The sequence below is a fragment of the Rattus rattus genome, chromosome 3, assembly GCF_011064425.1.
Source record: "Rattus rattus isolate New Zealand chromosome 3, Rrattus_CSIRO_v1, whole genome shotgun sequence".
In the NCBI taxonomy this organism is placed as follows: Eukaryota; Metazoa; Chordata; class Mammalia; order Rodentia; family Muridae; genus Rattus; species Rattus rattus.
The window spans coordinates 115462802-115534890 of record NC_046156.1 but is presented as its reverse complement, the minus strand read 5'-3'; the positions used below and the strand labels follow the sequence as shown (position 1 = coordinate 115534890).

The following is a 72089-nucleotide window of genomic DNA, read 5'->3' as shown; positions in this document are numbered from 1 at the left end:
CTGTACATCAATAGTTCTTTGGGGACAAGCTCGATCTTCTTTGGCAGCAGCTCATTCCTGTAGGAAACAGAAAATATGACTCAGTAGCTGTAGAGCAGTCCTCTAGGGAGGCTACAGTCCAGTCCTTTCAGCAAGCAGGCAACAGGCATGAACACCAACCAGCCTGAAGTGAGACCAAGGGAGCCGCAAGCTGCCTCAGGAAACTCATGAGCAGTTCTTTGGCTTGTTTCTCTCAATGCCAGAGTTATCACAAGGTGAGCTCAGCAACATTATGTAAGGTGAAGCATACATGTGTATTGTCAGTGCAGAATAGCGAGGTGGAGCAAACCAAGCCAGTACTCAGTGCTCATCTCCCCCTGTCTGTGGGGCCATATTTATACCTCTTCATCCTGAGTCCTTTCTTATGTTTGCTACATCAAAACATCTTTTCATCTGTGTCTGCTTCAGGAAAACATTCTCTCCTGTGTCTGCTCCAGCAAAAAATCCTTTTACCTGTGTCTGCTTCAGGAAAACATTCTTTCACATGTTCGCTTTAGGAAGACATCCTTTTACCCGTGTGTCCCAGCAAAACAGCATTTAACACAACTTTCCAAAAAAAAAAAAAAAACCTAGAAGTTTCCACTTCACTGCACATCTCATACCTGACCCCGCAGGCCTGCCTTGCAACAAGACATAATAATTCACACTATTGGCCTTGTTCAGTCGTCTTAGTCTCTTCTTACCCATCATCCTAAACCCCAGGGCACTACTGCTTGACTGTCAGTCCTACAGGTGTTGACATACTGCAAGGATAACACAATGCCTTCCATTTTAAGACTCGTGAGCCTTAGTACCTCCTCAAACAGTATCACGAGAATATTTTATGCTCCTAACAAGGGTGCTGCTAGGAACAGAGCCAAGGCCTCACATACTCCAGGCTATTGCTTCACCACCTAGCTATAGAGCAGACACTCATGCAGCAGGCAGACACCCATGCAGCAGAGACACCCATGCAGCAGAGACACCCAAGCAGCAGGCAGACACCCATGGCAGACACCCATGCAGCAGAGACACCCATGCAGCAGAGACACCCAAGCAGCAGGCAGACACCCATGCAGCAGAGACAGCAGCAGGCACACCCATGCAGAGACACCCATGCAGACACCCAAGCAGCAGGCAGACACCCATGCAGCAGAGACACCCATGCAGCAGGCAGATACCAATGCAGCAGAGACACCCATGCAGAAAAGACACCCAAGCAGCAGGCAGGCACCCATGCAGCAGAGACACCCAAGCAGCAGGCAGACACCCATGCAGCAGGCAGACACCCATGCAGCAGGCAGACACCCATGCAGCAGGCAGACACCTATGCAGCAGAGACATCCATGCAGCAGACAGATACACATGCAGCAGAGACACCCAAGCAGCAGGCAGACACCCATGCAGCAGAGAGACACCCATTCTTTTTCTTTAACTGTTCGTGCTTTAGTTTTGCAAGCCTGGTTGATCCACTTAAGAGAGCTCCCAACTCACCACCCAAGGGCACTCGTGGGATCCTTTATCTAAGCAGAGTTCTTTACTCAGTAAGAGGAAGTTTCAGGACAAAGTTAACGTAGCTTTTTTTTTTTTTTTTTTTCTTTTTTTTTGGAGCTGGGGACTGAACCCAGGGCCTTGCTTGCTTATAGCAAGCGCTCTACCACTGAGCTAAATCCCAACCCCGTTAACGTAGCTTTTAATCTGCTTTCATCCCATTCTTTTTCCACCCACGTTGTCTTCATCTCCAGCGTACCGACTAGTTTTATGTCAACTTGCCCCAAGGTAGAGTCATCAAAGAGGAGGGAGCCCCAATTGAGAAAATGCTTCCATAAGATCAGGCTATAGAGAGGCCTGTAGGGCACTTTTAAAATTAGTGATTGGTGGGGGGGGTCCAGAGCATTGTGGGTGGTGCCATTCCTGGGCTGGTAGACCTGGGTTCTATAAGAAAGCAGGCTGAGCAAGCCATGACGATCAAGCAAGTAAGCAGCACCCCTCCGTGGCCTCTAGGATCCTTCCCTGTTGCAGTTTCTGTCCTGACTTCAATGATAGACTAGAATGTGGAAATTTAAGACAAACCCTTTCCTCCCCAACTTGATTTGATCATGATGTTTCATCATAGCAAGGGTAACCCTAAGTAAAACAACCATCATGACATGCTTTAGGCACAGAATTCTCTTCTCCCTCTAATTTCTAAATCACACATCATATAATAATACATCCTAAAAGCAATCCTCATTAACAAAGGAAAAACTTTAGCATTTGCACAGAATTACCCTTTTCCATGAAGTCTGTTGCCTTAGTCAGGGTTCCATTGCTGTGAAGAGACACCATGACCACAGCAACTGTTAAAAAGGAAAACATTTTATTGGAACTGGTCTAGAGTTCAGAGGTTTAGTCCATTATCAGCAAGGCAGGAAGCATGGTGACACGCAGACAGACAAGGTACTAGAGAAGGACTTACGAGCCCCACATCCAGATTGGCAGGCAGCAGGAAGAGAGAGACACGGAGCCTGGCTTGAGCATTTGAAACACCAAAGCCCACCCTCAGTGGCACATTTATTCCAACAAGGGCTAACGTTCCAATCCCTGTCATGTAGTGCCACTACTTGCATACAAATATCAAGCATGCATGACCCTCTGAGGGCACTTGCTTTTCAAACCACAACTGTGAAACAGCAATTGTGCTTTATGAAGTGCTCCATTTGGATTCATGCTGCTGTCTGCTGTGGGCAAAACCATTGCATCAGCAAGGCCACAGAAAACCTGGTGTGACCGAAGAGTGAATCAGAACAACTGGAACAGAAAGTGTGAGTGTGTCTAGGTAGGGTTGCTACTGTCATGACGAAACACCATGACCAAAAGCAATTTGCAGAGGAAAGGGTTTATTTCACTCACATTTCCACATAACATTTCATCATCAAGAGCAGAGGAGACAGGAACTCAAGCATGGCAGAAATCTGGGGATAGAAGATGATGCAGGGGCCATGGAGGGGTGCTGCACTGACTTGCTCACCATAGCTTGCTCAGTCTGATTTTTTTTTTTATATAACCCAGAACCACCAGCTCATGGATGGTACTACACACAATTGGCTGGGGCCCCCACTCCAGCAATCACTAATTAAGAAAATGCACTACAAGCTAGACTATAGGAGGATTGTAAATGTAACTTCTATTTTCCTGAAATAATTGTGATCTCTAGGCTTGCTGCCTCAATCTGGAACCTAGGCCTAGCCCTTAAAGCTTCTAGCTTCATACAATCCTATGTAGGCTTAGGATGTGTTCAGTCGCTGAGACTAACTGCTGAATAAGCTCACCTCTTCCTAGTTCTTTCTGATCTCTGGCTAACTGGTTCAACTCACCTCTTCTGCCTCAAACTTCTCTCCAAGCTGACTGATTCAATCTATGTTCTCTCAGCTTCTTCTGAATGAACTGCCCTGCTTGGCCTAATACTAACTTAGGCAATCTGTTCTAATTTTCTGCCTCCTTCTCATTCCCTAGCTCATTCTGTCTTCATCTGAGTCTAGCTTGTTCTCTGCAGCCTGTCTCTCTACGACTGTCTGGGTAAAACTACCTCCTCCTTCTCTTTGCTTTGCCTGTTAAGTGGCTTCCCTTTCCTCTCTCTTCTTGTGAGAGTTGGGCATATCCCATTCAGTCAAAACTTTCTCTGATTTGTCACTTTGTCTGCCACTCAATTAGATATCACTTTCAAACACAGATGCTCCCTTATACAAACTAACTTTACCTTCATTGTTGGGATTAAAGGTGTGTACTAAGGCTCAGTCTGCATTCCAGCCAGAAGGATTAAAGGTGTGTGCTAAGGGCTTCACCACACCACAACTAGAAACTTTTTTTTTAGTAAACAATGCAATTTTGGGGTTCAGTGTCATCAAATATTCTACAACAGGATGTCTTTTCTCAACTGAAGCTCCCTCCTGTCAGACAACTGTAGCTCAGTGGTTCTCAACTTTCCAAACGCTGTGACCTTTTGATATAGTTCCTTATATGGTGGTGACTCCCAACCATGAAATTATTTTATTGCTACTTCATAACTGTAATTTTGCTACTGTTATAAATCATAATGTAAGTATCTGATATTTGACCCATGTGAAAGGGCCGTTCGATCCACAAAGGGTTCATGGCCCACAGGTTGAGAGTCACTGCTCTAGATTGTGTCAAGTTGACAAAAAACTAGCTATTACACTATGACACTGTTCATACTTTGGACACATTAAACTAAAATGCTTTTGGCTAAGGTAGGAAATGAGGTGACAGAAATCACCAGAAACATGTGTTTAGGGTCCCAACAGATGTCTGCTATATTCAACTCCCGTGGTTCAGAACTTTCTAGTGCAAGTCTGATCTTCACTGTGCAAAAAAGAAGCAAAAGAAGCTAAGTCATTGACCACAGGTCACATGAAACAAAAGCAGTGCGAACAAGAGGTAAAGTTCAGTCTGACTGAAAGAGTTCACACCTGCCAGGGCCTGCAGCTGGGGCAGGATGGCCTTTCCCAACCTAAGCTGACTTAGGGACTCAGCACAGGGTCCTGAGACACAGAGGAACCACTCCAGCTGGTGGTCCTGGAGGCAGATGAAGAAGTCTGTGGACCAGCCAACAGTACTGAAACAGATGGGCAACTGACACAAGTCCAAAGAATCCTTCAACTGCTTTGCACTGCTTTTTAGACTGGAAGTCAATCTAGAAGGCAAATATATAAAAGGTGTCAGCTGAGAAAGCTGATGGCCATCTTGGCCAGCTCAGTTCCCAACCCTCAGCCTCCTTCAGCCTAGTGGTTAGTGTCATCAACAGTTTGGCTGCAGGTGTTTTGTTATTTATCTTAGGCAAAGGCAGCATAAAATGTCCACACTCATATCTTATTTTTCTTCCCTTGAATCAAAATAAAACAAAACCCTTTAAGGCTGTGCGGTGCTCTGTTGTGTAGGAATTTCTTGTCTTCTGTGGGAAGAAAATATTGAGATTTTTCCAAAGTTCCTTTTATCTGGTGAGGCAGCTCCTGGGTGGAAGGCTTGTCTGGCTCATGTGCAGTCCTGGGTTCTATCGCCAATGACGCCTACACACATGCATACGCATGCACACTAAGAAAATGGAGCCATTCCATCCTTGGCCTGGTAAGAGTAAATTACATTTTCCTAAAAAGCAGCCTGTTTCAAAAGACCCCAGTGTCTCCGCATGACAGCAAAGCAGCTTCTAAGGTGTGTGTTCCTGAGACACGGGCTGGTCCATGGGGGTGACTGTAACCTGAAAAGTTGTCCAAATGTCATCAGGTTCCTGCTGTTACTGAAGTCTCTTTGGTCACTTCCCTGAGGTAGCATCTAAAGTCCTTCGTCCAAGAGGCTCTTGTAGCTCCGTTTCTGTCAGAGCCTATGAGGTATCTGTCCTCTGGCTCACCAAGCACTGTACCCATGTTCCCTCGGTGTTCCATTTATTATGTCTCATATCCAGGGTGGCTGAGGGTGAGGGGAGGGGCACCGAGATCATTCTAGCCATGGCAACTTTTCAACATAAAGTGAACTGGGCCTTCATCATATTTATCTGTATAAACTGCAGTTTTAATGCTTCGTGGCTTGGGGATTCTGCTATTGCAGTTTCCAGGGACTGTATGTGGTGAGCACAGGAGCCCAACCAGCACAAACAGGCAGTTTGGGGTGAGGGAACACCTTTCTATATGTGTTGTGGGGAGCTGTATGATTCTGTTGGTGTGATCTGAAAGTGGAGGGAGAATGTAAAGAATTGGTGGCATGCAAATGGAGTCTATAACCTTTCATAGAGGACTTCATTATCAGTTCCCCGGTTTGAGGAAGTGCACAGTAACATGATAGATACATCAGCAAGAGAACTGGGGTTAGGAATCTGTTGGGTGTCAGAATCATTTCTGCAAGTGAAGTGACTGCAACCAAGCACATTCTTGATTTCTCAGGCCATTTTCTTCTCATAGGGTTAATACTTTTGCTACAATAATGCATATTTCCAGTGTTCAGAAGGCTGAGGCAGGAGGATTGCTACAAGTGTGAGGCCAGCCTGGACTACACTGTGACATCCAGTTAGTTTGGGTTAGAGTTCGAATGTTGTCTCAAGAAGAAAATAAAACAAAACTACTAATAAAAAAATAAATAAAAGAAACTGAGTAACCAGGTGTGGTGGCACATGTCTTTAATCCCAGGATTTGAGGGGGGGGGGAGGCAGGAGGATCTGTGAGTTCAAGGCCAGCCTGGTCTACAAAGTGAGTTCCAGGAGAGCCAGAGCTGTTAAACAGAGGGGAAAAAAAAAGAAAAGGAAGGAAGGAAGGAAGGAAGGAAGGAAGGAAGGAAGGAAGGAAAAGGAAGGTTCATCTCTTGACCTGTGCAAACACTCAACATTTTTTTTGTCAGATGATCAACACTTATGGTTGGATACAACTGACTTGAGTGGCATGTGCAATTCTGTCCTGTCTCTGATGTGGAAACAACCTCGGCTCCAATTGGCAGGCCAAAGAAAGTAATGTGATCCCTGCCTCTAAAATAATGGAAAGTCACCCAGGCTGCCCTGAAGGAAGGCAAGCTGTGAGAAAATTCACAAGAAAAGCAGGAACATAGAATTTCAAAGGCCAAGATGGGGATTGAAAAATCACTCAAGCTGGATTAAGACCTGTCTGTGGTGAGATTCATCATTCTGAGTCACCCTGTCCCCTGAGGAAGTGGAGTCAGGTGGGAAGGCAGAACTTCACAGCACAGTAACTTAGCAAACATCGGGCATTGGCTAAGGGGGGCATTTGGGATTCACTGATCCAAGACAAAATTCTCATGAAAAAACATCTGTGTTAAGTAGGATGAGAGCTACCTGTGTTGTAGTCATGGGACTTATTCTCAACCTAGTACCCAAGTGATTGACAAGATGAAAACATTGGAATGCAAAACTGCGCCCATCCCCGCCCTCTCCACCCTCAGTGAGCACTGTTATCTGGCACTCGCTTTTCCCCCTGACAATTCTGAATCAATTCCAAGGCTTCATTCCTAGGCTTCCTAAGAGGGTATTTGACTTAGCTACATTCTACAACTCAGCTTCATGGGTAACAACGTCAAAGTCTCCTCTCAGATATTAGAAGGTGCTACGGTCATTTGTCATTCAAGACTTGAACAGAGGTATGCATCGGGAAGAGGAGACATTTCAGGTGTAGGTTGTAGTGGGTTCTTTTTTTTTTTTTTTTTTTTTTTCTTCTTTTTTTCTTTTTTGAGCTGGGGGGGAACCCAGGGCCTTGTGCTTGAAAGGCGCTCTACCACTGAGCTAAATCCCCAACCCCTGTAGTGGGTTCTTATGTAATATCTCTCTTAGTTGATATAAGCTTTATTTTACCTCCCCACCAGCTCCGAGTGTCTTAATTTTCTCCAAGATTTCCCAGTTTCATCTTCCGTTAAAAATATCTAAAATCTGTCTCAATAGAGCCATCCACCCACACAGGGGCTCATGGTTCCACCTCCCCACCCAGCCCACATTACCTTGTGATAAAGTTTTTAGAGTACAGTCACAGAGCTTTTCATTTAGTACTGATGATTTGCCCTTGAATGACTGGTTTCCTTTTCAACAGAGACTGGGAGCTGTTTCTTGAAGTCTCCTTGAGAAACAGGTTGCTTGAGAAATGGTTGCAGGCAGGAGAGCCAGGGGCCTTGCCCACACTTGCCCTCCGTCTCCCATTAGGGTTCTGGGGGTGTCACTGTTGGTTCACAGGAGGCATTTGTAGATTATTACTGGCCTGGGGGAAGGGCTGGGATCTGCAAAGGTAGACTGTAGCTTCTGTTCTCCCAGGAAGGATCTGGGAACTTGGGGGAAGACAATTCCCATAGACAGTAAGGCTTGAATCAAAGAATGTTTCAAAGCATGGCAGTGACATTTTCCTCTTTCCTCTGAATCCTATGAAACTCTCTGCCATTGGGCTTGGGGTGAACGCCTCAGGGCAACTCACTGAAAATAGCCTCAGAGGTCAGGGCTCCTTCACTTAGCAACATCCAAAGTGAGTGTTCTGTCGCTAGGCAACAGAGTGAACCTGACCCATGATAGCAGTCGCAGTAAAGCTCTATGAGTCTCCATGTACTTACCCCACAGAGATAGGCCATGTGCTTCTTCATGCTCTGCCAAACAGATGGGTGAGCAAACGCCTGCTCTTTTTTTGCTAGGCTAAGCCAGCCTGGCAATTGGCAATTGAGTATAAGCCCAATGCTAGTCACAGCATCAGCACCTGCTTCTCTCCGTGTCTGCTCACCCAGATCTCTTAGCTGTGTGTCCCTGGTCTTACACTGATCCTATACGATTTCACATGAACCCCTTGACCTTTGCTAGTTACGTTTTCCATGTTGGCTTTCTCTTTCATCTATTTAAACCAGATGGTCCTGGACCACTGTTCCATCCTAAGGCATCCTCTCACCTTGCTTGGGAATTAACCCTTCCCTAATGTTTCTGTCCATCTTATATCATCATTTATTCTGCACCTTCCTTTGAAAGAGATTGTGTGGGAAATAACATGTTGGAGATAAAGCAGTTGCTTCTATAACAGCTCTCTTTCTCTAGGGCCCAGTTAGGGGACGTTCACTAGGAGCTGCTTTATAAGACTGAGGCCTCCAGGTCCTGGGGACATGAATAATGATACATGAATACTATGAATAATGGATACATCATCCTTCCAGCCTGCATCCCGACTGACTCCATATAGAATTAACTAGTCCAAGCTAATGATGCCTGGGGCTGTCAGCAGTAATATCCCTTATCTCCAAGGCAGCCTTGGGTCTCCTGGCATCTGTGAGGATATAGCAGGCTATCTCCTAGTCTTCAGGTAGATTATAAGTTCGGACCATTCACCTTTCTTGAGATGCCTCATTTCACTTGAACAATAGAGTTGGCTTTTTCTATTTTGCATTTTCCCAGAGTTCTTTTTTGTAGTTCCTCCTAGCACCCTGGTTCCCTCAGGAATTTAATTATTAGGTGTTCTGTCCTCTGCTAATTAAGGGACAGAAGCATGACCCCAGCTAACCTTGATGGAACTAACAAAGTAGCCAAGATAAGGAGACAATAAGTGCCCATTCACGGTGCAGCAACACCCTAAACAAAGGCTTCCTGCTATTTCTGTGCATCCTTTCTCTGAATCTATAGATAACCTGAACTCAGCTTGTGTCTGGACACATTGTCCACATGTCCTGTGAATTAAGTGAGTTCCTAGTAGTCCCAAGTATATTCCTTTTGGTCTAAACTGGTTTCTGTTGTCTTCACCCAAAATTTTTTTACACAGTCAGCACCCTAAGGGGTCTGGTGCTCACTTCCAATGGTCAGGATATAGGTTTTGGGTTGTGTGAACAAACTCATCCTGTAGCATGGTTATCTTGCCTACAACTTAGGGGTTAGAAACAAGACACCGAGGAATGTATAGATAAGACAGTAAAGTACTTGTCATTTGTAGACCTTGTGGGTCTCCTTTCTGGTTAGAAATGCTTGTGAGAGCATTCAAACTTATATTTAATGAGCACTTCCTTTGTGTTAAGAACTACTAAGAAGATGATAGAAAATAAAAGAGTAAATGTGCATAATCCTGATGGTTTTATTAGGCATGCCTAAGAACAAGGCGGTATACAGAATATAATTCTGCTGCAGCCAGAATTATACCATTATTCATTAGATTGATTTATTTATTTTACGTGGGGATTTCCATGTACCACGGTGCACATGTGCAAGTCAGAAGTCAACTTATAAGGACTCATCTCTTTCTCCTACTGTGTGGCTCCAGGGAATTGGACTCAAGTTGCAAGACTTGGCAGCAAGCCCCTTTACCGGCTGAGCCATCTTATCAGCCAGGATATCACGGGGCTCTGGTTTGTCACTTTCTAGAATGCTATCAGGTAGCCTTAAGTGTTCAATCAGTATTTCTGGACGAATAAATGAACCTTCCAGGGAGTAAATGGGCCTTCCAGGGAAAAGTGCTGATGCTGCAACTCTTGGCCACAAACTGTGTGTCCAGAATTAAGATTGGAGCACCAGATTTGAGGAGTAGAGAAAGCAAGGAGCTCTCAGAAGTACACGAGGCTAAGCCAACAGTTTTCATGATTACTTCCTTGTCAAATTTTCAATGCCCCACAGGTCACAAAAATCACTCTGTGAATTAAGAATCTTACTAGACGGTGAATATGCTGCCCCCAAACAGAAGCCCTAAGTGTCAGAAATGCAGAAACAGTAATAAGAAGTCCAAGAGCTGCGTAAAGAAATGGAAAGAGTGTCTTACACAAAGCAAATACATAGAGCCCAGACCTTAAGACACAGTAAAGTCATCATCTTCCATGATTGGGCTTCACCGTCTCCTCTTACCTCTTAAGTTTTTTTTTAATTATTATTATTTTTAATTATAATTTCTTTTATTTTTCATGCTGGTCCATCATTTCTTCTATTCATTTCATTACTAATATGTGATTAGATCCAACTGTTTCGATATCAGTTTCTATTCAGATGTCTGCCTGTCAAAGAGGTTATTGCCTGTTCTTGGATACACATAGATTGTTGACAAATAGAACTTCTGATAGACATGTACAGAAAGAGTTGGCTCACCTACATTCACTCTCACTGTGTCTGTGAAAGTGTTTGCCCTCTCTGCTTTCAAAATAAAGAGCAAACGGATAATTTCCCCACATTATCAGTGGCTTCTAAGTTCTTTAAAAAGTCAACTGAAGTCAACTTAAGGGTTGTCAGCCAGTTCAAGGAGTTTGGGACCTGGTATCTGCTTAAAGCAGCAGGCGTGTTTGTGTAAGTGATGAATAACTGGCGTGCTCCCTTGCTGCACTCAACACAACTGAACAGAACAGATGGGAAGGCAGGGATAGATGATATATACTCGTTTGTGCTACGACTTGGGATCCTGTTTGAGCATGGCTAAGCTAAGAATATGTTCTGTCAGGTGGCCTAAAATAGCAGGATTTAAATGTGTCTCACAGCACACAGCTGTTTCTGAATGAAAAGAAAACACTACCGAAAGTAATTGAACACTTACTCCAAGAAGATGATCCGAACACACCGGGATAAGGAAGGCTCGATTTCTATCTAACAGCGGAGTCCAGCGTCAGCAAGGGCGTCTACTCCAGATAGCCCCGAAAGGGACCCAGTAAAGACAAAATACACTCCGGCAGTGTCAAAAAGGAAGGGCTTCTGCCTGGGAGAGGAGGACTAAGGAAAGAAAGGGCCTCTGGCTGGGAGAGGGGGACTGAGGGGGACTAAGGTGACTGAAGTGAATATTGCTGAGAAAAAGAAGGAATTACTTTAGGAAGGGGAGAGGCAGGACAAAGCTTGCTGAATCCTGTAGTGCTTGGTGAGAGGGAATGTGTTGGAAGAAGTAGCTGGAAAGGAAGGAAGTCTGAGAGGGACCCTGTATGTCCTAACTTTGCCACTGCCTTAGAAATGAGAGCTCCTACAGCCACTTCATTAAGTCAAAGCCTAACCTTTTCCTGAAACGACCTTATATGTCAACATGCATCAGTGTGACCCTTCAAAGGAGAAGACAACCACGTAGCAAGTAATAGTCAAAGAGTAACACAAATATCTATTTTAGACCTACTAACACAACGTAGAGACAAAGTCCTGTGAAGGGATGCTGAAGCTCAAGCCTCTGGTAGAACAAACTGCTCAGGGGAAACTCTTGCGGCCCAACAAGAAGGGTTATTTGACTTTCTGAGCAAAATATGACAAAAAAACTTTGGTGCCTTTCTTTGCTCTTCTGGGCATAAGCATCACCCCAGTGGGACCTTTTATACGTATTCAGTAGAATGAACAACTTTGCCTGTTCACGGCACCAATGTGACCATTGGCTGTCTGCATGGGGAAGCTGACAGTCTCAGGTTTGGATAGATGGTCTCTGCAGTGTCCTTAGAATGCACACATAGGAAGCTTGCAACTTTGTGAGAGAAAATAACAATGGTGGACATTTGGTTTCAGTTTATGTGTGTGCCTGTGTGTGCGCTTACAGTACTGAAATATGGTGGCAAGGAGGTATGTGCGTGCTTATACGTGTTCATGTGTGACAACCAACTGTGGGTGTCATTCTCTGGTGCTTTTCTTGTGTTCTGAGACAGGGTCTCCCACTGTCTCAGCGCTCGTGAATGAAGCTAGGCTGACTGCTGAGCCCCAGGGATCTGCTGATCTTCCTGTGAAATACGGTAGCCAACTTATTAAAGCATTGTCAAACATGGAAAACCACACGGTTAATTTAACACTGTCTCTTTTCCCACAAGTATTGCTTTCTCTAGACATAAGAAGGACAACATTAGAAAAGTCAGCACTGTATTCAGTCTGGTCTTCAGAGAAGCCTAAGCAGGTGCCATGCCAACGATGGTAACCAACCCTGCTGCTTCCATTGTAGGGGTTGCAGTATGTGTCCCTAAATGAATAATAATCTAAAGTCCTAGCTGTCAGCACTTTGCCTCTTTTGGTTTTGGCTTGGGTTGCTAAGGATAGAAGCGAGGACATATGTTAAATGCACACTCACCCCTGAGCCATACTCCCAGCGAAATGTAAGCTCTTGTTTCAACAATGTTAATTTAGGGAGCCTGAGGATGAGCTGCTGAATGGAATCAGTATTTAAAAAGCCATATTAAAATATTGTAAGGTTGCCTTCTAAATATTTGTGTCATACCCCTACACCTAGCTCTTGGCCAGAGAAGCGTCTTTTTGCAGTGAGTAGCAGCCAATGCTGACTGCTCAAAGCACTAAAAGTGATAGGCTGTGAGTGCCGATCAAACGAAAAGTCTTCTCCAGCCTTCCACCCTGCCCTGAAGCCCAGGAAACATAAGAAGAGGTGGAGAGAAGGTAAGAGAGGGAGGGGGAGGAGCACTGTGACAGTCTTCTGGACACTGCATGTACTGTGACAGTCTCCTGGACACTACATGCACTGTGACAGTCTCCTGGACACTGCATGCACTGTGACAGTCTCCTGGACACTGCATGCACTGTGACAGTCTCCTGGACACTACATGCACTGTGACAGTCTCCTGGACACTACATGGGGATGGATCTCATGAACTTACAATAGCTGTGGTTTCCTGCACAAGCCCCGCAGAAGATCAAGGCAGCCGAATTTCTGGGATAGATGGAAGGGGTGCTCTCCAAGCCACAGCCCTCACTGAGGAGTTATTGCAGTGGATACTTGCTGGAGAGGGAGAGCCATTCATCTTGGTGTAGGCACTGGTAGGATTCCCATGCTCCAGGGGATGTCCCCTATCCGTACACACATGGGGAGTACTAACTGGCCCTAGGAGGTTTTCAAAACAAGACATGAAGTTTGGGGGTGAGGGGGCATGTTGGCGAGACATAGGACGAGGAGGGGGAAAAACATAGGTAGATATATTTCACTTTATACATGAAATTTTGATAATTTCATCTAGGACCCCTGCATGCTACACAGTGAATCTAAGTCACCAGACTGAGGTAGGAAGATCACTAACATGTAGTTTGAGGCCAGTCTGGTCTACAAATGAACCAGGCTGTCCTAGGATACTTAGCAAGACTGCAACAAAATCAAAACCATTTAAAACAAACAATATAAAAAAAGAACCAGGTACAATGCACTTGCACCATGGCAAGTCTTGAAGGGCAAAAATTATTAAAAAATACAAATAGTGGTTGGTAGAGGTGGGGGTGAGAATAGGAAACTGATTCGGCGTAGTCAATGAGCCTTGGGCAGCTCAGAAAACATTCAACGCAATTATGCTACTGAGTTTATCAGATTTGTCAAAGCACCTTGAATGTGCTGCGTATGGTGACATATACCTAGAATCCCGGCACTTGGATGGCTGAGGCAGGAGGATCAAGGTCACTCTCCACTCTAAAGTGAGTGCAAAGCTAGTTTAGTCTACATGAGCCCATCTAAAAATATATCAAAATCAAAATTCATTCAACTATACTTAAGATTGACTACTGGCAGATCTTGCTTTAAAATACATTTACCAAGACTTGTGGAGAAGCAAACTGTAGATCTGTATGCTAACAGGAAAAATAAAATGTTAAATGTCATTTATAACAATATTAATAACCAACAAAGGACTAGGGAGGTCTGCTAATCATTGTCCACAGCTTTGTGTGGAAAACACATCATTCTGAGTAAAGATCTAAACCATGAAGGAAAGGAAAAGACTAAAGTATATAAGCAATTCAATTAATGAAAGCTCATTCACAGAGTCAATATCTGAAACAAAATCAGAATTTTTAACACTATATCGTGTGTGTGTGTGTGTGTGTGTGTGTGTGTGTGTGTGTGTGCGCGCGCGCGCGCGCGCACGCAGGCACACACGTGTGTAAACAATACACATATATGGCAGTCAGGACACCGTGGGAGGTGGGAGCCATTCCTTCTTCCTCCACATGGGGTCCAGAGTTGACCTCAGACTTGACAGTAAGTCTGAACCATCTTGCCAGCTCTAAAAAAACAGGAACTTTAACAATCAAAGCTTAAGCCTCTCTAAGGCTCTTATGGAAACACCACTGCACCACTAGAAATTAAGGCAAGCTTTAAGAAGCAGGTGCAAGGACTTTCGATATCCTATGAAAACTTACGGAGCTACAGATGGGGGTAACTCCCAACAAAGGATGCTGGTTAAAAGCTGCAGATTAAAACGCATTGAGAAGGGTCACTCTAATCCGTAATTCCAGTTACATCGCTGATTCCATGCAACCAAAATATTAGAGGAAAGCAGGACAATGGCATCAGAACCTTCGGATGGGGAAAAAATGAGCCTCTTCTTGTTAACGCATGCCACTTAGAGCAAGAGGGCAGAATCTGACACCTGTATACATTTGCATATATCACCAAAGGACATATTGAAAGGAGCCTTTGGGGGACCGTGGGTGAGTTTCTCCAAATTAGAATATCCTAATATAATTTTATGTAATGCTTAATATCATTAGTTACTGGACAGTAACACATTCAAATATCAATGCACAATAATACACAACCAAACAAAGGGGAGGGGGAAAGTCAAGCAAAGTTTGACCCCTCTGGCTCCTACAAGCCTTCATCGCTCTTCTGCAGGGTACCCTGAGCTTCCCCTAATTTTTGGCTGTGGTCTCTGTGTCTGCTTCCTCTCCCCCAAATCATCTCATTTTAATATTGGCTTTTACTTATAATAGAGTGACCGGCAGTCAGATGTTGTAACTTCACAGTAACTTTAGTATATACACTATATGATAATAAAATCCCCCAGAAATGCACATCACAATGCCACTCCCCATAAGCTGGCATCTGCCAAACTGCCGAGCAAACCTCTGAAGAGTAGCTGCCTCTTTTGCCCACCAGCTGAACTCTACTTGGCCAAGTGTTTTTAAAAATCCGTACTATCACTTATTCTGCTCCAACACCTCCTACGTTAAAATTGCCTAGAATAAGCTTGTTTTTAATTAACCTATCAAGTGTATAAAAATATGAGAAAGTGAATGATTGCAGGATATTGTGAGCTCTAGGGAACTGCATTAAATTATAAAGTCACAAAGGAAAAATTAACTGCTGGCTGTCTTAGAAACCTCCTCTGGGAGGAATGGAGTATATTTATATTATACATACACACGTGCATGGACTTGATGTTCTGGTCAGTGCTGGGATCTTCTGGGGCAAACAAATCTCCAGAGAAGGGACTCAGGCTACCAAAGGAGGAGCACACTTTTATTTAGAAAACAATTCATTTTTTTTCCAGAAAATTAAAAAATATTCAGGGTAAGACTGTAGTAAAACCCAGGGGCACATGTGTACACAGGTCACGGGGTCACAGTAAAAAGCTGACAGTGAGATACAATAAGAATTCTGTCAGAGGAGAGGAAGAACAGAAAAGCAAACACTTATCAAAGCTTTGCAAGAGATAAAGGCTCCATCATGGCCTCTTAGCTTCCTTTGGACAGTGTTATATCTCATTCCCTCTTCTTCGATGTTTTTTTTAAAATTGCAAAATTAAAAGAGTCTTACTGTAAGCATAACATGCACATGCTACTAAAGGATGAAATTAAACCAAGGCATCTTCTGTAAAGCAAATAGATTTATTATGCACTTCATGTACATTGGGATGGTTTTGAATAATATAATACAAGGAATAAAATAAAACTTTACACTGTGAAATTCAATGTACATTTTAGGTTATTTACACACCCCACACAGAGCGAACAACAGAAAAAAAGCATTTGTCTGCAACTACACTTGCGGAAAGTGTTGACGAAGGGCATTAAGCAAAACGAACAGTTGCATAGCCGAACAGCGGGACGACTTGTTCCTGTCTCTGAAGTTCTGGACTGGTTTTGGTTGAGGAATCTGGTAGGGGTGGGAGAGGACGGAACAAAAGGTATTTGTTGTATACCACAGGGCACTGGTTTCTGCTCCTCTTTTCCCCCAAAGTTTCCTGGATCCCTTCAGATGCTTACTTCTCTGATGTTTCGCCACTTGTCATACCAGGGACACTGACCTTTGGGAAGAGGCTTAAAGGGACACTATAGAAAAAAAAAGTTACAAACACATGATGTCCTAAGCAGCTGATTTACAAAATTTAAATATTTGAATTTCAAAAATAGCCATTTATTATTATTTTTTTAATTTGTGGGACCGTTTCTTATATTTGTAATAGAGCAGAAGTCATTGCTTTTCCCAGTTGTGGTCCTAGTCCCCTCCCCCATTCCAAAATGAACAAGCACAGCAAGCAGGCTGGCTGCAGCACCCTGGTCAACCTGGCCCTCACCAGAAGCCATTTTTGTTCTACTTCAAATCATAATTAATAATGGAAACAAAAAACACCCCAAGGAATACTTATGAGCACCCTCTTTTTCCAACAGGTTCTCCCCCTACCGTCTATTCCACACACAGATGGACACAAAACACTTGGAAAACACAAATCCCTAATGCGTTGTCTTTGCCCTTTGGTCACAAGGTGCAACTTTGTAAAATTAATAAAATTAAATAAATACGATCTTAGTAATTCAAAGTGAATAGAAAAACTGGCAGCTTTTGGGTTATCTTTCTTAAAAACAAAACAAACCACCTAATAAGAAGAGGCTCCTCTTCTATGGTAAATGTGTGTGAGGAGTCACACTGGTTCCAGTAACAGGGTGTGATCACACTTATCAACAGATTCAGAAACACTTTTAAGGCTGCCTTCCAAGAGTCCTGTTAAGTGTCATTAATCAACGTCCCATAGGGACAAGAATCAATCCTTGAAACATTCACATTTGACTTGTCAGTATCAACTACATTGTCACCTTAAATCTGAGTGAGTTCATCAGCTATCCCTCATCCTAGTTATGACTGACAGATGACACACAGGAAATGAGTTTGGCTGACACTGAGAAACACAAGGCAAAGGAAGGCTTCCACAGAGACTCAAGTGAGAAACATTCATCACAAGCAATTCTGCGTTTGAGCTTCCATAAACAACAGTCCTTGTGCCCTTCACATAATGACCATCACTGGCCTCTCACTAAAACATTCCAAAGTTTTCAGTAGTAGCAATGGTTTTGTGCTCAATTTCCAAATTCTCTTTCCCCATTTCCTTTTAGCAACAGCACGTGGAGAGCATCTCCCCAAGGCTGGGGAGATGAACAGGGCTCACTCAAGGATCAAACCATCCTTGGCTTCTGAGTCATCCTTCCAAACGCTTGCCCAATCCATCTAAGCTGCTCCATATTTCTCGGTGTAGACGCCTCCCTTAACCATGGCATCCAGACATCCTATGTGCAATTGTGCAAAGAAGAAAACAGGAAAGAGTATGTGGCTAGAAAAGTGCAGGCCCATCACTTCCATCAAATAACAAAACGTGTGCTGTGACTGATGGTTAGTGGTATCACTTGTGATAGACAGCACATCGTACATTCAAGAACATCCATCCCACCAAGCCATTCACATGTACCCAATTGGTTCTAACTGGGGCTAATTTGATCATGCAGTAATTGGCAAGTGGAAACAGCTCAGAGCAGTGAGCATTCAATTACAATGATAGATTACATTTCATTTAGCTGGAGGAATTGAAGGCAGCCGGTGAATGATTCAGGGATCAGAGCGTCATCCTTGGCTGGACCTGGAGCCTCTGTCTGGCATGTGCCCCCAGGCACTAACTGCTCTGTCCCTGAGAATGTCCAGGCTTCAGGAATGATGGTCCATTGCAGGTGGGCTGATAGGCAGGTGGAAGATGGCTCAAAGCCTCTGTGAATGCACAGAGTGGCTGCAGTTGGAGTGGCTGGCATGTGCCTGCTCTGTCACATTCAGCCTGACACAGACCGTCCTTGATTGGAAAATGGAGATTTAAACTACCCGAGTGACTGACTCTCTACACCACCAGAATTGATCCCTGTGGAAAATTCATCACAAAGTCATTTTCACCTCCATGTGGCATCAACACTGACACTCGTTTTTATCCAGTGCTGAAGGTTAGCGGACAGAAAACAGTTGCAAGAATTGCTTTATTGAGTAACATCTATTAAATACACAAGAACCAGGCACACCAGACAATGCGATGGGACCGAGTACACACCACAACGCAGAAAACAATAAATACGGAACACTGCTTTTGCAGAGACACCTGACCATGGCACATGCACGTTTACCAAATGGGAAAATACTCAACACCGGGTTTGGTTGTATTGAGGAGCTGCAGTTTACATCTGCATTTATTCGGTGTGGTGGAGACTGCTTCAGCATGGGGGTTATGCTGAGAATGGCAGCCTTACTGGGTAGGCACATGACAGTAAGTCAGGACACGGTACTGCAGGAGTCACAGTCTTGGCAGCACGTCCTCAGGCGTCTGGCTTCCATCTGGCAGCTGAACGGCTGTTCCAACCACAATGCCTTCTGTTTCATACAACTGGAAACTGGAAAAAATAAAAAATAAAATAACTCTTACACTTTTCTTATGACAGTTTTAAAAGCTTATAAAGGATATATTACTCCTTACTATTTATGCATGTTAATATGTAAAGAACAATTTCAAATTAAACACAAATATTCATTATTCTACCAACATTGACCTTATATCCTATTTTTAGTATCTGACATAGATGCAGTCCTTTATTTTCATAAGAGCTCCTAGGAGTTGTGGGGGAGGGTGTCACACCACCAGAACCAAGAATATGGAGAAGTATTTTTGAATGATTGGCTATCCATCCATCCTTACAGAAGGGTATTTAGTTTTAGAAGACATATTTAATGATATTTCATCTACTAAGTTCTTAAGCTGTATCATCAAAGACAAGAGGAACAAGCGATCCAGATGCTAGCTTGCCTGAGTGTGACTGTCACCAGAAGTCAGGTGGCTACAAAGTCACTGGACTTCAGACCAGAAGCTTAATGAAATCTTCAGTTTATTCATAACATGGAAAAGTGCTTCTCAGGGAGCACCCAGAGTGCACACGTGAGCACCTGTTACTTCTCCACCAGCTTCTACCTATGTATGCAGTAAAGCCTCCTTTGAGGTGAGGATAAAACGTTTTTATTTAATATGAAATATTAATGATCTGAACATAATATATGCTATTATATCTGCCCCTAAATATGAAAATAAGTAAATATGATAAACCCATACCCTTCACCATGGTCGACACCTGTGTATATTACATATCATCAACACTACTAGGTTTTTGCAAGAGTCATCATAATAAACTTGATTACTATTTTAAATCCATGATCTGTTTCTGGGAGAAACATGGAATTAACATTTACCAACAACCCACTGGGTGCAGCCCTATGCTTCAAAATCAAACACTGAACATTTAGAAAGAAAACAACCCAGTTTTCAATCAGAAATCTCCTGATAGAAGAGATGATAATACAGGATAAAACTCTTAATTTAGGATTAATAAATGATATATTGCTTTGTTCATCTACTTATCCAATACATTTTTACTGAAAGAGCACCACAGGTTTGGACCATGTTCCAAGCACGTGAACACAGCATCAAATATAAACACATCCCATTTAGTCTAGCACTATGAGAGGGAAAAGGAGGGAAGAGAAAGAATAGTTTACACACATACATCTACATCTATGTATGTATCATCTACTGTCCGTCGTCTGCCACCCACTGTCTCTGTCTCTATTACCATCTATCATCCATGTATCTACACATCTGGTACTATCTATGTGCATTAGTTATCTACACCTCAGCACATCTATCAGTCATCTGCTCTCCATTGCCTATTAGTGATCCTATCATTGATCTGCGCATCTCTATATGATCTATCGATCCTGTGTCACATAAGTGCTATGGAAGGTGCGGGGCTTTGGAGAGCGCACACTGAGCAGACCGTTGGGATGGGCTCCATGAACACACACGGAGGGAGCTGCCTGAAGGCCTTGAGAGCACCAGGCAGGGGGCGTTTTCAGGAAGAGGAATATCAGTTTGGTTCCTTTTAGCTTTGCACTGCATTCTTACCTCTCACAAGGGCGTTTCCTTCTTGTAGTTGAAGCTGGGGTCGGAGCCCTCAATCTGGAGCTTCAGAGCTTGTTTAAGGTTCAGCTCTGTCTCGGAGGGGGGGAAGCCCTCCAGCACCTCCTGATGCCCTCGCTCCTGCAGTGTTCGAGGGACGGAGACCCTGCCCAGGAACACCTGGTTGCTCTGCAGATGGTAATTGGGGTTGGTCATTATCCCATTCCTCCTCTTCTGCTCGCCGCCCTGCTGGTGGATGAGAAACTGTGGCTGGGCACGGTTGCTGTCCTGAGATGAAGGGACCATGATTTTACACTGAGATTCAGCTGGCATCTGCTTAGGCGGGCTACTCCCAGACTTGGCAACAGGTCCTCTTTTGTCAAACTGAGTCATTTCATATTCTAGAACCTTTGGCTGTGAGGAATTGTTTTGTTTAGCTTTCTTCCCAGCAGACCCAGACTTGCTGGAGTTTTCTGACTTGCCTCCTTTATTTGATTTTGTTGACTTCAGACTCGGTTTCACCTGGCTCCATTCGAACTCACTACTGGGAGAATTATGGCTGTGTCCTAAGGACTGGGTTGTGGAAGAGGGGGACACAACTGACTGCCTGCTCCTGCTGCGAGGCAGCGAGTGCTGCTGGATCTGCTCCGTGAACGACAGGCTATGGAAACTGTCAATGGGCACCGTCTGAGCCGTGGCTGTGGAGGACGTCGTTCTCAGAGATGAGTTTTTGGAGCTTTTCAGAGAATTGTTGGACAGAGACGACTTTTGCCGATCCACAGTTGAGTCTGGAGACTCTGATGGAGAGCTGAAGGCATGAGCCGGCCCATTGGGCAAGCCCCGGAGGGAAGGCTGCAGATCCCCTCCGCCAGTACCACCAGAGCTGTTGGACCTGATGGTCAGAGACTGCATCTTGGACGGTGTCGACTGTGGAGGCTTCTGCTCCATCGTGTGGACAGGGGAAGGGGAGCAGCCATTCAGACTGGAAGCACCGTATTTTTCTAACAACTTAATGATCTGAGAATGCCCATTTTTGGCTGCCACCCTCATGGCAGTACGTCCAAATTGGTCGGCATGATTGGGATCAGCACCGTGCTCCAGCAAAACCTGCACTACGTCTACATGTCCCTCCTGGGCTGCGATGCAGAGGGCTGTGGCTCCTTGGTTGCATGTGTGGTCCACCACGGCACCATGCTCTATCAGAAGCTGGACCACTTTGACATGGCCCTGCCAGGCCGCAGACTGCAAGGCTGAGCGCTTCTCATTGTCTGCTGCATTGACATCGGCATGGCAGGCGATAAGTACCCGTACCATCTCCACGTGACCCTGCCAGCAGGAGACGTGCAGCGCTGTCCTTCCCTCCGCATCACTGGCCTCCACGTTTGCACCATTTTCTAGAAAGTACTCGGCCATTGTAAGCTGGTTTTCTAAGGCCAATATGTAAAGTGTGGGCCGCCCATCGGCGTCTTTGTAGTTCACATCAGCCCCATGGCTAAAGAGTAATTCCACGATGTCCCGGTGTCCTTCCAGGGCAGCAACTCGTAATGCATTTCTCCCGTCATAGCCTCTCTGATCAATGTTGGATTTGTTCTCCAGCAGAATCTGGACACAATCATAATGGCCCTCTTGGGAGGCCAAAATGAAGGGGATGCGCCCATCATTGTCAATCTCATTTGTTCTAGCACCTTGTTCAATGAGAGCTTCACATATTAACCTGTGACCCTCAAAAGCTGCCATGTGTAGAGGCGTCCAGCCAGCATCATCTCGGTGGCTCTCGTCCAAGCCTCTGTCCAGGAGAGTGCGCACCACCTCCACATTCCCCTGTGCTGAAGCTATGCTGAGAACTGTCCTGCCTTCGCTGTCAATGCTGTCCACGGCTGCGCCCCAGAACAGAAGTGTGTTGACCACGGAAGCATGCCCCATGGAAGCTGCAGCCAGAAGGGGTGTCCGTCCATTGTTATCGGTGTGATCAACATCTGCTCCTCCTTCTAGAAGCAGGTCTACCACATCCACATGACCTTCATAGGCGGCCACCAGCAGGGGGGTCATGCCATCCTTATCACAGTGATCTACCTCAGCCCCTCGATCAATTAAGAGGCTCACGACTGACGCGTGCCCTTTGCTTGCCGGCACACAGAGCGCGGCCACAGAGAGAGCCGTTCTGCCATCCACATCCTCATGGTTCACCTCTGCACCATGGTCCAGCAAGTGCTCTACGATCTCTCTGTGGCCCATATATGCTGCAGCGATGAGTGCAGTCCTCCCTTCATTGTCGGCTTTGTTGACCTCTGCACCATGTTGTAGCAGGTTCAGGACGATGTCCTCGTGGCCACCCCAGGCTGCTGCACGCAGAGCAGTCCGGCTGTCCGCATCTGCACAGTCTACCTTTACGCCAGCGTAAAGCAGAGCAGACACCACTTCTGTGTGGCCCCCCCAAGCAGCAGACCTCAGTGCTGTCCAACCGTCCTGATCTGTATGATTAATATTGGCTCCACACCCAATTAGACAGTTAACCACCTTTGTGTGCCCTTGTCTAGCAGCTAGAGTAAGTGCCGTGTGTCCATGGGTGTCTTCGATTTCTAAATCGGCTCCCCTGGAGACAAGCAAGTTCACAACATCCAGACTGCCACTGTATGCGGCATTGGCCAGCAGAGTTCTCCCATTGGAATCACACTGATTGACAGAAGCTCCACTATCCAGTAAAGTCCGAATGGAGTCCTCTCTCTCGAGGGCTTGCCGGACAATACAGGAGGTGCGATCATCCTCACTGTTGACATGAGCACCAGCTCGGATCAGCAGCTGCAGGACCTCTTGCTCCTTGGGTATCAAGGTGGACAGTGAGTCTTTGACTGGGGTACCATTCCATATCATCCACAGAGCCAGTTCGGCTGGCTCCAGCTGCAAGTTTGAATTAATCAAGTGCAAGGCAAATTCTTGTGCTTCCAGTGGGGTCAGGTTCCGGGCCTGGCAGGTGTAGCTCATGGCCAGCATCCTGTGTCCTTCTGCAGCGTTACACAGGTATTTCTGGGTGCAGTGCTTCACATCCAAGAGCCACTCAGCAAAGCTGTGGTGAAACAGGATTTTGGTGCTGCCCAACCCATCCACCAAGAGCTTGGAGAGGACGTCTAGCTTGCGCTGAAAGTCTTCCAAGGTTAGGGACATATTTTTGGTCCACACAGCATGGTATAATTCTGTCATGGTCAGGGGCCGGCAGGCAGCCAGGATCACATTCAGAATGGGCTGAACTTTGGCAAACTGTTTTCGGACAAAAAGTCTCTGGCAAAGCCAGAGGTAGAGACCATTCAGAGTTCCAGGGATGTCACGGATCTCTCGAAGCATGATGAAATTCTCTACAACTCCATCTAGCACTCGCTCCAGGTACAAGAAGCACCCGCTGCTCTTGATGTGCAGCTGGTTCAGAGTCTCAGCCGTCTCCTTGGTGAGATGCTGCCGGAGTGCCTCCTCTTGATCCAGGCGGTGGAGGATGTACTGCTGTACATCCTTGACGATATACGCCTTCCGGAGGTCATCCAAACTGATCTTCCGGAACCCTGCAGAAGACGACCCGATTGATTGAGTAAGTAGAGCTGGGCGTATGTGTGAAGAAAGTAAACCAATACAAATAGCCTGACTCGTGGATTAATACTAATAAGAGAATCTACCAACACCTGCTAGTATGCAAAGGAGTTTGCATAGAAAAACACATAAATGGCAGAGCAATGATTCCATTTTCCTACCAACAAATATGGCTACTATCTGTTCTTGCAGTTAGGTGCCCATTTCAACTCCTTTGCAAGAAGCACTAAGTGGAAACAGACAGACATATCCAGCTATAGAAGTACCCCATGAAGATATAGCAGAGCATCAGATTTGTGAGAGATAAATAGGACTGTTTTTCACACAAGTACTAGTTCTTTGCAGCCATCCACTTGACCATGCATTAGGTTTAATGTGAGTGGTTTATATCCAAACAGAATACCAGTCACACTATAATACGTTGCTTTACGATGTCAAATTAAAATAATTAAATCTCAGACTGTCAAGAAATAACTGGAACCAATTAAGATGCAAATTGCCAAATTATGTTTGTAGAACTCTAGCACTGTGAAAATAAAGCTACTTACTAAAAAAGTCAACCAAAGCTAAAGAATGCACCAGTGGTGGCTACTCTTAAGTTCTTCAATGTAGACTACGCCAGCATCCTCCAGAGGAACACTGGTATACGGAGCTGGATTTGTTAGGTAAACGTTTGCCTCATGGAAGGAGAAGCTGCAAAGAAGCTACAAATAAACTCGCCAAGGCTGGTGTGCGTTCAGAATATGTTCCAGGATCAGTCACGAGCAGAGCAAAGCGTGACTGCAGGCAAAGCTTTTAGAGAAGTCACACACCACTCCAGAAGGGACCATGGGGGTGTGACAACAACATGTACAAAAATCTACCTTGATGGGCATTAGGAGCAAAAGGTGGGTGAGGGTGGAGAAGTCAAAGGAGACCCCAACACCTACCTGGACCAACAAAAAAGAAAAGATATCACTGAAAACAAACAACTATCTGAACCCAAGCGTCAAATCCTTGAAGGAAAATTCTAAAAAGCACAATCTGCCAACAAAAGCAAAATAAAATAACACCTATGCAAAGCTACATTTGTATTGTGGGATCTATAACCACACAGCAGGCACATATGTACCCGCAATACCTAAATCCTCCGCTTTAGAAGATAAACTTTGAAAAAAGCTCTGACCTTCAAGAGGGTACGGAACTGAGTTTGCCCTGAGTCTGGTCTCTCCCCTGCTCTTAGCCATGTTCGAATGCACTCACAGCACAGCCTTGGCCATGTTCTGTCTGTATTTGCTCAGTGGGTCTTTCCTTCCATAAGGTGAATGCTCAGATACCTAACAACCCAGGGGTGTGCTCCATGCTGCGCCCCTTAGAGAACTCATTCTGCTTTCACTTAGCAGCTGCACTTTAACAGTGTTGGAGTTCTGTAAGCATAATTTAGCCAGTGGCATCTTCTTGATTCGGGCTCTTTACTGACAACTGGAGATTTAATTATTTTAATTTGATAACATAAAACAAACCTTTCCAACCTAAAGAAAGGCTGAGCACATCCCCAGGAATGTTAGCCCCCTCCCCGCCACACACACATCCTAACCTGAAGAGATGACTGGCCTCCAAGCCTCTTGTATGTTCACTTCCTTGTTGTTTCACAAAGTCACTGAAACCATTTAAGGTACAAAGGAACCTACCTGGTGAGGTGGTGCATACCAGCAATCCCAGTACTGGGAAGCTGAGGCAGGAAGATTGTAAGTTTGAGGCCAGCCTGGGCTACACAGCAAGTTCCAGGCCTGTGGCTAATAAATAAAAGATGACTAAAGTGGTATAGAATAGTGTTTTAAAGTTTCTAGAATGATGTGCACACAGACTGATCTATGTGTAAGATTATACAACCCATTATGCATAAATATCTATAATTTAAGCAAATTAACTAAAGTCATCTGATAAAAACTTAAGATAACCAAAACAGAATTGGGCTAAGCCTCCAGAGTGTCAGGACTGATGCCTCCAAAGTGGGCTAAAGATAATGCCGTTGAGACAGCTCTCCTTGTGTGTGTACAGTACCGGTGACTGAACCCAGGGCGTCTGAATGCTGGGCAAGGGCTACCCCTGGGCTCTATGCACTGTAAATTTTCACACACACACACCTTGCATGTGCACTGTGAGGGAGGTTTTCCTACCTTGTGAGTGAGTTAAGTGCAGGCACAAAGGCTGCTTGAGTCACCCACCATGACTAATGGGGTCGGGGTCAGGGCTTTGTGTAATGCTGAAGTGTTTCCTTTCCTGGCAAAGCTGAGAAAGAAAATGATGCTGACAGAGATGGGAGGAGGAAGTCAAGGGCATGGAACTAATGCTGTGCAGAAGGGTGTAAAATATTTAAAACTCAAAAAGCAAATCTTTCCCAAATCTAAAGAGTGATGCTGATTTAAAAAGAATTTAATACCAGTAAAACGTATGTTTAATATGGGGTAGGCAGCTTGTGCCAACAATCCCAGCTCCACAGAAGTAGAAGCAGGAAGCTTTGCAAGCTCAAGATCCACAGTGTGAGGTCCATTCCAGCCAAGGCAAGACTTAGTGGCAGAAGCAAGACAGAAATAAGAGCAGAAGTTTAGCTCAGTAGCGTCAGCTGGGCCGCACGTGTAAAGCTCTGACTGAGCTGCAGCTCCTGAGGAAGAAACTGAATTAACACACACAGAACCAAGACCATCCACTGACCAACAAGGTAAATACCCTGACCTCTGAAATTGACCTTTATTCATTGGGTACTGGGGATGGAACCTAGCACCACACTCATGCCAGGGAAGAGCCCACAGGAGCCTTTTGAGTCAGAGTCTTTCAGTGGCCAGAACTCACCATGTAGGCTAGGCTGCCTGGCCAGTGAGCCTCTCTGGAAGGGAGGCTATCACACCCAGGTTTTTTATGCCGGCTCTGGAGCAGGTGCTTTGACAAATGAACCATCCTCCCAGGCCCCACTAAATCTCTTTTCTATTTTTGGTAAAATATTTCAGTGGGCATGACACTTTTGGTGCTGACTAAACAAATGGGTTTGAGTCTCTGCTTACAGATGAGTGCAAACACAGTCGGCACCCTGACAGGGGCCTGACCCCATGCTTACAAACAGGTGCTCACACAGTCAGAATCCTTACAGGACCAAAGTCTGTGCTCACACAGTCAGGCCCCTTTTTTCATGGAGACTATTTCCTAGATGAGAGGATAATTAGTTAAATACACTCATGAAATCTAGACAAATTCAAGTGGTATTAGATCCATGAAGAAAATAAACCAGACAGAGTGGGTGTGTGACTCCGTGGAAGGAAGACTCAGATAAACAAGAATGGAAAACATAGTCTGTGTGAGTGTCTTATTTGAGCTGGACCAGTGGGAAGATGGAGCGACGCCCAAGGCACGGACATTCTAGTATTGTGTGCAAGCCCGTCAAGTAGACGAGGCAACGTGGATGAAGAGAACGCAGAGGGGGTCCTCGTGTAGAGGCAGGCATGGGCATCACTGTGTGCACGAAAGCCTGTAATAGAACAGAAGTGACCCACACCCAAAGCACACACGGCCTCACCCAACGACTACAAGAGCCTGAAGGACAAAGGGTCACTAACCATGCCCCTCTGGCAATTGAACTTGAGTAGCTCATCCAAAATGGCTGGGGCAGGAAGGAGTTTGGAATTTTTCAGATTTTGGAATATCTGAATATACATAAGAAGAATGGAAACCATCTCCAAGTACAAAACCCATCTGTCTCACAAGCACATTTATCCACACAGCTTGAAAGCTTGATAATATTTTAAATAACACACAAAACAGAATCTTGCCCTGGAGTTCTCCTTGGATGCACTCAAGCAGCTCCTGAATTTGACTCTAGGTTTTAGATTGAAGATGATCACCCTGCAGTGAGTACACGCCAACCTGCATGCCAAAGGATAGAGCAAAGGAAGCACAAAGAGGAGGTTTGTCGTCCTCTTTTGGATGTCTACTGCTTTGATGAAATCCCATGACCAAAAGCGACTTGGGAAGGAAGGGTTCCTTTCACCTTACAGCTTGTACTGCATCATGCAGGGAACTCAAGGCAGGAAGGAATCTGAAGGCAGGAGCTGACTCAAGGGACCATGAAGCAACACTGCTTACTGGTTTGCCCTCTCCACCACCCCCACTGCTTTCTCAGGCTGCTTTTTCTATACAGCACAGGACCACCTGCCCAGAGGTGGCACTGCCCACAGTGGGCTGGGCCCTCTCACATCAATCAAGAAAATCCCCCTAGACCAATCTTGTTCTCAGCTGAGGTTCCATTATCTTAAATGCCTTCAGCCAAAACACTTCTTCACAACAAAGAACATCTGGCAGATGAAGCCAAAGATAATAATAATAATAAAGCAATAATAAAAATTCAGGTCAAAATTGATTTTTATTAACAAATGAGAATGTGATGACTAGAATAAGAGCCCTTACCATGCCTCGGGCATATCCAGCCTCACAGGACCCCACTTTACAGACAGGAAGGAAGAGGTCAGGCAAGCCGCCAGAGGTCACACAGACAGTATGAGCACTGATGTGAACATGCTATAGTGACTCATTTGTGCTTGGGACTAGGGACACACTCAGGGGTTAGAGCGTGTGCTGCTTCTGAAGGGACCCAAGTTTGATTCCCAGCATCTCCACTGGGCACAGCTGCCCCTAACTCCAGTTGGATGGGATAAGGAACTCCAGTGCACATGCCCCCTCCCACATACTTAAAAATGAATTTTAAAAGTTCATAATGTGTATAGAACACACAATGAGCTGATGCTACCAGGAGACTTGGAGAGGGAGAGCACCTTTACCCTCACGCATGTAGAGATGTCACACAGTACTGGTTACATCATGCTCACCCAAAGCTTTCACCCAAATACTGCTGTGGCTGCCCTTAGATTAAATGAAGAGCTCTACTCAGCCTTGTCATGGAGAACCTCCCACAGGACTGCAGGAGTCACTGAAGAGACACTGACTTAATGACCAATGGGCTGTGTAGTACCTAGAACTACTGAAGAACAGCACAGCAAATCAGTCACTACATTGGGTCTTCCTACAGGGACCCGGGAACGACTGTTTTATGTGTACACACTCATGTGTGAGTGCAGGACTCACTCCTGATTGGCTAGGCTGGAGGGACAGCGAGCCCTAGGGGTCTGACTGGCTCTCTCCCAGCACTGGATTAAAGGTTTGCGTTCCCATGCCGGGCTGGGTTTTGTTGTTGTTTTATGTATAGGGGTTCTCATGCTTGCACAGCAAGCACTTTACTCACTGAATTATCCCCTCAGCTCAAGGAAAGAATTTTCAGAAAAAAAGCCAATGTAAGCGGTTTTAAAGCATACCACACCTTACTTTAAATATGATCTTAAGGCATGGTGGTGGCGAGACTGAGGAGGCTCATGTAGCACTCAGACCTCTGTCCAAGTACTTTGATAACCCACAAGAACCCCTCCTGGGTCCAGTTCTGGAGAACACAACACTCACCAGTAAACATTTTAGTGACAGCTCTGCTCTGCTTCCGGGCAGAGCAGAGAAGCAGGAGCCATGGGGGAAAGAACTCGTGGTGACCAGCCAAGAGCTCTGCCACTGTCCCGGAGAGGTTGGGTGGCGTCTGCTCCCCTTCCACCACATTGCAGCCTTCATCCACGGAGTCAACCAACAGGTAGAGGCTCTGCGAGGGTGGCTTCATCCCCAAGAGTGGGAGCAGCACACACCTGTAAGACAGCCACAGGACAGGTCAATGTCACAGAGAGGGCACTGGAATTCATAGTTCAGATGATTGCTTATAATGTTATAAAAGTAAAATGGTTTCAGATAAAAATGTATCTTTTAAGTAATTCATTTCCTAAGAGCGTCAGCTTCCATAGTACAGTGTGTATTGTATTACGCACTTGCCTGTGTATGTGCTGTGACTCAGCATAATAAAGGATATTAGGAACTGGATCAAGCTAGATTTCAACACCCTTCTAGGTGTGAGTCAGTAATAAAATGCTTAGATGGTTCTGAATGTGCTAAACACAGAAAGACAGATAAGCTTTGAAGACACCGCAGCAGGAAGAAACCTATTGTCCTGGTTTGATTTTTGGTTACAAGCTAGGGTCATCTGGGAAGAAGGAGCCTCAACAGAGAAAATGACTCCATTAGTGTGGTGTGTGGGCAACTGCATTTTCTTGATAGTCAGTGAAGTGGGAGGACCCTTAAAAAGCCCCAGGATTAAAGGGCTCTCGTAGAAATGAAGCCTGGCACCATGTGGCAGATCATAGTCGCTGAACACAGCTCAGGAGAGACTATGGTAAAGGTATGGTCCAGATGTAATGGAGACCTCAGTAGTTCTGAGATGCCAGTATCATGAGATGACCACCAAGGACAGCAGCAGCTGTGGAAGGGAACAAACCTGAGACTATGAGACGAGTTGGGTGTGCTGTGCACTGACAAAGCTGGAGAAGTAGAACGGCCTAGACTCTTTGGAGCCCAGAAAATCCAGATGGACTTTAAGCTATTTACACTGCTAGAGTTTGGGTTTGCTTTGATCTGTGACTGTACCCTAATTCTTCCCTCTTGAGGTTTGTTTTCTTTTCTTTTCTCTTTTCTCTTCTCTTTCTCTTCTCTCTCTCTCCTCTCTCTCTCTCTCTCTCCTCTCTCTCTCCTCTCTCCTCTCTCTCTCTCCTCTCCTCCTCTCTCTCTCTCTCTCTCTCTCTCTCTCTCTCTCTCTCTCTCTCTCTCCAGGCACTCACAGTTATAAGACTATCTTAGGTAGGGTTACTATTGCTGTGATAAAGCAATTTGGGGGAGGAGGCGTTATTTTACTCATAGTTCCATACAACAGTTCATCATCAAAAGCAAATGAGAGCAGGGTAGGAAGTGATTTCGCCAGGCTTGCTCAGCCTGCTTTCTTACAGAACTCAGGACCACCAGCCCAGGAATGGCCTCACCCACAATGGGCTGGGTCCCATCACATCAGTTACAAATTAAGAAAACGACCTAGAGGCTTACCTGTAGCCCAATTTTATGGAGGCACATTCTCAACTGAGGTTCCCCCCTCTCATCACCTCTGAGGATTCTAGCTGTGCCAAGGGGACATAAAACTGGCCAGCACATTCAGTCTCTTTAAAATACCCAAGTCTCCTCAAAAACCCAAAGTCTCTGGGCTGGCCAGTTTTATGTCAACTTGACACAGCTAGAGTTATCTGAGAGGTGAGAACCTCAATTGAGAAAAAAACGCCTCCAAAAGATCCAGCTGTAGGGCATTTTCTTAATTAGTGATTGAAGGGGACGGGCCCCACTGTGGGAGGGACCATTCCTAGGCTGGTGGTCCTGGCAAGCCAGGAAACAGCACTCTTCCATAGCCTCTGCATCAGCTCCCGCCTCCAGGTTTCTGACCTGTTTGCATTCCTGCCCTGACTTCCTTCGATGATGGACTATGATATGGAATGTAAGCCACATAAACCATTTTGTTCCCAAGCAACAGAAACCCTACCTAAGACACTGAATTTTTCAAAGTGCTAGACTTTAAAAGAAAAAAAAAAGACTGTAAGATATTTAGTTACGTCATTCACGTTGCAAATATTAATAGTAAAATGACATCATGGGGACAAATAGAAATGAAAAAGTAATGGTTTAATAGTTATAAATTTGTGTGTCAAGTCGACAAGGGCTAATAGTAATTATTGGTTAGTTCTTATCAACTTGACACAAGCTATTCATTCTTGAAGAAGGAACCTTGAATGAGAAAGTGCCTTTGTCAGACTAGTCTGTAGGTAATTCTGTGGGGGCATTTCCTTGATTTGTGTTTGATTTGAAAGAGTCTACCACTGTGAGATGTGTTATCCCTAGGCAGATAGTCCTGGGGAAAAGCCAGGGGTAACAAGCCAACACGCAGCATTACTCCATGGCTTCTGCCTCAGTTCCTGCCCTGACTTCTTCATGTCAGGCTACAACTGTAAGCTGAAATAACCCCTTTCTTTCTGAGGTCGTCCTTTGCTCATGATGTTTTAGCACAGCAACAGAAGAGCAGCTGATACACCTATCCCATGATCAATGGAATTAAAAGAGTGTTCTATGAGCATTTCTTACAGAGGACCCATGAGTGGAAGAAGGTCTAAACCATACTCACTTTGCGAGACTGTAAAGTAGTAATTTTTTCACCTTTTCTTGCAGGAGTGCACACTACAATGAAGCCATCTGTTTACCAGTCTACACTGTATTTATTTAGATCTGCTGAGATCACCTGTAAGGCTCTGGGGGACCTTGATGCTTCTAGTCCAAAGAGAAAACACAATAATGACATCTACGCACTGCACCTGACCCTACCTACTGTACTGACCACTGCACCTCACCCTACTTGCTGTACACCAATCACTGCACCTTACCCTATCTAGTACTTTGTCTGCTGTGAACACAAAGTTTGGTTAAAAACAAAAACAAAAACAAAAACAAAAACAAAGAAACAGTAGGTCAGGTTAGTTCAGCAGTTCTCCAAGCACACATCTATCACATGAACCAAAGATGTCTGTACTCAGTATTTATCACTCACAGCCCTGTGAGCATCTAAACGAACCTCAATGCTTCCGCAGCTCCACCAATAACCCCGCCCATGTAGAAACACTGGAATGCACACAATCTGGGAAAGGAACAGACTGCACACATCACACGAGACAGTGTCACTCCAACAGGCTAATGGATTCAGATAGCCTCCCTTCCAAGAAAATGGATCAAGATCCAAAAGGCTTTGTGTCTGAGTGCATCAAAATGGCTTCCCAAAACAGACTGTGGGGATGTGATCTGGAATCCAGCTATGGGAAAGTAACCAAGGAGGGTACAGGGGAATTCTGGAAGTGACAGGATTGCTTTAGACCATCGCCGACTCTACATTTGTCAAAATCATACAACTGTACAAGAGTCATTATTACAGCATGCAAACTAAAAAATTTAATATGATATACACTATAATATGCAAGAAAAATATAATCAATCTCTGCTGGTAATGTGTCCCTTGGTGTGGGAGTCTGAATTCTCGGTAGCAGCTGACTTCGCTCTTCACACACTAATGCTGAGCAAGTCATTAAACAGAAAGCCCTTTGTTCATGGGCTGGCCTGGCCAGAGCCTTCAGTCCCATCATTACCCCTCAAACTACCAAGGTCCACACCGCCCTGGCAGCATGCTGATCCAACCACAGGTTTCTGTTTCCAGGCCCTGACCAATAATTGCTGCTTACCCTCTTGCTCCAACTCTGTGGGCCTGCTTGTGGGCCTTTGAACAGACCCTCTCTCTCATGCCAGAAATCTCCTCCTATGCCTGCTACCATGCTCACTCTCCTCTCTACCCCCGGAGCTCAGCTCAAATACACACACAGAGGGCTTGAGATAACACTGCTCACTCTCAACCTGGCTCAGGAAGGGTGCTGCACACACACTGCTGAAAAGCCCTCAACAACCGGAACTAATCAGGCCACCAAGGAACTGGTAGTGTGGCATCTACCTTCCTGATCTCTAGGGAGGAGAAAGGATGGTTAGGTGAACTGACCTTTGCCCTCCCAATAGCTTATTTATAAAAATTTCTATCCCAAATGAATAAAAACCTTACAACACTCAAGAATAAGATACCCACAACTCCAGAACAGTGTTCTTCACTCCCAAATGTGAACATAGAGGACTCACTTCTGGCTTCCACTCAGCTCCTGTGGGCTTGTGGTGGTTGGCTTTATATGTCAACTTGCCTGAGCCACAGGATCCCCAGAGGTGGTCTTCTGTTCTTCTGGATGTTTCTGAGGTTAAGGTCCCAAAGGTTGGCTCTCCCCCAGGCAGCTGAAGGCTAACTGAGTGACTGGAGTAGAGGTATCAGTTTACTCCTGAGAACTTGCACCACCCGCTGCCCTGACTCAGGTCAGCTTTCCTAGAACTCCAGCCTGCTAAGTGCATGGCTTGCAGCTTCTCAGCACCCATTACCATGGACGTGAATTCCTCATGATTAATCCATTTATCACAACTTCTATGGGGCATTCCAATACAGGGCTTATTCTAAAGCCACCTGCATGTTACTTTCTTATGTACTTTGATGGTTTCTATGTGGATTCCATACTTGCATCTACACAACATGTTTCTACCAGCTGCCCTCTCTGCAGGGTGCGGTGACATCATTGCGATCCACAGTACTGGAAAACAGCTCATTTATGATTTCTTTTAGGGTTAGGTTCTCGGAGGAAACAAATGAAAATGTTTCCAAAGAACACCCTGGGCCTACAAAGATAAGCACTGTCAAGTACTATAGAAAGGTTCGGGTTGTTACACCACACTGTGACAGTCCCTGTCATGGTGGGGACCTGACCTTCTTCTCAGACATGAGGAATGTCCTAAGAAGTACCGATGCCAACTCTGGGATCCACTTTCAATAAAGCAGAAGCTGAGTGACCTGATTCCTCCATTTCTGACAAACATTTATGCTCAAAGTTAGGACACGGCTGAGGTACAAACCTCAGCTGGCACGACCTTGAGTAGCGATGCTGCCCTAATGCTGAAGAGAAAAATCTAAATTCTGAAAAAGAAAAAGGTGTGTGTGTGTACACTTAGTTTAAAGGGCATTTACAAAACCTCATACTCAGAATGGGGTGGGGGGGCAGCTAAAAAACAGTAGCCTAAAATGGGACAAGCCAAAAACAACAACAAACAAAAACCCTAAATCAAAGGACTACAATTATTTCATGTAGGTTGCATTAACTTTGCAAATAAATTTTAGAAAGGTTCGGTCCTACAGTGACGTGCCAGAGGCTCCTGGCTCCCTGTGCTGGCTAGTTTTCTGTTAACTTGACACAAGCTAAAGTCATTTGAAAGGAAGTAACGTCAACGGAAAAATTGCTGCCATAAAATGGCTATAGGCAAGTCTGCAGGGCAGTTTCTTAATTACTGCTTAATGAGAGAAGGACTTAGTCTATTATGGGTGGTGCTATACCTGGGCTGCTGGTCCTTAGTTCTATAAGAAAGCAGGCTGAGCAACCCATGATGAGCAAGCCAGTAATCAGCACCCCTCCATGACCTCTGCATCAGCTCCTGCCTCTAGGTTCCTGCCCTGACTTCTTTGCTTAGTCATAGACTTACCTGGAAGTGTAAGCTGAAATAAACCCTTTCCTTCCCAAGACCCTTTGGTCATGGTGTTATATCCTGGCAACAGTAATCCTAACTAGGACAATCCCCATTCCCTCAGCACTGGTACTGTTAAACAATTCATGGTATTTTTATACACAATGGAATACCAGAACCCTTTCTAAGCTGGGGTGTGCAGACATTAAAGTCACTGATCTCTGTCTGAGAGAGAGAGAGAGAGAGAGAGAGAGAGAGAGAGAGAGAGAGAGAGGGGAAAGTGGAGCAGGCACAAAACTTTGGAGCCCACGCATATAAAGCACATTGTGTCTCAGTATTAACTCTGCTTCCTACCTAATAGTATTACTGGATTCTACTCCATAAATACATTCAGGCTCGGGACTGTGGAGAGAACATGAGCAAGAGGAGGGATGAAGACGAGGAGCCAGTGAGGCCCTGTGGATTCAGAACATGAGTGGCTCTGCTCTTACTTTGTTTCCTGCTGGCCTCACTCCCTGGCTATGTATACCTCTCTAAACATTCACATGTGAGCCTTTCTTTCTCTGGGCTTCAGCAAAGTACTGCTTCAGTGATGAGTGGCCCACAACTGAGGTTTTACAAAGGTTGTCCCATTTCTGCTTAAAAATATGTGATCGAAAAAATCTAAATTATAGGGCTGAAGGGGATGGCTCAGAGGGTAAAGTACTTGTTGCATAGGCATGAGGGCCATAGTTAGAAACCCCAGAAATCATGTGAAGTATCTATCTCAAAACACAAAACTTGTAAAGAAAAACTGGACTTGGAGTTAGGAGAATCCTTGGAAGTTCGAAGACTAGCTAGTCTGGAGTACACAGTGGCAAACAAGAAGAAAATGAGGACAGATACTGAGAGACTCCACTAGCTTCTACACATGCACCATGGTGAAGGACTTGCATGACTAAAACTAAGCTGTTGTGATTCCAGGGGAGCATAAGAAACCAAAATCCTCAAGTTTTAACACTTGAAATGCACACAAGACACTAAATTCCTTGGCTGAAAGGTTTTCAGGTCACTAGGGCATGCCCTTAAAGAAGTCACTGGGATGCTGGCCTTGTCTTCTCTTTCAATACCCAGCCATAAGAATAGCAGCTGTGCTTTGAAAAGTGTCCACCACTGCTGGATAGCACCACCATCAGCAAAGACCTAGTCATAATGGGCTCCCTTGCTCAGTGACTAGAACTTCGAAGCCTGTGAGCCTAACTAGCCTTTGTCTTGGAACTGGTTTTCTCACTGACTTGTCAATGTGATGTTACCATTTACAGAGTGAGACCACACACTTCCAATGCTAGAGTCTTAAGTCTCTCTCCTCCCTGCAAGTCAGTATCTGAGGATTATCCACATAAGAGCTGGCTCGATGGTGGAGCTCCCCAACCCAGCATGTGTGAGGGTCATTTACCTAACAGGTTAATGCTAGACCTAGCATGTTCTAAATTATCTTGGATGATATACTGACATATTAATAGATTATTCAATTCTTTAAAAAAAAATCCCAGGCTTTAATAAATTTTTTTTCTGAGAGGTTTTATTTGCTTTTCACAGAAAATAAAATTATCAATAATTTTTATCTTGCCTTCTTTCGGGACAACAAACTTAGATTGTGTTTTCTTTTCTTAAAAAGAAAATCTTTCATCCACTAAATCAAGGCATTTGTAAGAGGTGAAAGAAGATAATGGTGGTAGCTGCTAGTTCCAATCCATTGAGGATAAAATATTATCTATTCATTCTCCAAACCAACAGTAACAACAACCAGCTGATAATTAAAGCAAGGTCATGCCTGTTTCTGAAATCTTAAGACAAATATGGAATATGAAAGTGTAAAGAACATATAGCAGGCAAAAGACAAACGAGCATCAGAAGTTTAGCTCTGAGTAAATAGAGCCCAACCTCTCCCCAAGGTACGCAGTGACAGCCAGAGACTCACTGGACCTGCAGAGAGCACACAAAGCTAGTCTCATGAAGGCAGGAACTGCCAGAGAGTGGCCATTCCAGATCAGACCTAGTACTGATGTCTTAAGAGAAGACATTTACAACACCACCCAAGGACTTAGAAAAGTTATATTAATGTTTAAAGGCGCAGGCCAAAACCCTGCTTGGCCCACCAAGAAACTTTGCTAGGAAGCAAATTCACAAAGCTGGTAGAGGTCAGTCAGGTCTAATTTAAAGAGTAAAGTGCAAATCTGAAGAGCTCAGCACACAAGATTAGTTTTCCCCAAGGTGTGTTTGCTGAGTTCTGGACAGTGTTAAAAGGCTGAGGAAAGTAGGCCAAGTGTGTCTGCAGGCCAGCAGGAAAGCTCAGTCTACATGCTGGAAAGAGAACTCTGTTTACTTTAAACACAAACAACACTCAAGAGAGCTGGAGGAACTCAGGCTGGAAAGGGCAGGAGGCTACAAGAGCTAATCTAAGCATCACCAAGGAAGAGCAGAACTTCTGAGCCTCAAGGCGCTGAGATGCCTCCAGGACCTGGTCAAAAGGGAGACAAACTATACAGAAGAAAAGTGCACCGGAGGTTTGGCAAAGATCACAAAGAAACCCAGAGCAGCTGAGTTCCAGTAGCATTGCTGGCCCAAGGAAGGAAAGGCCCTCACGGATGAGAGGCACTATCAGGAGACTGCTATGCTCATCCAACAACTGACACCCACTTAAGTAATTTATTATGGGGTAGGGGGTAGGAGGGATGGCTCAGTGTTGACAGTGCTTGCTCTTCTTGCAGAGGACAGGTCACATCACCATGCTGGTGTCTGTATCTCTCACTCTGGAGGATCCTACACCATCTTCTGATTTCTGTATGCAAATGCAGATGGAGAATGCAAATGCACAAACCGCTTCAGACACTCACAGACACCCAATTAAAAGTAAAACAAACCTCTTTTCCCCATTTCATGTTCATGAATGTTTTGCCAGTACATGTATACATACTATGTGTGCCTAAAAGGGCAGGAAAGTGTCAGACCCCCTACAACTAGCATTACATGTGGTTGTGAGCTGCCATGTGAATGCTAGGAATGGAACCAAGGTCCTCTAGAAGAGCAGACAGTGCTCTCAACTGCTGAGTCACCTCTTTAGCTCAAAAAATCTTTAATTATTATGGAGCTGGCAAGATGTCTTCGTGCGTAAATGCATTTGCTGCCAGATCTGAAGACCTGACGTCAATCCCTGTTGCCCATTTGATGGAAGAACTGACCTCCTCACAAGTAGCATGGAATGGCCATGCCCACAGACATACACACTTATAAATAAATACATATTTAAAAAATAGTTATGTGGATTAGTAACCTACTGGCAAAAGAAACAATCGACAGCCAGATGAGATAATCCAGTACTTCAGCACTCCAGCTCTGGACCCACTCATTCCATACCATCGGGCTCAGTGGGCAGTGTCGGAAACAACTTCACGAGAGTGCTCCAAACCAGCCCACTCTGGCTCACAGCTCCACAGTTCCTCTAACCATGGCCATGGGGGACAGATTCACGCCCTGGCTGGAACTGTTCCCTCTGCTCATCTGCTCTTCAGATTCCACCAACCACACCTACTTGACACCAATTCCCAGCACCCAGCGTCTCCCAGAATCAGACAGCATCTTTATTTCTCCTCTCCTTCCACCCTTCTTCTCTGCCTCTGCAAGGATCCAGGAGCCCACAGCTTCTCCAGCTTCTGCTAGATGTCAGCCCTGCATCACAGTAAAGGCTTCAGTCTCCTGCTACTTAGCCTTAGAATTCATTCACAATGCCGGTGGCTGAAGCTTTCTCATGCTATGGAGATGACCTGCCTACCACTCCCTCCCACACATGACCCTCAACTCACAGGAATACTTTACCACTGACACCGTGTGTATGGCCCTATCCCCTTGCTGCAGTAACTCCTTCTTCATGCTCTAACAACCCCCAATCGCGAACCCCACCAAGTTCTGAGCCTCGTGTCATTACTCTGCTCATTAGTGGCCTTAGATGCCAGCAACATCCCAGGCGAGCTTTGGCTGAATCTGAACTGTTTGTTCACCTTCTGTGCTTTGATGCTGGCATTCAGCTTTTTCAGAACTACGCCCTCCAGCTTCCAGCCCTAGCTGGGCTCCTCCCTTCAGCCTCTATTTTGCAGTAACTCAAAATTCCAGCCCACCAGCTTCAAAGCCAAGATCCCAAGAGGCAGATCTTGCTTTATTTCTGTCATCACTCTCATCCAACAAGCTCTCGGGTCAATCTGAAACCAAACTCAGAATACATGTCTACTGGGCTCTCCATTCTCCCAAGTCCAAGCACAAGTACCAGCACCTGCACACAGATGACCATACTGGCCACTTACTGCCTTCCTTGTCTTAACTTATCTATCCTCTTCTCAGGGCACCAGTGTGACCGAATGAAACCTCAAGTCAGATTATTTTTGTCTAAAGAGCTCCCACGACTTCCAATCTACTCAAAGACAACAAACACACAAACACACCTAATGTCCTTGCAACTACCTAAAGCTCTCTCAGGGTCCTAGCTGTTTCTGCCTCCTACTGTCTGCCCCTGTGAGCTCTCTTGCAGAAGAAATATTCCTTTATTCTCAGTTTTGCAGTCTCTGTGTTCCTAGACATTAAATCAACTCCCACCAAGGCTATGACCTTGTACTTGGTGTCTCCTGGGTCTGAAGCTCGTCAGATTTCTTTCTAAACATCCTAAGTAGCCATATATGAATAGAGCAGTCCTCCACTCTCTCAGCCCTAGCTCTTGCCCTGCATTGGTTTTCTATAAAACACTGTTACCTATTGTCTTAACTTGTGGGCTAATCACCTATACTTAGCTAGCAAAGATAAGCCAATAAACGGAATACTTTCCACATCTGCTAACTGCATGTCCTAGGACAGGACCTGATGCATTCCTCACACCCAAATGAATTCAAAGAGATGAATGAACCAACGTACAACGGTGGCCTCAGCAACACTGCATAACTAAGGCTGCTCTTCAGGACTGGAGTTTAGCTCCCAGCACCCACATCAACTGGCTCACAACTGTAATTCCAGCTCTAAGGGATCTTACTCCTCCTAGTCTCTTCTGATATCTACACTCATGTGGGATATACTCACACAGATACAAATACATATGCATAAAAAGTAAAATAAAGCTTTAAAAACACACACACACACACACACACACACACACACACACACACACAGATGCTGCTTAATGATTCTGGCTGTACAACATAATCCACACTGTGCCTCTCTGGGACCCCAGACATTCCATGCCTCACACCTCTCAGAGAGGCACAGTGAGATGAAGAAAGACCTCCTTAGCTGCTCTCACTTTCATTCCCTCCAGAATATGTGAATATTCTGCTTACAGCAGGGGGATGGTATAAAAGAGATCTGCTCATCAACAACTCTATAATACATATAGTTATAAGTGTAAACTGCTTATCACACAAAAGTGAAGTATTTCAGAATTGAATGTGGTTCAAACAATAAAAATTATATTGACATGGCCAAAATTAGAATGTCTTATATTAAAACAAATAGTTGGCTATTAATAGTGATTGGCTCTTAACTCTAGCAGCCACATACTGTATTCCCTCAGAAAGGTAGACAGAAAGTCAAAGTTAAAATCCGACAGAAGAACTCCCGATCTCATATGATCATTAATGAATAAAGAGCAGAGTGGGGTGGTGGGATGTGGGGCCGGCTGAGGGGGGGAGCATACCTTGATGGGTGGGAGAGGGCTTAGTAACTAGTGCTATGCCCTAAGCATGAGCCCTGGCACCACAGAAAACAAGAAAACAGGATGAAGGCTTCAGAAGACTGAGGAGATAAAATATGCAAAACAATGTGTTGGCTGTAACATAACCTGATGGGGTAAAGATACTGTGGCTCAAAAGCAAAGAAGATGGTCAAAGCATTACTGAGCAAGGTCAAAGATCAGGGCCACTAGGAGACTATGGAGAGCTCAGGTTTTCCTCTACTGGTGGTAAGAGGGGCTGGCAGGTCTAAATGAGAAGGTGACCTGACCTGATGGTCCAGGGACGCTGCTGTAGTTCTGGAAACATGGGATTTAGTGATGGTGGGAAGTGTAAACAGGAGGTGTCGGCTTAATCTTGGAGGTAGAACAAGTTGCTGACAGACTGGGCGAATGAATGAGTAAGTGACACTGACTAATCCATGACTCCCAGATTTCTAATGCAAATAATGACTTCCCTTTGAAATAGTCCTTTCTTCTTAGCTTTGCAATTATTTTCACAACAGTGGCCTATACCTCCCCATAACGATTATGTACACTCTCTCTTATGTCTATGTGTCTATCTTACCTACTCCAGGCATGGGTTAAGGTTACAGCTAGGATCCTGGCTCTCCCTAACTGTTACCATCTCTGGGCCAGCAGGGCAACCAAAGCACATTTACACCGCAGTTCTGTTACCATGGTGATGGCAAAAAGCACCAGAGAAAAAGCCGAATTGAAGCCCTGTTCAGGACATGTCTGCCACCATGGCACAGACCTCAATCCTGAGAAAACCAGAGACAAACATGGCTCTAGAACTCAGTTGCTTCAACTGTGGATTGCAACTCCATTTGGGGTTCCATAACTTTCATAACATAACTTTGATTTTTTAATATACAATAACCCAAAATTAGCTCAACATAAAATTCGGACTGAATCCAGGGTATGTCTGGCAGCTTGCCTATGCTCTGTCACATGGCTTCACAGAAGCCTTGGCTCTGAACATAGGACATGGAAACTCCACACTGTGCACACTGTTAGGTCCAAGGCCTGAAACACTCCAGCTTGGATTAATGACCACACATTATGAATCACCTTACTTCACCTTCACAGACAAAGCATTCTGCTCTTATAGAAACATGGCAGCTTAATTATGGAAAACAAAGTCTTCCCATGCTTTCCTCCTTCATTCCTTGGCATGTTATCAAATTAGGGTATCTCTGGATTGTATTTGCAACATTTGTTGGGTTTTGGGTTCTGCATTTATTTATTAAATATGTGTGTATATGTTGAGTATGTCTGACAAACACCACACACACACACACACACACAGTGCTAAAGGAAAAGAAAGAAACCTTGGAAGAGAGGTGAGCAGAGTGTGCAGAGCAGGTACAGAGAGCACTGCAGGTGCTCAGCACTCAGTGTCCAGCTTGGAGCAAGAGGACAGACATGAGGGAGAGGAAGTGGAAGGCTCCAAAGAATGGAAAGCCATCCTAGAGGAAGATGATCAAGTGGGGCTGTAGAAATGGCTCAGGGAACTAAGGATGCTCACTGATCTTCCGACGGAGTTCGGTTCCCAGAACCCACAGGGCAGCTCACAATCAGCTGTCCCTCCAACTCTAGAGGAGCTAATTCCCTCTTCTGACCTCTGTGGACACTTCATGTGCTCACAGCCACTCACAAAACTATAGGACATAAAACTAAAAATGCTTTTATAACTAAATAAACACAACTACATACACAAATATTTTAAACGACAGAGCAAAAAGTGAGAATGGTCCTGGCCTGAAAGACACCTGTACTGGCTGGTTTTGCGTGTCAACTTGACACAAGCTGGAGTTATCACAGAGAAAGGAGCCTCAGTTGAGGAAAGGCCCTCATGAGACCCAGCTGTAAGGCATTTTCCCAACTAGTGATCAAGTGGGGGAGGGCATAGCCCATTGTGGGTGGTGTCTTCCCTGGGCTGGTAGTTCTGGGTTCTATAAGAAAGCAAGCTGAGCAAGACAGGGGCAGCAAGCCAGTAAGAAGCACTCCTTTCATGGCCTCTGCATCAGCTCCTGCTTTCTGACCTGCTTGAGTTCCAGTCCTGACTTCCTTTGGTGATGAACAACAATGTGGAAGTGTAAGCTGAATAAACCCTTTCCTCCCCAACTTGCTTCTTGGTCATGGTGTTTTAGGCAGAATAGAAACCCTGGCTAAGACAATACCTGTAAAGTTTTGTAAATGAAATTATAAATTATGGTTTCACTGTGTTTAAATAGTGGACAAAAAAGACATTTTAACAGGGATCTTCAGTTTAAAAATACCTAAGAATGAAAAATGAAGAGGGTGGAGAGGTGTAGCCATTAAGAAAACGGACTATTCATGCAGAGGACCTGAGTTTGATTCCTAACACTTCACAACTAGTGGCTCATAACCACCTACTACTATAGCTCCTGGAGGCCTCACAACTTACTCTGATGCACATATACATGCACATATTTTTAATTTTCAAAGTACTTTTAAAAGAGGATGAAAATGACAATTATCCTACACAGTATTAGTTATAAAAGACAAATGATGGAAAAAATATTTTGCCATGAGCACACACAAGAGAACAAGTAAGTAGGCCTTCTGCTCTGAGCCCTCTGTTGAAGAGATGGGAGATGGGTATCTTGCCACCAAATTATCTGGATTAATGCCAATTTGCACAGCAGGTTAATAAATTAAAAATCACTACTCTAGTCTGTTCTGAATTTAAAATTAGTCTTAACAATAAAAGATTTCATTTTTCTTACTCATTCAAAGACTTCAGCCTTTCAGTTATGTTAGGGAATATTTTAGATAGGCAAGCAGCATTCTGCATTCATTAAGTGATAATTGCTTAGCAGCTGTTGACATCATGCAAAGTGCTAACTAAGCACTACAGTAGGCAGGAAAAGTTCCTCAGGCATGGATGATGTCATGGAGATGGGGAAGAGAGAGGGGAACAAAGGATGCCTGAATGAGTTAAGAGATCCCAGGTAGGAAGCTGGAGGTGACAGATGAAAGCACCAGGAAGATTCAGATGCCCCAGGACTCCTGTTCTGTTGGCTGGGGATAGGAACTGATCTCTCAGCTTGAGATATTCTTTTGCAAGTCCATAGCCCTTCATGTAACTTCCAAACTCTTAGTGCCTACAACCATGCATCCATCTTTAATATTTCCTCACAATTCTAATTCAGTTACACTTAATCTGTGATACCAGAGGGAAAGGGATACCTGCAGAGTGTCATCCAGAAATAAAGGCTTCTGGGCTCTGTGTACACCTAAATCTGAAAGACCTGGAAGACCTATCTGGGAGTTTGTAGCCTAGTGAAAGGACAGCTTCTGTCCTGCTTCTGAAGCATACAGGAGGACTGAAGCACTTCCTCCCCCTCATCCCATACCTCACTTCCTACAGAGATAGTTACCATTTGGTCAGAAATGACTAAAATTTGCTAATGGTTACAAGACTATCAGAAAGCCCAACTTACTTATCCTACCACTAGAGAAGAAGCCATGTTGAAGGCAAAACACACAGCTTTGTACTGAAAACCTGGGGTTGGGGAGAACAGAATGAAAGAAGTCAGTCAACAGTTCTCAGCATAAATAAAAAAGAAAGCATTATAAACTTAGTTCCTTTGAGTAACAAAATAGACTTAAAAGAAAAAATGTAAATATATACAGTTAATTGCAAACTAAGTAAAATGAAAAGAAATAAGCAATCGTGTTTCTGTCTGGTCAATAAGTGGAATAATCCTATGAACAGCACAGTGTGTCACATGAACACTGTAACAGCTTTTCAACCGTAATCTCTCTTCATAGAAGCAGGATGAGTATCAGAATCTAGACTGTTCGAAGGCAGGGCTGCAACCACATCACACGCTGCTTTATCTCCAGCTCAACTCCACCCAGAACTTAGCACAGCTCTGTCTGCTGATGGATGGATGGATGGATGGACGGACGGACGGACGGAGGGATGACAGATGAATGAATGAATGAGAAGGGAACTTTAGACTACATCTGAGAAGCAGCACACCATGTCTGAGGGAAAAGGAGCTGCCATGTGCAACTTGAATAAAAGTCACTCCAATAAAACCAGCTATGCATCACCTCATGTAAGATTTAACTAGCAGTACTGCACAGTGTGGTCATGGACTGAGAGTAAAATATAAGGAAAAAGTTAAAAAGTAGAACTGAGGGGGAAAGTCAAGTAGATGAAAAAGTAGATGAAAAAGTTCATGACTGAGTCTCTCCTCAGCCTGTTCCCCAGCTAAGACTTCTCTTCAAGGGCAGATTGCTTCCCTGCTTCATGTGTATTCACAAAGCCACAAATATTACCAAGGTGTATATGTTAAGAAATGCTATAAAAGCTGGCTTTGATTTTATCAAAAGGAAAACATATGATTCTATTTCTCTAGGCTTAAATTTATGTTTCATTTAACTCTTCAACAATTATCTACTTTTACACCGTGCTGGTTAGTCTCTGTCAAGCTGACACAAGCTACAGTCATTGAAGAGGAGCGAACCTCAGCTGAGAAAATGTCTCCATAAGATGGCTACAGGCAAGCGTGTCTTAATTAGTGACTGAGGGGGAGGGCCCAGGCCATTGCAGATGGGGCCATCCCTGTTCTGGTGGTCCTGGGTTCTATAAGAAAGCAGTTTGAGCAAGCCATGATGAGAAAGCCAGTAAGCAGCGCTCCTCAGCGGTCTCTGCGGCAGCTCCTGCCTCAGGTTCCTGCCTTGTTTGAGTTCCTGTCCTGACTTCCTTTGGTAAATATAGTGTTTCATCACAGCAATCCTAACTAGTAACCAGAAATAGGGCCTACTCCTTAACTGTCTACTTTTAACTCTCCCCAAATATAGTAACTGTTTAGAAACAACAGCTTTCTCCTGGGTGATTATCAAATGGTGTCTATTCATGTCCAAATCTAACACATGCTCCAATACATTTTTCTGAAGAGTTCATTTAAAGTGGGTTGTCCACTTTGTACTGATGTAACAAAATACCATAGTGGGAAGGGTATAAACAATGGCTTTACTGGGCTTACAGTTCTAAAGGGTAGGAAACCCAAAATGGAGGAGCTTTAGCTCATGGAGCACTTCTCGCTAGATGACTGGGTAGAAAGTCAAGCAAACAAACACACAGGAAGTATAGGTGGCACCACTAAGGGACTGGCACCCCTGTCAATCAGAAGGGCAGTGTGGGTATTGTTTTCATCCAAAGCCCTAACTTGGCTCCCTTCCCTTCAATTAGTTAATAACTCCAAATCAGGCAGAAAAATAGTTACAGAATGAGAGAAAATTTCCTGTTTTCAGGAAAATCAATGATATTATGAAGAAAGAGTTGTTTGGGATGAGATTCTATAAAAATAAGCACACAACAAGAGTTTGTACTCTTAAGTATCAGATTCTATACTCTAGAAGTGATTCTTCATGATGTTACCCAAATAGCTTATGAAATTATTTAAAACAAATTACATTAATTATTAATAGTATCCTTCAGAAAAGGCAGTAAGGGGAAGGGGGGTGTTTATGTACAGCCTATAAGCTGTGCTTCAGGCAACAGCACTGATCATACAAAGTTCCCACACAAAGTGCCCTCCACCAAACCTACAACCTGACTGAGTCTGTGTCATAGGCTTATCCTGATTTCCTCAGCAGCCTACAGGCAATAGCCCTGAATCTGATGGCTAACAGAAGACTTGTCCAGGGTCTTACCAGACTGTATTTACTCAATTAATGGTCTAGAACATCACACCTCTCAAACCCCACCCTCAAGCTGACTCTCGTAGTTTAACTACTCACCTTCAACCATCCTGGTCATACTACCTGTACTCACTACTTTCTATTACTGTGATCAAATACCTAACAAGAACCAGCTTAAGAGGAGAAGGGCATGGCATCAGTAACTTGAGGTCGTCAGTGTGTCCACAGTCAGAAAACAGAGAGCTGAGAGGAAATGGGGTGGGCTACAAAATTCAAGGCCTGCCCCTAGTCACCAACTTCCTCCAGTTGGGCTCCATCTCTAGGGCTGTGCCCAGCTGCACATCAAGCTTTCAAACTCATGAGTCGATGGGGGCATCTCCCATGCAGACCCTACTCTTCCTGTTACTCTATGGGTCATTGGAACATGGTACTAAACACACCTCCAGGCTCTCCATCTTCTCCACTCACAACCTCTGTTATTCATCAAGTTCATCAAACAATCCAGTTACAATTATATGTGTGTGTGTGTGTGTTTGAGATAATTTTATATATATATATATATACACATATACATATATATATACACATATACACATACATATATATATATAAATACTGATATATATATATCAGTATTTAACTTCCCAACCTGTACAACCTTTGGTAATTTCCTTCTGCTTTCTCTGTTTCCTCATCAAGAAAATAGAATGAAGGTTCCCACATCACAGAATTCCTAAGAAAATTACATGGCTTAATATTTGTAACCCTCATCATAACAACCCCACACTTTATTATCATTATCAAGTACTTTCAGTATCACCTGCACAAGTTTTAGATTTCAGCACATAAAAGCAAACATTGATTCAGGAGAGACTTTGCAAATCCCTCCTCCAGACACAAACCTCTCAGGCACCAGAGCGCAGGGTGCCGAACACACAACTGGTTCTGGAGGAACGAGGCAGTGTGGAGAAACAGGTACATAGGGAGATGAGCGATTGAGGCTGAAGTGAGGCAGAGAGGACAATGTGCCAGCTTCTAAATGAGGAGAGACTGAGAAGCAAAATTTGTCTCCAAGGATTGGCATTTCCTGGAATGCAGCTTTGCATCTGAAACCATTTTCAAAAGCAACACGCTCACTTCCACCCACCCGTCTATTACATAGAGATTCTTAAATAAATGAGTGAGACAATGTTGTCTTCAACACTCAAAACTCTTAGATGGTTCCAACGTTCGCTATTTTATAAATATCACCACAGGGCACTCAACTTTTCTATTGGTTAATAAGAGAATAAATCCCACAACAGGAGCAAATCTCCTAAGGACTCTGTTTTAGACAAAGTACATCTCTTATTTAAAGAAACTATAAATACCACAATGGATAAAAGGTAGCCTCGCTGAAATCTGACCCCAGAGTCCCAGTGGCTAACTGCTGTGCCTTATTAGAAACCCGCTTACCACCTACAGGCACTGTAGAAGAAAAGCAGCGTTCTGCTATTAAGCCAGCAACATTAAGCTTCACTTTTAAGCCACACACTAGGCAATGATCCAAAGCTTGAGTTTGGTTCTCCTTAGGTCACTAAGGAGTTGTACTGATGAACAGTGATATGAGCCCAACAACTGAGCAGGGTAGTGTAGTCAAGGTATCTCAGACCTCGATGCACAGCAATGCAAGCATGCAAGCTACCTTCCCACTGTTACCTTTTAAATGCTTCCGCTGGGTTCCTCTCACACTCTCCGGGCTCTAGGAGACTTTGGACGGCTGGATCTCTTAGCTTGTCCTCATAACCTTGGAGGAGTCCGCTTTGGCAGATCTGGGCTACCAGACCTCTGATAAACCCCCCGACACACAGTGTGTCCGAGTCCTGGGCTTTGCAGAAGTGGAAAGCCAAAGCCTGCCGATGCAGACCTCTCTGCAGGCTGGCGGGGGAACTGGGCCACAGGAGCTCAGTGCACAGGGCTGTCTTCCCACTGCCAGGCCCTCCGACCAGCAACACGCCCCAGGAGGCTCCCTTTCCAGAGAGGGCACTAGCATTATTCCCAGCATCCCCGACCAGGGACTGTGCATTGGCTGCACTGAAACAGCGGCTTGATTTCTCCTGGAGGCAGTGCTGAAGTTTGTGGAAAACCCATTCCCGACAGTAGAACTGCTTCCCTTGCAGGAGACTCGTCTGGGCCATTTTGCAGACTTTCTCTTCCCAAGGATTAGTCATAATAGGCTTTGTTTGTTTTGTTTTGTTGTTTTTTTCTTAAATCTTCAGTGTGGGCTAGGATCCAGATACACTACCACAGGCTTCACATCCATTCGGGCATAACTTCTATGTGAGTTAGCTGGGAATGACCAGTTACGGTGAAATTCAACAGTCTCAGAGTTCACTTGGCAAAGGAATGTGCATGTCTTTATTTGGTTCCATAGCCTTCATTAGCAAAGGATCTATTTATTTAATTGTCAAGCAGGATGTAAAAATGGCTTGTCCGGAAGCTGGGCAACACCATTCCTGGATCTGTTGGGGTCACAGAACTCTGTGGCTCAATCTGGAGTTCATGTGATGGTAGATACTTCAAGTACACAAATGAGACAACACATCTGGAAAACAGAAGAGAATAACCAGCGCTTGGGTCTGTGGAAAACGCCCCCACAGCACTGCAAGCTTCAGTGTTCTATCTGAAAACGAGATGCAGAAAAGCCATCCATTACGTTAAGTGGCACCAGAGAGATTGCATTTAGACAGGATGTAGGTAGCGCGGTGTCTCTCCCGCTGAAGGATGAGCATTCCGAGCCCAGAGCCTAGCTCTTGCCAGTTTCAGACATCTGACCGCTGCCAGGGAACTGTTTCAAATTAGAGTCTCTTATGTGGCAAAAATCACAAACCTCTGTTGACACCTTCTTAATGGAAAACATTCATAAAATAAATTTTTCGAGATGACAGATTCTTAATAGACCTGTTTTCAGGTGCCTCGGTGTTCCTGTGCCCAGGTAGTCAACAATTCCCCAAACTAAAATGAAGCAAATAAAAATGTCTTTAGTTCAAAACACCATGTTAAAACCTATTCGTTACAACTCACCCCAGAAATCACTTTCAAAAAAGTTACATGGCTACCCCTTAAATAAACCCATTTTCCTTTTCATACTTTTTTCTTCCCCCATGAGTATGCTTCTAAGACAGATTTTTTTTTAACAGAATTAACCCAGATTTTGAAAGCCTCACTGTCGAAACGGAAACAAAATGGTACTTTATGCCACCTACAGCAACACCCTGGATTTCAGCCTGAAAGCCCTCGCAGTGTAGCTGTGCAAGAGCGCCACTGAGGCAGCTCAGGCACCCCGTCCGGCGGGGGTTCTTTGTTGATAGTTTACAGACCCTAGGGAAATCAAGGGGCTGCGGTTGCACCGGACCTGTTCCCGCAAAAGGCCGGCTGTGCCCCAGCAGGCAGTCCCCACTCAGGCCCAGGAGGACGCCTGCTTCCCTGAATGCTTGCTGCCGCCGCTCCAGCCCCGGCTCAGCTGACAGACAAAGGCTCCGAACGAGGTGCTGCCCGGTGCGGCGCGAGCAGGGCGCGGCCCAGGTCCCGCCGCGGGCGCCGCCTCCAGTCCCGGGAATCCAGTGAGGGTCTGACCTGCCCGGCCCCAGCTCCGCTACAGAGGCCCCTCCACCCGGCCTGCTGCCCGCCGTTACCTCAGTCCTTTCAGTTCCACGCTCCCGGGATCCCCGCAGCCGTTCTGCCGCCCCGGCCCCCGGTGCGCTCAGCCTCGCACCAGCCTGCGGCTCCCGACCGCCGCCAGCCCGGCCGCCCCGCACAGCGGCGCTCCGCCCAGCCCCCACAGCCGCCACCGCCGCCGGCGCAAAGACTGTCTCAGCCAGCACCACAGCCCCGCCCTCCGCGCAAGCCCCGCCCATACAGGGCCTTCCCCGCGCAGGCCACGCCCGTCACCGCCCCCGTTGCACGCAGACCACGCCTCTCAAGGACCACGCCCCTCCTATAGGTCACGTCCCGCATAGACCCCGCCCCTCCCAGTTAAGCCCCACTCTATTGGCTCGCCTTTCGCAGGTCCTGCCCAATCGTTCTTTTTCTACATGCCCCGCCCAGCTCATAGCCCCGCCTAATCTGCCCTGCCATTCCTCTCTGGCCCCCGCCCCGCCCCGCCCCGCCCCGCTCCCAGTCCCCAGTCCACCGCACCGGCGTAGAACCTGGTCGCTGTGTGGCGGTTGACTCTGTGCTGGGTGGTGTCCTATACCCCAAGCTCGGCTCTGTGGCCGCTTTGTGCAACTGGTCCTTGAGCTTTCCCGAGAAAGCTAAACTGCGAGGGGCTCCGTGCCTAGCTAGAAAGGCGGCTCAGTTCGGCCGGCTCAGGCTGAGGGGCGGGGCGTTACTTCTTGTTCGCTTAACTCCCAACACCTGTAGTGCCTGGCACCTTGTCCAGGTTGCAAGTGAACCTGCAGAAGAGAACGTTCTCCAGAGCTGCATGAAGGCTGATTTTTATAAAGCTAAATTTGGGTTAGTTTCTGCTTCAACTGCTTTAGTCATTACTTAGTCTGTGTCTCCAACAGCATAGGGCAAGACGGTAAGTGGAGAGATTTTAATATATATGTAGACTAGTTTGTTTTAATTTGTACATATAATTTTCATTAAACCACTTCCTAAGTTAATTAATGGAGTAATTTTGGCCTGGACCTGAAGGTAGAGAAACCTGGTTTAGTTAGCCATCTCCATTGATATGGAACAGTTTGAGAGTCAGAGTTTGTATGTAGCCTTGGCTAGATCTTGCCTCTACCTCACAAGTGCTACGATTACAAGGCATTGATCATGCCTGCTGAAAGACTGTCATCAGCTATGACTGTCATTAATCTTCAGGTCCGTTTGAATATTAATTTTTCATTTAGCTCACAACTCACCTATCTTGTTTTCCTAATAGAAACTCTAACAATAGCTTACATACAATTTTGTCCAATTCATATTTATCAATCACATAAATACTAGAAATAACATTAGCTTATTATTTACTCTTGGTATATACATTAGATTTACTATGAAACAGGGTCTCACTGGGCAGCTCTGGAGGGCCTGTACTTTCTGTGTAGACCAAGATAGCCTCAGATTCATAGGGATCTGCCTGCCTTCACCAGATCAGCACTGAGTGTTGAGATTAAAACTGGGTGCCACCAAGCCTGTTGGTTCACACACATTGTTTAGTTTCTTAGAAATATTTCTCTAACAGAAGACCCTCTAACAGAAGATCTTTCTTGAAAAAGACATTTTAGAAACAGTGTTCCTTATTTTAGTTTACTAATAAATGTTCTTAATGTTCATAAATTTGAAATTATTCACACCTTCAAACATATTTTACACCCCGTAGACTAATTTGTTCTTTTAATTTAAGTTTTATTGATTTTTTTTTCATTTCCCTATTAGAGGTAAGGTCCCTATTTAGTTCAAAGCACACTGGCTGAAGAAAGTCGTCTCCATTTCTGATGCCTTTATTTGAAAACTATTTCATTCCAAATGTTTTCATAGATTGTTTCTTATCCATATTCACAGTTATATATTTCAACAAATATGGTTGAATAAAAACCCTTAGTTTTAACTTTTGTTTATATTAATGTTTTAAGCAGATGTATATGCTGCAAAGTTATATTTCTTCTCATTTTAATCATTTATATATAAAATAAAGTTTCATCCAGTTAGGATCAGCACCTCCAACCCAAAGTTTCACCCCACAAACTATTAAAAAGCACAAAAAAAGGTTCAAATTGGGGTTTTTGTGTTTATACTCTTACAATAACACGTGTTTGTTCTTTTCTATGGCAGTGAAAAATATCTATTTTTTACCTAAGCACCCAATTTCAGTCACTTCAACAAGCAGAGGCCACAAACATGAAAGCCTGAGATTTTAGAGATTTTAAGCAGATGTTTTGAAAATGCAGAGGACTTCTGCTAGTGCTCTTGCGGAAATCTGGGGTTTGGTCACAAAGCCAAGCCTTACGGAGTTGGGCTTCTTCAGGTGATGGCACAGATTTGAAGAACCCTGCCTTATGTGTGCTTCCTTACCAGATGACATGGCCGTTACTGCACATATTCCAGAGAGCTTACATTTGATTCCCACTGAATCTCAGGAAGGCACACATTGCACAGGTCCCAAGTGTGGGAGACAGTGGCTGACCACAGCATAAAACAAGTTCACAAATATATAGCCACACTGCGTCGTGTGTGTGTGTGTGTGTGTGTGTGTGTGTGTGTGTGTGTGTGTGTGTAAGAAAGCACTAGCCATTCCTGTGAAGTTATATTTCATGTTTTGAGATAGCTCACCATTCTAGAAAGAAAAGTGATTTTCTTGTAGAAGGGCTAGAGAAGAAATTACCCCAAGAGGCATTACCTATTTCCCCACAAATTTAAAGAATTCTACACAGATTATGCCACACAGCACTCAACAGGGCAGAGGCTGGGAGTAATGAAGGTGCCCACCCATCCCACATGACTGTTAATGTTGCTGTTAGCACAGGTATGATTTGCACAGGTACGGGACATACTGGTTATGGCGAGTGAACTTGACAGAAATGGAGCACATAGGAAAGATTTCACCACGGAAGAATATGGTAGCTCATGTCTAGAGTTCCAGGACACAGAGCTTAAGACAGGAGGATTACTGAGAGTTCTAGGCCAGTCAGGGAACTGTAGTAAGACACTGCCTCAAAAGACCAAGACAAAGGGACCTGAGCTTAATAAAAACATGTTGTCACTGTCCTCCTGAGTACCTTTTAGAGTAGCGCCCATATAAGCTCTACCTACTAAAGGTACTTTGTTGCCTGCTGTGTTCTAGAAAACACACTGAAAGTAGCTTTTGCTTGTAAGACACAAGAGGAAAAGGTGTTTTCCCTCGAAGGATGGGAGAGACCCCCAGATAAGTTGTTTTGTGGAATGCTAGGCCAGCAGGGTGAAGACCTAAGTACAGTTAAGCAGCTGACTGCAAAGCTAGACAGAGCATAAGCTGTCAGAAGACCCTACTGTTACACCCACTATAGGCTGAGTAGTGTGCATTTAGAGCTCACCCTTGTCCCCCCTCTCAGAGGCAGAGAGGAATTTTTAAACAAGTTACCGTCCTCTAACAATGTGTCAAGCACTGACCTTGCATGCATGTTTAGTGATCTTCTAACTTCAACCTCAAAGTCATCCTCCACCTTCACAGAGGAGTCTCATCTGTTCATAAGCATCCTCTGAGCCACAGCTTAAATATCTGAGAACCTTGGAGAGCAACTAAGTAATAAGTGACCCCACCTTCATGAGTCCTTTGTGGCCTGTGCCATATGGTCATATAGAAACATAGCAATAATCACCCAGAATTAGACCAATTTGAAACTAATGTTAAGTGCCATCTGTTAAGGTAAACTTCTGTAACTTTATTATGTCTGCTACACATCCTCCAGTGAGACGGCAAGGAAACTGGCTAAATTAATCACTTCATTAGCTTGCGTGTAATTTGTTAACGTGAACGTTCTCAGGGAAATGAAAGTCACTGTTTAATCACTTGTCCTCAGGCGTCTGTGATCCCAGCAGCACACCTCACTTTTTCTTGCTCCAAACCACTGCTATCTGCTGAACCACACTGATAACTTCAGGATGGTAGCTTGCCTTCACTAGGCAGACCAACATGACTTGCTAGAAAGCACAAGGGTAAACTGAAGCTGGCATCTGAGAGTCACAAATCTAGTAGGACATTCTCCTCAAGGGCAGGAGAGATGGCTCTGAAGAGTTGAGTGTTTGCAGAGAATTGAGTTCAGTTCCCAGAACCTAAAATGGTTAGCTTATAACCTCTAGTTCCAAGGAGGTCCTACCCCTCTCTGACTTCTGCACTTGATCTTAGCCAAAAGGCCGAGAATCGATCCTCTCTGACTTCTGGAGACACCTACAGTCACATACACATACCTACATGTACACACACACACACACACACACACACACAACGTGCACAAATGCTCTATTACATAATAATGATTAAAAAAAGACTTAAGAGAGCAGACATGTTATTAAGGTCTCAAGAGGCTCCTATACAGCACTGACTGAGGTGCACCGTGATGCTGGTGCACAGGGCAGAACCAGCCTGCACAGCAGGAGGCCTGCCCCTGCGACACTGTCTGGACAGTGTGTTCCTCTTTGTTTCAAGTTAGGCTGGCTGTTTGCTAGCCACCAAGATGTAATCCACAATTTTCTTAAGTCACTCGAGTGAGGTGCCTATATTTTTGATTAGCCTGGTTTACTTTCCTTCTTTTAAGGGTGTGTTAAAATTTCCTTTTACTTCCATTGAACGTTGCCTAAGCTTGTTCTGTTGTGAAGAATCCTTCTGGCAGAAAAAATGTAATTGAAATTCCAAGTCAACATGGAGTTGGTTAAAGAGCAGAGCCTGACCAGTGTGGCTATGAAACACTGTCCTGTCAGTGGTGGCTTCGATGGCAGGACATAAAAAATGTTCCACGAGTGCAAAGATTCCTGTTCTTCAAAGGGGAGGCAAAAATGATAATCCCCCTGCCCCAACCCCAGCTACCTGTGTCTCCTAGGTAGCTGTCAAGATGCACCCTGCACCCTGCCCCCTGCAGTGGGTGTCCTTAGACAGTCTTCTCGATGTATCCTGTTGTCCACATTAGAATGTGACAGACATGAGAATACACGAGTTCCAGGCCTGGATTTTCCACATTTAACAACCATCATGAAGGGGGAAGAGGGGGAAGAGCCATCATAAAGGGAGGTGGGGGGGGGAGGTCAAAGAACCATCATGAAGAAAGTCATTACCTAATCTGAGAGGCTATGCCAATCCCTTGGGGCCAGCAAGGACAGTCCCAGCCATGCTAGGAAACACTGATGTCCCAATGTCACCACCTCCAGCACCACGAACTACAGTGTGTCCAGTGCCAGGATTGCTATCTGAACCTGTGAAGTCCCAGGAACTCCAGGGCTAACAGATTGACCGCAGTGTCAGAGCTGTACCCTGCTGGGTGATGAGAGAAGCCATAGAGCGACCCACAAACACAGGTCGAACATAACTCAGAATCTGGAATAGAAAATGCTCCAAACTTGAAAAGTGCTGAAGCCTCTTCATGAGTGGGAAACTCCGCCTGTGACTTCACAGGCTGAGTCCCAGTCACAGGTCAGCATCGCTGAGAAGATGGGATAAAATCATATCTAGCTATGAGTAGAAAATGTGTATGAAACAAATGAATTTTGCATTTATATCATTAGCTAGGTTTTTTTTGTTTTGTTTTGTTTTGTTTTTTGTTGCTCCACAAAATAACTGTCACTGTGGGTGGCAAGCTCAACCTGATGGGGATCCTGAACTGTACACAGGGGGAGCACGAGCTGAACACGTGTGTTCTACAAATCAACACCCAACCAAATAGCCGCATATCCTCACCTCATGCTAGAAAGTGGGTCTTATAAATTTGGCACTTTCGAAAATTAAATTATTTTAAACTAATAAGGTTAAACTCAACTAATTTTTTAAACTCTGGGTACTGGTTGGAGGATATTCCATCAAACAAGAGTCAGACTTTTAATTTATAGTGTTAAAAATTAAACAATATGTACCGAAACCTATTAAGATAAATGTTCTTCAAAGGTAATTTACTATATGACATAATAGTTGGCACTGGCTGTATCTTCCCCAGGTAAGTTTGTTATTTGATATGATCTTGGTGCTGTGAGCATGTATTATAACGCATGGTAGTTTAATTTGGCTGCGTTTCAAGTAAAATGAATGGAGAGTGTTTTATCCCTTATGTTCTTATATGCATTCATTATTTGCTTCCGGAAGATCTTAGGAAAGTCACACGCTCGCACAAGCAACTGGCACTTTCCAGTGATTGATAAGATACACTGTGCTTTGCATGTGTCCACACAGCAGGCTAGAAACTCTCACACAGTTCCTGACTGTCCAGAAGAACAAGGTGCTACCACTTGATAAGGCAGGCCAGAGCTGCAAGAAAACACTGCAATCAAAGTGCGCCCTCAGGACAAAGCAGAAACCAAAAGTTCATTGCAGGGAACTGTCCTAATTTGCTTTCTGATGCTGTGGTAAACACTGACCAAAAGCTGCTTAGGGAGGGAAGGGTTTATTTGGCTTATAGTCCATCTTGAAAGGAAGCCAGGGGCTGGGGATTTAGCTCAGTGGTAGAGCGCTCCACCTAGGAAGCGCAAGGCCCTGTCGGTCCCCAGCTCCGAAAAAAAAAAAAAAAAAAAAAAAAAAAAAAAGAAAGGAAGCCAGGGAAACCTGAAGGCAGAAACTGAAGCAGAAACCCTGGAGAAATGCAGCTTACTGACTTGCTTCCCAGTTTTGTTCAGTTCCCTCCCCATCTCTTTTAATTAAATCTTTTTAAAAAATCTGTATGAGGATCTGCCTGCGTGTGTCTGTGCACCATGTACAGGCAGGGCTCTGGCAGGATGCCAGCAGAGGGCATCAGCACAGGGACTGTGGGTGCTAAGGATTGAACCTGGGTTATGTAGACCAGGTCCACCTGCTTAGGAATGGTATTGCCCACACGTGGGCTGGGCCCTTGTGTATCAATCAGCAATCAAGAAATGTCGCACAGTTATGGCCAAGGGACAGTCTGATGGAAACAGTTCTTTAGTTGAGTTTCCTCTTCCCAGTTGTGTCAAGTGGATGACCACAATTAGCCACCACAGGAGTTATCAGAGGGAGTGCCCATAAAGGAGACACTGCACACAAGTGAAACATCCCAGTTTCCACCACAGGAGCCTGACCAGTTTCAGGAAGTCTCTGTAGAGTTCTGAACAAGGAGATGGCAGCAGGAGGGTTTAGTGCAGCTCTGTGGGCTCAGAAACAGCAATGGCCACAGGCAGGGAAGGGACAGGGACCCAGGGAGCTAGGCGGGAAGCCTGGTTAGCTGCCAGCAGGAAATGGGACAACATCTTTAGGATATTAAAATCTCCCAGTCACAGGAAGGAGTCTGAAACGGAAGCTGGAGTCCCACAGCCAGCACCTTGACTTGGACTTCATAAACCTAGAGTCATCTGAGTCTGGCCAAAACTGTGGGATGGTAAGCAGGTGTTATTTTAAAATTCTGAGTCTTTGTTAACATGTTTGCCCACCATAGGAAATCAATAGAACTCAGTACCACAAGGCCATCATAGCAAATTCTCAAATACGTGAGAGGGACTGGCTGGGGCGGGGTGAGGGTGGGGTGAACAAAAGCCACTGAAAATTTAAAGAATAGAAAAGACTTAGAGTCTTAGAATGGTGGCTACTAGGAACACAGACTAAAACAACAACAAAACAAAAAACAAAAACCAATACAAACAAAACAAAAGCATTGCCAGAGAAGGTGTGTGAAGGCTTTAAGGAGGAACATGTTATCGGAACCAGAAGAAGGGACATTCTTGATTCACTGTGAGGTCAGGCTTGGACATTAGTTCCTGTAGCGATGTATAATGTGCAGCGTTGGCTTGGTAAGTTTGGATGCAGAGCAGCGGAGATTGCCAAGTGTCAAAGGTGAAGCCTTGCCTGTTTGCCCTTTGCTTTAGTTTCCAGAACAGCTCAGGAAAAGACTGTGAAAGGCTATCAGACACTTGATGGCTCAGGAATCCCCCAGCTTCATAACTGGGGCTCAGACAAAGACTGAATGCGTGGCCGACCATTTTCTGAAACCCCAGCAAGAGTAAAGAGCCTGAGAGCCAACAAGACTGAAGGTAGCCTTGAGGCCGTCAGTCAAAGCCACGCACCCCTAGGTAGCTTTGCCACCATCCCTCCCAGTCCCAACAGAAACCACAAAGAACACAGCTGTCTCAGAACACAACCTGGGAACAACACAAGAACCTCCAAATAGGATTGAGAGCGTGTCATCCCCAGGAGATTGCCCATGTTCTGAAGTAGCATAGATCAGAACCTTCCATCCCAGCAGAGATCTGAGGCTGGCAGAACCACTCAGCTGACACAAGCCACCTTTCATGGAAGAGGAAAAGGGCTCAGAGTGAAAATCCCCGAGGCCCAGGACCTAAACCACAAAGGATATTCCCAGGCCTCTGTCAGATCGGCTTTAAACTATTTCTGAATGGGAATGTTAATAATTCTATCTACCCGCTCCTCCTCCTCCTCCTCCTCCTCCTCCTCCTCCTCCTCCTCCTCCTCCTCCTCCTCCTCCTCCCTTCCCCCTCCTTTCACATTTCTTCTTTTTTTTTGTTGTTGCTGTTTGCTTGTTTGATTTTTTGAAATAAGGTGTCACTATGTAGCCCAGGTTGGCCTCTAACTCACCAAGTTCCCCGAGCCTCAGCGGATGGGATTTCAGGTGTGTGCTACCACACCCAGCTTGGATCAGTTTCCAATTGCCCTGTAACAACCCACAACACCTCCAGTGCTTATGCAGGGGGTGACTGCCCTGTAGCTCCAGGGATCCAACACCTACCTTCTTGTGGCCTTCAAGGGCATCTGCATATACAGAGCTTATGCTCACCCAGACATATACATGAAAATAAGAAAACAGCCTTGAAATGGAGAGCACAGGCCTTATCTCTGTGTGAGCACCACCTTGTTGAGTGAGCCTCATTCCCGGGATTCACCTTCGTTTACTTCACCACACCTGGACATTTAATGAATATGTGAAATTCAATGGTATGCAGAAAGTAGAACTTTTGAGACCCAAAACTAAAATATATGCATATGCATAAAGGGGCATCTTATTAATTCATGCATATGCAAAGAGGGACATCTTATCAACTCTGTAACTGTCCCTGCTGCAGTATTCCCTCTACCACAGTTTTCACCAGTATTCTCCTTGTGACTTCTGTGCTTTGTTCTACTGTGTGATTCTCTGCCTGAGCCACACTTCACATGTACAGTCTCTGACCCTCGGAACACTAGTTCTGGAGTGCATCTTGCCTCTGACTTAAGTTGTGACTTTGGCTGAGGGCTTTCTCATCCGCACTTTCCGTGGTTAAAAAGCAGAAGGCTGCATGTCTGCCACTCCAGTTAATACCGGGTATCCTTTAATGACACCTCTCTCTCATTCCCAAATGCATTCATCTGGTCCCCGATGCCCAGCTGTGCTTGGAGATAAGGCCATAGGTGGTGAATCAAGTTAACTGTGTTTAAAAGCTCTAACCCAGTAGGAATGGAGCCTCAGAAGAAGAGGCAGAGATGTTCTCATAGAGGATGGGCGACGGCACAGTGCCAACATGGCCATTGTCAAACCAAAGTCAGAGGCCTGGTCAGATGCCAAGCCTGCTGGTGCCTAAATCTTAGACTTCTGGTTTCCAGAGCCACAAGATGCACTTCTGTAGGTCATATCACCATCTGATGCTTTCTCTGGTGACAATCCTAGCAAAGGAATCCGGGGACTGCCCAGCTCTTCATAGGGAATTCATCTATTGGCTCTCAACAACAGAACAAAATCCAAACATCAAAACAGACTCAGGAACTCAGGTGGATGAGTGAAGGTAAGAACAAGTGATATTTTCCTTAACTTAAAATCTTGGGAAATATTTACTCCAAGTTCAATGTTTTCAACTTTCAAGTTCTGCCAAGTTTGTCATCTAGTTTGCCCCTCCACACTTAGAACAAAACTGCTGTCACCGATGTCACTAATGACCCTCAGTTGTGCTAATTCTCAGGCCTCCTTTGACCCTGTCTTGATGCTTCAAACATCTTTTGATCAGCTACTTTCCTGGTTGTAACAATATACCTCACCAAAGCAACAGAAGGAAGGAAGGAAGGAAGGAAGGAAGGAAGGAAGGAAGGAAGGAAGGAAGGAAGGAAGGGGTGGGTTTATGTTGGCTCACAGAGTTCACCATGGTGGGGCAAGCATGATAGTAGAAGCTCCAGTCAGAAAGCAGATGGATGTGGGTGCTCAGCTTGCTTTCTCCTTTCATTCAGCCGAGGCCTTCAAGCCACAGAATGGTGCTGCCCACTTTAAATGACCCAATCATAATCACCTTCACAGGCACGCCCAGACTTGTCTCCTGCATTTTTCTAGAGCTTGTTGGGTTGACATTCAAAGTTAGCATTAAACTTTTTCTGAGAGAGAGCCCTGCTAGTTGAGCTGACGTCTCCCGCAGTCTTCTTTTGGTCCCTCTCATCCATCACCCATGCCTTCGGCGTGATGGCTCCCAGGGTTCCACATCCCACTTCTCATCTCTGGACACGGTCACCTTCAAACATTCACCTCTGCTCTTGTCTGTAGCGAAATCTCCCCTGAACGAGCCTGCCTGGCCCAACTCTCTTCCGCACCATGACCTCTGACATTAACTTCCTCTTTGGTTTCACAAAGATTTGAAAGTCAATATATTTAGCATCAAATGCCAACGATAACTTTGAAATAGAGGAAGATATATAACAGAGATGGTGAAGATGGTAGAGTTGGGGGTAAATAGTTCTGCAGTGCAGCCTTTCTAACCAAAACAAAACAGGGCACACCGAATCTGCAAGGAAGAGACGGGAGGACTGGATGGTTGCCAGCGCAAGAAACCCCCAGTTTGTTATGCCCTTGTCTGGAAGCCACTGGGGCAGGATTTAAGATGTGTGTCCTCTCTTAGGGAGGTGGGTTCAAAGAATACCTGTGGACATTTTGAGGCTAGCTCTCATGAGTCAGTTGTTAAAGGCAGCCACTTGTCTTTCTTTTTTCATCCTTTATGTAGGGTCATCAAGTTTTTATTTTTTATTTTTTGCCTCAGTACACATTTATAGTTTAACATAATTGAATAATCATGCTTATGTAGCTTCCAAACTATGCTCATATGGGAATGTACTTGCCCTATTAAAACAAAGAGTGGAAATATATTATGTTTAAATAAGCATACGCCAATTACATGCTGATACAAATAATGTAGTTTTATAAGTTTTTTTTTCAAAGCAATAATAGGAAAGGCCATGAGAAGACTTCAGTACTCCCCCTTAACAAATCTCTTTAATGGGAGATGTAATAAGAGACAGCTGGGATCTTTGCCTGCTGGGAAATACACTCTTGTGCATTTACACATAATAGCCAAGCTGAGCACAACACGTAAAGAGTTATAACAATTTTTTCATATAGTAATTAATGTTCGGCTGCATATTACACCAAAATTTGGCAAACAGAAGCATCTTAAACATTAAGTTTCACAATGGGATCTGAGTTCATGGCAATTCACTTAACGGACTAATTCAGTTAAATCTGGTTGGACTGTCTTGCACTCTAACAGTATACTTTATTGGCATCAGTTGCTCTATCGTAAACCAGATGGGCAATTTTTCCAGGCATGATTACATAATGTTGAATTTGTATGATCTGGCAAATACTCACTGAGGTTGGTAGGCACATCCTCTTATAGAATATACAAAAAGACAAGAACCAAACCCAAGTCTTGGGATCCCCACACGTCTCATTCAGAAGAGAGGGAACGGGGCTGCCTGAGGAGAGAAGGAAGAATAAGGACTAGGCAAGATGACATGTACATATAAAAATGCCAGAAAGAAACCTTTACTTCATACACTGCTTTGTATGTAGCCTTTCATTTTAAAAAAAATTAATTAAAAAATATTGGCCACTTTGACAAAGACAGCCACTAGCATTCCGAGATAAATATAACGTGTGTGGGTGTTTTACCTGTTTGTGTACCAAGTTCACGCCTGGTGACTGAAGAGGGCGTCTGATCTCCCAGGACTGGACTTACAGACACTTGTGAGCTTTCTTGTGTGTGCGGGAAATTTAAGTCAAGTCCTTGGGAAGGGTGGCAAGTGCTCTCACCCACTGAGTCATCTCTCTAGCCCTATTCCAAGACTTTTTAGTGCAGTTCGAAAGCCTCTATTTTGCCATCAGCAATAAATCTTGCCACTTCTTTCCCTATAGATGACAGGTATATGTCTTTCCTCGTTGAGAAAACCCACACTACACTTCCCTAGATGGGATAACAAAGTGTGACTGTTGTGTTAGTCATCCTGAGAGTTCAAAGCAGTGTTCATGAAAACTGTATAGTTCAACTGACAGCTCAGAGCACACTGAGGTTACCAAAGCAACGGGCTCACACAGGTATGCAGCAGGAAATACATCCAGCTGTGAGAATTTTAGTAAAAATAACCTCTGTCCTTTGCTTGGCAGTGGCATTAAGTCAAGCCGGCTTTGTTTCTACACTCTGCCTGTGTAGTGGTGAGCTGCCGTGACTTATGGCCCCACAGTGCACTTGTCAGCCGGACCTGGAGAGGCACGGACCCCTTAGCCAACAGTTAAACAGCAGCATAGAGAAAAAGCAAATTGCCTTTTTTTATTATTTCCGTGAAGATCCCTTTAGTTTCATGGATCCCTGGCTAAATGTCTTAGAGCCTTTTAATGTGGTTTAGAGACATGTATGTGTGCATGTGCCTGCACACACACACACACACACACACACACACACACACACACACACAACTGTGGTCACCATCTTCATTAATGTCACCATTTAGCAATTAAGGCCATGGCAGTAGAGCAGCAACTCCACTTAGCTGCCAAAAGGGGTTGATCGGGCCTTATTTTAAGACAGGTTCTCACTGTGTATCCCTGGCTGGCCTCAAACTCACAGAGATTCACCTGCCTCTGTCTTCCCTGAGTTGAAAGGTGTGCACCACCACAATCCGCCAAGATGATTGGTTAAGCATTATTTCCGAGTGTCTGTGAAGGGACATCCAGAGGAGACTGGTGCCTAAGCTGGCAGACTGTTAGGGAACCATCAACCTCAGTGGATTTGGCACTATATAAAGAATTGGAATCAGACAGAACAAGAGGGCAGAAAGGATAAGTTGTCTGTCCGAATCCTGATATACTGACCCCCAGCCATAAAAAAGCATAATCTTTCTTTCCAGACTTCCTGGCCTTGGATCTGTGAGGTTTGCAACCCTCTGCAGCCATTCTATACCTTTTGTCCTTGGACTTAGAATTCCAGCATCTGGTCCTTTAGCTCATGTGCTTCAGAGGCCTTTCAACTTGGTCCAAATAACATCAGCCCGCCCCACTCTCAGATTCCAGTGCCTCCGTGTTCCTTGCGCACACACTGAGCAAGCATTCAGCTTTGTCATGTTTCATCCTAATTTCTTTAAGCATGTCCAAGTTTGATTCCTTATCACCGCCGTTGGGATCTGTTTGGTGTATCAGGGAACCATAACTCCTTTTTCCTCATCCGTTGTTCTCCCACGCATCTGCCATATTGCTACATATTGCTACATTGGAAATCCTGTCACTCAGCACTTTCAAAAATTCCCTTGTCTTATCAAATCCCTGTTACCAGGAATGTAAAGTCAACCATTCTTTCGAGGAAACAAAAAGCCCGTGTGATTCTAATCCTACTATTGAGATGAATGACAGGTCTCAGCCCCTGCCCCCGTAGTTTCATCATAGGCTCCCAAATCCACAGCATGTGTAAATTCGTCCACCTCTGAGAACTGGAGCCAGCAGGTGTAATGCCAGCTCTTCCCTACCTGGTTTCACACTGTAACTAGGGCACCTTCTGTAATAATCAACACTAATTATTTGGGTGACTTTTCGTATACCCGGTGAGCTCCTTCAGGGCAGAGGCCATACGCGCTCATCATGGACCTTCCCACTGATACTCTTCTGTCAAACATTCCTATTCTTCTGTAACTCGTATTGACTAAAGACACATGCTCTGCCTAGCCCAGGAGCCACAGGGTTGCTTTTATAAAAACACTCTCATATAACATAGCAGCGCTGCGGTGTTTTCATTGTAATCTCAATGAACATATCTCCTCATCCCACACAAATCTGTTCTTCCTCTTGGATTGCTGTCACTGTTTGGGTACATTCTCCCTTTGGCTGCTCAAATCACAAGAGTAGGCATTACCCCACACCTCTCCCTTCTTCTTTTTATTGTTTATATGAAATTTTCCTATTCACCTAGATACCTTTTATTTGATTTTTTTTTTCTTAGTGGAATATTTTTTATTCATACAATGTATTTTGGCAGTACTCAACCCACCCCACTCCTTGTTTTTGAGACAGGATCTCACTGCGATCTGGAACTCCCAATCTTCCTGCTTCCTTCTCCTGAGGGCTGAGATTAGAGGCGTGTGTGGTCTTGCCGAACCAAGCACCTTTACAACCGTGCTTTTATAGCCACCTTCTCCTCATTGCCACTTGTTAACACCAAATCGGATCACCACTTCCAGTCCTCACTGTGGCCTACACTACTGCAGAGCAATCTGTCTTCTAACTGATCGTCATTGCGTTCTATGAGGTTTTGTCATTCACTGGCCACCTTTACTGTAAGGCTCAATGAATAGCCCCAATGAGCGCGGCACCGCTCAGGAAACACTTCACCTTGCTTTCTTTTTCCCTTATGCACTGCGCATGTGCTAACCCACTTAGCAGTTCAGACCCCACACTTTGGAAGCCACACAGGCCGTATTTTCTTCAGCATTTCCTCTATTAGCATCTAGTGGTACTGAATGGCCGTTCAATAACTTGACGAATGAATATGAATTACAGGAAAGACAGGCGTTGAAGCTGCCAAGTACTAAGTCATTCTTTTATTCCATTTTTAGTGATTATCAAATCACCTTTAAAGGAGGAAAAGGGGTAATAACCGTTGCCTTAATTCACGCAGAGGGAGAGTTGTGAATGAAAATTATGGCCCATAAGCCAGCAGCCGCAGTTTTCTTTTAGAATTAAAAGGTAAGATGAGAACCGACATATAGAATTCTAGAATGTGATTAAAGCGATGACTTCACAATACTTAAAAGAATATGGGACATTTCGTGCTTTTGAAATCTGTCAGCATAAAACATACTGATAGCTTGCTTCAGCGATGGGAATAATTGAGTAATGGTTATTATTCTAATGCCCTTGAAATCTGTACTTAAAAGGAAAACAAGTTCTCTCTCTCTCTCTCTCTCTCTCTCTCTCTCTCTCTCTCTCTCTTCCTCCAGAATGCACAACTTTGTATATAGTAAATATATCATACTATAAATAAATGTGATACTTCATATATTATATGCCCCAGGATAAATTGAACAGTCAACATGCAATCCACAACTCTCCCACTACAGATGAATACTACTCAAGAAATTTCAGGGAATTCAAAACCTCCATTATCTCTGTTATTATTATTGTTTCTCCATTACAGCTGGGGTTATGCCCACTGTATGTTCTGCCTTACAGATGTAAGAATTTTGGGTGTAATTAAGATAATTAACTCCTTGGGAGCACTTTGGCAGCCTCTGAGGTGTTGGTCCATCATGGGGAAGGAGGAGGGTGAGTTGGTGCTCTGCAGAGAGGACCTGGAGGCTGTTTACCATTCCACTCCCTGGGATCCGCTTCTTCCAGCTAGACCTGAGCTCCTGATGTTCCCACGACCTCTTAGAACACACCAGAGCACATGTTCAACTTCATGCTTTAACTGCGGCTCCAGGGAGAGGAGTAAAACTATTAAATGCCATCTCAAATGTACATCTGAACTATCAGAGTGGATGTTGGCATGGTCTGTGAGGAAAGATGGCTTCAAGAGGGCTGTGTCCTTGCTGGTTGTTTAGTCTGTTGGTTCTCTCCCATTGTCTTTCTGACTCTGGAGTTCTTTGTTTAATACACAGTGAGTATACATCGTGTCGGACATTGCCCTAAGTTTGGTTTGAAATAAAAACAAATGAATTTTCCCCTCCCTAAAAGCTATAGTTCTCAGGACAGTGGTTGATGTCTGGCACCTGGGCCTGGCTGTCTACCTAGAGAACACCCTAATTCTTCCTGGGTTCTTTCTGTCCATAAGACTGATAAGAGTTAGTTTTGGAGATGCAATTCCTCTCCACCCCTCTCCTCCCAACCCCTCTCCTCTCCTCCCCCTCCTCCCCTCTCCTCTCCTCTCCTCTCCTCCCCCTTCTCCCCTCCCTCTCCTCTCCTCTCCTCCCCCTCCTCCCCTCCCTCTCCTCTTCTCTCCTCTCCCCTCCTCTCCCCACCCCTCTCCGCTTCTCTCCATCCCCTTGCTATACTGCTCCTTTTCAATAGATTTTTCTTTCTCCAGCTGTCTCTCCTCATTCATGCCCACTTCCTGTCTTGAATGAATTAAGAAATGACTTACATTCAGATCTCTGTGAATTTGAGGCCAGCATGGTCTCAAATTTGAGACCCTGTCTCAAAAAAAGAAAGAAAGAAAGAAAGAGAGAAAGGAAGAAAGAAAGAAAGAAAGAAAGAAAGAAAGAAAGAAAGAAAGAAAGAAAGAAAGAAAGAAAGAAAGAGGAAAAGAAAAGGGGGGAAAAGGAAAGGAGAAAGCTTTCCAGGGCAGTCCATCATTTTAAATTTTCAACATGACCTTGTCAACAACAAAGCTCACACTCAAGAGAACTTTGCAATCAAGTTATAAAAACATTATAAAAAGGAAAACTGTAGTAATTTAAAAGAAGTTTATTCTTTCATGTTACACTGAAGTCATAGCTATCCTGGGCTGCATGTGGCCTGTGGGCTACTCAGTTGAATAGCTCTAGGCAGGCGCTGCTGAGCACAGGTTGAGTAGCCTCAGGTACCTGACGGATGCCTGGGATCCCTGACTGAGTCTGAAGGATGGAAAGGACCTTCCCCCCACTCTTCTCCCCTCCCCCACATCCCACCCCTGTCTCTGCTTCCTGAATTCCCAAATGTGAGCAAGCCGCCTTCCACCATAATCAACAGAAGCTAGTCCCACCACCAAGCCTGCCCACCCTGACAGACTGTATGTCTGGAACCATGAGCTAAAATAACCCTTCCTCCGTGACAAGAAAAGTAAATAGCACACTGAATCACTGCGAAGTGTGTATGTCCTAGAATGAACATTTAAGGTGCAGCTAGGGCTCTCTCTCTCTCTCTCTCTCTCTCTCTCTCTCTCTCTCTCTCTCTCTCTCTTCTGAGTCAACAGGCGCTCCCATTGATATTGTACTTGAATGCTAGCAATCTTGTCACATTTGGTGCACCTATAAATCCCTTTTCTAGTTCCTTTGCCATCTCCTTGGCGAGTCTAGTCATCCTTAGGCATCTGTGGGGATTGGCTCCTGGATCAGTTGCAGCTACTACAGTTTGTGGATGGGCCTTAAGGGTAGAGTGCTTGCCTAGCATACACCAGCCCTGGGTTCATTCTGGTGTGTGTGTGTGTGTGTGTGTGTGTGTGTGTGTGTGTGTGTGTGTACAGTGTTTCCATATAACCTGCTGGTCACTGCATGCTCTAAGCATTGTCATTGTCACAGTATGTAAGTGTAGCTTCTATGCGCTGCCCATTGACTAATGATGAGGAATGAAGCCCAATTTTGGGTACAGATGTGATTATTTTCAGATGTTTTCCATCCGTGGGTGGTAGAATCTGCGGGTGTGTCTAACTGTAGGCTCAGAACTTGCAAAGGAGATTGAGTGAGACAAGTCCCAAAAGACTTCAGGAATGCTCCCAAGAGTAGAACTGGGGGAGGGGGTGGGTGAAGGTATTGGGGGCACAGTTCCCAAACACCTCTCTGTACCTGGGCTTCCTCCACTCCATTACTTCTTATTTGATTAGCACTTGCCTTTCACCCGTATTGAAACAGTCCTCATTAATATTATGAACGAGGTTTTAATTACAAAGCTAACAGCTGATGTGTCAGGTCTCCAGTGAGGCGAGGTGACTCTAAATTATTCACTGGGTTTCTGCTGTTATTCATGACCCTTCTCAATTAGTTCCTGACCCACTTTTCATCGTTTAAAACCTTTTCCACTCATGCCAAAAATCACCTCTCCTGTGACTTTCTCTGATTTAATATCCCTTGGCCTCTCCTACTACTGCATAAGGACTAGCCTCCACCCCCACACAGTAAAGAGTGATGCTCTCTCTCTCTCTCTCTCTCTCTCTCTCTCTCTCTCTCTCTCTGTGTATGTGTGTGTGTGTATGCTTATTCATATGCACATATATGCATGTACACAGAAGTCAGAGGACAACCATATTATTGTTTCTCTGATTCCTTCCTGTAGTGAGAGTTTTGGTTTCTTTAAAAACCCAGTTATGTTATGTGAATGTTTTTGTTTCAATCCCAGGTGTGGGGTAAGAAACTGCTGCACAGTGGGTGACTATGATTTGTGTCATGCTCTAGCAGGGGTGTGATCATTGCCAGCTGCAGATGGTTTAATTCTGGGGATTCTGAGGGTATAAACATCAGAGTCCGGCAGAGCTTCGAGCACTCTGAGAAGACTGCTGCTGCTCCTATTTGCTATTGTTTTGTTGTTTGACCAGAAGAAGTTGGAGATACCCTGACTCTGAAGATTTGACTTGCTCCTAGGAACACAATGACCCCTAATTACCAGGAAGTAATCTAAAGATGTCTATGTTCTGTTTCCCCTCTATCCCTCTTTCTCTCCTAACTAGTGTTGGGGGTTAAAAGGGATCAGGGTAGAATAAAAGTTAGAAAGATATAGGGGTGAGAGATATAGGAACCCAAAAAAATACTGACAACACTGTCTATCTTGGTTTGTTGTGAGGCAGGGTCTCTCAGTGGCCTGAAACTAACCAAGTGGACTATACTGCCTGACTGTGCAATCACAGAGATCTGTCTGTCTCCACCACTTCAACACGGTTATGCTGTGGCCCACCACTTCCAACTCTTTCTTGCAGATTCCAGATATGGAACTCAGGTCCTAGCAAGCAATTGTCTTAGTGATGGAGGTCCTTCCCAGCCCCTCAATCTTCCTGCTTTGTGCAGTTCATAAGCATCCTTTTGTTTCCTAAAGAAACAAGTTAAATATAGTGCACACACTGTAAAACATCTGCAATCCAAAGCATGTTTCAAACGGTGCCATCCACAAATGCTTAGGAAACCGAATCCACTGAAAAATTAAGTGATATAATCCATTTAGTTCTTATAACCTCCTTCTTCTGGGCCCCAGCAGGATCCTGAGGGCTCTGAGAATTAGCCTCCTGCCCTCACATTCAAGGCCAGACACACTTTCAGTTGCTGTTGTAACCTGTTTGATTTGTAACTCTGCTCTTTAAGGTTTAAATGCCAACGGTAAAAGAGTTATTAAAATTCCTAATTCCATGGCTGCTAGTTTATCAAGAACCAGCCAGAAACTCCCCGTAACATCTATTCATTTCAAGTGAGGCTTTGGGAGAGATAGGGGAGAGAAAAACGAGCTAACCGCTTTCTTTGAGGTTCTCTGCTAGACTGTTCTATATCAAGAACCAGCCAGAAACTCCCAGTAACATCCATTCATTTCAAATAAGGCTTTCAGAGAGATAGGGGAGAGAAAAATGAGCTAAATGCTTACTTTGAGGTTCTTTGCTAGACTGTCAATGTTAGTCACCCAGTGTAATTATCCAGCCAGCAAGGCTGTTAGGGGAGGCAGGGATGGGGGAAGACCAGAGAACAGTGGGGAAAGTGTTTTGGGGGTGGGAGGAAGTCACAGGAGCTCAGGGAAGGTTACCTGTTACTTTTCCCTGGGAACGATTGACTCACTTTTGCTAATGTGTAGTGCCAGATGTTTTACAACGATGCTGTTCTTTGTTGAAGACATGTGAAACTTATTACATATGGATTTCATGCATGTACTTGTTTGTCTTCATGAGTGTGTGTGTGTGTGTGTGTGTGTGCGTGTGTTGAGGAGTGTGTGTGTTAAGGAGTATGTGTTGAAGGGTACATGTGGTAAGGTGTGTGTATGTGAGTATGTGGTGGGGGGGAGGTAAGGGGCACGTGCATGAATGTGTGTGTCTGAAGGTATGCTCTGTATGTGTGTGTGAATGTGTATGTGAATGTATAGTATATGTGTGTGAGTGTGTGAGTGTGTGAGTGTGTGTGTGTGTGTGTGTGTGTGTGGTGTGTGCGTGTGAGTGAGTGTGTGAGTGTGTGTGAGAGTGTGTGTGTGTGTGTGTGGGTGTGTGGGTGTGGTGTGTGGTGTGTGTGTGTGGAGTGTGTATGTGTGTGGTGTGGTGTGTGGTGTGTGTGAATGTGTGTGTGAGTGTGTGAGAGTGTGTGTGTGTGTGAGTGTGTGTGTGTGTGTGTACTGTGAGAGTGTGTGTGTGTGTGTGTGTGCATGAAATGTGTGTGAGTGTGTGAGTGTGTGAGTGTGTGTGTGTGTGTGTGTGTGAGTGTGTGTGTGTGTGGTGTGTGTGTGTGAGTGTGTGTGTGTGTGTGTGAGTGTGTGTGAGTGTGTGTGTGTGTGTGTGTGTGTGTGTGTGTGTGTGTGTGTGTGTGTATGTGTGTGTGTGAGTGTGGGCAGTCCAGACTACAACCTTGAATGTTTGTGCTGCAGATTTCATCACCTTATTTTTTGAGACAGGATCTCTCTTTGCCTGAAGCTCTTCCATTCAGCTGGACTGGCTAGCCAGTGAATCCTGAGGAGGAGCGCCCAGCCTGCCATGGCCTCTCCGGTGTGCCTTTCATTCTCATGGCCTTTTTAGTAATAATTAACAACAGAATTAATATTATAATATAATATCAATATTGTCACCATGGGCTTAATTTCTAGCTTAGAACTTAATTTACTTATTTGTAAGGGCCTCCTTGTCTTCTTGTGTTTAGTTGATTCAGTTACAGGATTGGGAAAAGGCCAAAGAGAAAAATGGAAAAAGGTCTAATCTTTCCTGCTGTACATACATCTTTGTCCTATCTCCCAAGAAGTTTGTTTACCTAGGATGAACCAAGAGGGATAGTGTGTCCACCCCTAACCCCAGCTCTTGGGATGCTGAAGCAAGGAGAGTATCAAGTTCAAGGTCGCCCTCAGCTGCATTGTCACAAGACCCAGTTTCAGAAGGATAACAACAACCCCACCCCAGTAGAAGGATGCTGATGTATAAACGGTGGTTTAATTAATTTTGCTTACTATCAGAATGCAACTGAAAACATTTTAGTTGTGTCATTACTGAAGATTGTTCCTCTCTAGAGTGGATACATGAAGCCAAATACCTTGCTCTTTATGAAGAGAAAGATTTAACTAGAAGTCAGAAGCTTCATAGTTCAGGGAGGAAAATGTAAGTCTGAACAGGTCTCCATTGACACCCCACTAACACTGCACAAATGACTGAATTAACGCCTCCATTTCCTCTTGTAAGCCTATTTTCAATAGTAAATATAAAAGTAAGCAAAGAAAGAAAATCGTTAGTTCAAATTATTCTCCTTGGGTAGGAAATAATAGACCTGTAAAAGCCCCTTAAAGAGAAGCCAGAATTAAGTGGATTCTGGGAAATTGGATTTCATAGGAATCCACTTTGTGGATTCGTGCTTGTGCTCAGAAGTGTATCAGGTAGGTTTACCCCACAGCTGCTGAAACTCCCTAAGCAGCAAGGTCTCTTCTGCTCAACCCCTTCCAGAGTCAACCCCATTGATGTTAACTGGTATTACATATCTCTCTGGAGAAGGTCAGGATGTTGGAAACATGGCTTGCGCTAGGGGATTCCCTCCCTACCCCCTACATCTGCCTCTCTCTCTCTCTCTCTCTCTCTCTCTCTCTCTCTCTCTCTCTCTCTCTCTCTCTCTCTCTCTCTCTTTCTACTGCAGATCACTCCCACAAATACGATTTACCTCTCTCATTTCACAGAAGTCACTATCATTTCCCCCCTTTAAAAAAAATTTTTTTTTACTATCATTTCTCTGAATTGGTGATTGTGTGTTTTTACTTTAAGCACTCAACTAGAGTAGATTCATGGATGATGAGAGTTCTCT

At 44.7% G+C, this 72089-nt stretch overlaps 1 protein-coding gene across 3 annotated transcripts; it reads right to left on the bottom strand.

Moving 5' to 3' along the window:
- Nucleotides 1–16032: 16032 nt before the first annotated feature.
- Ankrd50 (ankyrin repeat domain 50) lies at nt 16033–50350 on the bottom strand. Of its 3 annotated transcripts, none has more exons than XM_032898474.1 (5): nt 50170–50350; nt 48194–49489; nt 29473–29702; nt 20422–23966; nt 16033–18869 (listed from the first exon to the last, which is right to left on the bottom strand). In XM_032898474.1, exons 2-4 carry the CDS (start codon nt 48703–48705, stop codon nt 20425–20427), a joined length of 4284 nt encoding a protein of 1427 aa, XP_032754365.1. In that variant the 5' UTR covers nt 48706–49489; nt 50170–50350; the 3' UTR covers nt 16033–18869; nt 20422–20424. The 3 variants fall into 3 exon arrangements, with proteins under 3 accessions (XP_032754365.1, XP_032754366.1, XP_032754367.1); XM_032898475.1 differs by having other exon boundaries at nt 48194–49157; XM_032898476.1 differs by having other exon boundaries at nt 48194–49079.
- Nucleotides 50351–72089: the final 21739 nt, after the last annotated feature.

What these genes read in the sequence shown, in the direction of transcription:
- Ankrd50 (XM_032898474.1), bottom strand. Translation starts at nt 48,705, where the DNA reads ATGACTAATCCTTGGGAAGAGAAAGTCTGCAAAATGGCCCAGACGAGT. An exon ending in CCAGCGGAAGCATTTAAAAG is followed by an intron (nt 29,703 to 48,193) that starts GTAACAGTGGGA and finishes GCTGTCTTACAG; the next exon opens with GTGTGTGCTGCTCCCACTCT. An exon ending in TGTCACTAAAATGTTTACTG is followed by an intron (nt 23,967 to 29,472) that starts GTGAGTGTTGTG and finishes CGTCTTCTGCAG; the next exon opens with GGTTCCGGAAGATCAGTTTG.